Consider the following 72,089-nt stretch of genomic DNA (forward strand, 5'->3'; position numbering starts at 1 on the left):
ACGGACAGGAGGCGTATTGAGGATAAAGCATGGCTCCACCCCCCCTCTTTGATAGCCCGTCTTTTGTGTATTACAGAAGGTGAAAAAGAGAGAAAAAACAAAGATGATTTATACACAGGTTGCTCGTTTTTGGAAGATCGGCTTTCCAGTCTCATCTCAAAACATAAGAAGTAATTGCTCCTCTGTTTAAAGCCAGGATGTAAGAAAAAGTTCCGTTAGGTTTGGGTAATATAGCTGTCAATGACGTTCCATATTCGTCGTCCTACCCACTCAACCACAAAGGGGTCATTATTCCTTGCCAAATCATCACAGCTCCCAATCCGAAATTTATAGAGAACATGAAGTCCATAAAACAAAAACCATTTTCCAGAGGAGGTCACGAGCTATGAATTTAGTCCAGTGTCCTTACGATGTAAATTACATGATTTGTTACATATTTGCTGTTATTTGTCTCAGAAATCAACTTTTACGCCAATTCTAAAAATTAAAGTAAATAATTAGAGCCTTCTAATTCATTTAAGATTTAAGGTAACCAAACAGAAACCATAATTTATCAAATATTCTGCCCTTTCACTTTGGTTATCTTCACTTTTTGTGTGCAATTCACCGTTTTCGAGATATTAATTTCTTTAATTTTCAAGGTGAATTTTTGGCGCCATTTTTTCAAGATGGCGGCGAACCTACAGCTCAGAGAGTGGTAAACTCTTGAAAATAGGATTTGTCACATTATTTTACTGTACAGGCAGTTGGTTTAATTTCTGTTGCAATTTGTTTGTAGCATATACTACTGTCAGATTTATTTTTATTCCTGTTCCCAAAGCAACCCCTAAATGAAACTTACACCAAACAGAGGTTACATTTAACTGTACAACATACCTTATTCCCACCAAAATTGAAGATGAGCTTTTTTAGGTATTCAAGGTCACATCAATATTTTCATATGACTATTTTTTACGAAAACGATGCCCCTTTAGTTTCAAAACAAACTCAAGATGCAATTTATACCTACCATAATTAGAAGAAAAGTTATGAATTTTTGTTGTTGATCTTGTAGCTTAAGCATAAATTTGACATTTTTTTTTATGAAGTTGGCAAGCCTGCTTACGAACATCGTGTGTTACTGGTTGCTGAAATTTTACACATGTAAGGTTACTTCATATAACCTCTACAATCCTATCAAATCTTATGAAAATCTGAGGTGGTCGGGTTGAAAACTTCATTTTCTTTTGTGATGGTTTCGTATGGAATGATCAAGAGGGCCAAACTTGGACAATGATTTCAATGAATAGGGTTTTACAGACGTGCCTTAAACCTGAGCCTAACCGTACACAAATTGTTTTATAATAACGGTGGATCTAGCTCGAACTTGTCGATAATACGATTTCTGATGGTACGTTGCGGAATCTTTGCGACCACTCATTATGTGCACCTTTGTCCGTGAAGCCGTCTTCACATGGGAGAAATATGTTAACTCGTATGTGACGCCTTCCTTTGCAAATTTCTGGTGGATTCAAGTCAAGGGGTTCATTGACTTGGCGATGTAAACGCATATGAATCTTTCGGCATCTTGTCTTAATTTCTCCAGTTCATTAGAGTGTAGAGGTGTGACCTTTTCGGTACTTACAATGGTTCACGTCGCTGCGATGAGGATGATTGGTTGATTAAAGTAGACTATTTTGCGTTGCCCTTCTGCCACTTTTCTCTAATCGCGACAATGAGGATGAGTGATGCCTAACCACTAGGCCGCAGAGTTCGGTACGATGAGATTGAATGTTGTAGTACCGATTTAAATCCACTTTATGTAAAAATTTGTTAATCGGACTGGACCTACAGTTTAAAGTGCGATCCAAACCCCTATTCAATATGCCTCCACCGGGAGGGCTGAGTTTGAGAATGAGGAAGATGAAATTCCTGAAGGGATACTCACAATGAAGACCCATGCCATAAATAAAATCAACGATACTTGTCGATACCGATACCACTGGTAGATAGCGATACCACTGGTACATAGCGACACCACTGGTAAAAAGCGATACCACTGGTAGATACCGATACCACTGGTAGAAAGCGATACCACTGGTAGATCCCGATACCACTGGTAGATAGCGATACCACTGGTGGATACCGATACCACTGGCAGATACCGATACCACTGGTAGAAAGCGATACCACTGGCGGATACCGATACCACTGGCGGATACCGATACCACTGGCAGATAGCGATACCACTGGCAGATAGCGATACCACTGGTGGATACCGATACCACTGGCAGATACCGATACCACTGGCAGCTACCAATACCACTGGTACATACCGATACCACTGGTAGATACCGATACCACTGGTAGAAAGCGATACCACTGGTAGATAGCGATACCACTGGTGGATACCGATACCACTGGTAGAAAGCGATACCACTGGCGGATATCGATACCACTGGCGGATACCGATACCACTGGCGGATACCGATACCACTGGCAGATAGCGATACCACTGGTGGATACCGATACCACTGGCAGCTACCAATACCACTGGTACATACCGATACCACTGGTAGATACCGATATCACTGGTAGGTACCAATACCGGCCCAGCCCTAGTATTATCATGTCTTATTCTTTCAGGTCTTCTCCATGTCGTATTTGCAACACTGTTGTCTTTGTAAGTTGTAAGCAATTGGTTCTGGGTTCGATTGAAAGTGGATACACATTGCACAGTGTTTCAGATTTAACCCTACCTGTAGGTGTATGCTAGCCCCGATTAGCCTATCTAACCATACAGTGGACACTTTAAAAAAGCCTTTACTTTTTGACTGTTTTCTTCTTGCCAACTGTAGGATCTACAATTCTTGCAAGCGACTATTATACAGGGTGGCCCAAAAGTGTGGAGACACCCGAATAAATGTTGAATGACATACTGTTCCGCAAAACTAATACTGTAGGTTTGTAATAGGGGTGGGGGTAAATGTTATAGGACATATGACGATGATGGCCGCCATCTTGAAACCTGCCATCTTGAATTCAACTTCAAAATTTTAAGTGGGAAGGAGGTATTATGATATATCAAATCAGGCTAGAATTTCATGCAGTGGTGAAGGTTATTTCGACGTATCTTTAACCAGTAAAAAGTTATGACTGAATTCTTGTACCAATTTGCTCCTTTTTGAGATGTCAGAAAGAAGCATCGAGGTCATACTGACGTCTAGGGAGAAAAGTTCGCACGCCATTGCACATGATTTCAGTCAGGTATATTCCCAACGGGTTGAATTTCTTGAATGGTTGTTTCCCTCAATTACAGTGTGATGATTCCACTGGAATGAAAAGTCCTTCACATTGACGAGGCCAAATTTTATGTTCATAAGGAAGTTAATAAACAGAATACGCCATGCTTCTTATCTGATTACTCACTTTGGACAGAAACTGTCTCACAAAATTCCCATAGAATTGTGGCGCTCCGTCGTGCTGAAGAAAAAACCCTGTAAAAAGTACCTTCCCCCGTAAGCAAGGATGAAAAAACCTGTTCATTTAACAAATCCAAGTAGCCCTCAACATTTAAGGTTTCGTGTATGAAAAATGGACTAATCATTCGAGTTCCCCACACCACACCATTAACTTACCAACACTAACTATTCGATTGTGATCTGTCCATGACTAAAATCATGTGCAATGGCATGTGAACCTCTCTCCCTAGACGTCAGTATGATCTCGATGCGTTACTGACGCGTTAGAACCATTTTAATGCTTCTTTCTGACACCTCGAAAAGGAGCAAATTGGTACAAGAATTCAGTCATAACTTTTTACTGGTTAAAGATACGTTGAAAAAACCTTAACCACTGCATTGTTCGTGAAATTCTAGCCTGATTTGATATATCATATCACCCCATTCCCATTTAAAATTTTGAAGTTGAATTCAAGATGGCAGGTTTCAAGATGGCGGCCATCATTGTCATATCTCCTATAACATTTACCCCCACCCCTATTACAAACCTACAGTGTTAAATTTGCGGAATAATAATGTCATTCAACGGGTGTCTCCACACTTTTGGATCACCGTGTACTTCCGAAAAGCTTTTTGGAGTGGAGGTTAAGGATAGTGGTGTATTTAGGTTGTCAGGTTTGCATTCATGTCCGCCCCTTCCTATCGGGAAATTACATCTAAGCAAAATTAATAAGAGTAATGAGGTTGTTATCACTTAGACAAATCTTATCATGAATGATATGAAATACAACTGTAATGGAATCATGAATTTCCCTGACGAATTAGTAAGTACGCTACTAAAATCACATGCAATCAAGATATGTTGATAATACATTTCAGTAGTTCAAAAGACAGCTGAAACGGTATGGACGTTCCTAATTAGATATTACGCGTAAAGAGTCCTTAACAGCAATTATGAGAACTTTGCAAGGAATGCCATCTAGTGTGAAATTTCTCATTAAGGCGCCAGGCGTCTGTGTCCAAATGGTGTGATTATCTTTCCGTCGTTCAATTCGTACCTTGCAATTTGGGTGATGCGGGGCGTGCAGGACAAAGAGTGTAATTTCCAATTTGCTTTACATCCTGGTCATCTCTTTCGAGACAGTCATCAGGTCTTCAAACTACACTTGAAACATTAACGTTCTCTGTGCACTCGGGGGCTGAAGACTGTTGGTCCGCATTCTTGAAAGCAACCTAAGAAAAATGCCAGTCGAACTCATAAGGATCTCTTATATCGTTCTTCAAGCTCTGTGTAGAGCTTACGGAGTAGTGTTTGGTCACGTTTATCTCGAGACTAAATGAACTGATAGTTTCCTGTTTTTATCCTGAGGAACGAGAAAGTCATTTTCTCGCGAACCACTGTTTGAAATTTATGTTTCCTGTGTTCTGTACTGACTTGCATTTACGCATGGAATGACCCTCAAAACCGATTGTTTTGATTCAGAGAAATATTTGGACCTAAAATGGATGAGGATTGGATTGATTTGGTGTTTTAAGTCCACTTTATGCACAGTAAGGCTAATCGGGACTGGACCTACAGTTTAAAGTGGAATCCGAACCACTATGTGCCTCCACCGAGTATCGAACCCGGGACCCCTTGATTACAAGGCAACGACGCTACCTCTGCGCCATCGGGGAGGCCAAAATGGATGAAGAGACAGGTAGGTGGAGAAGATTACATAATTTAGAACTGCATAATTTGTATTCATCTCCAGATATTATTAGAATAATTGCAAGAAGACTTAGGTGGGCAGGCCTTGTGGCAGGAATGAAGAGTATACACGATTCCTGTTGGAAAGCCTGATGGCAAAAGACCTGTAGGAAGGCCAAGACGAAGGTGGAGAGAGAACGTTGAGATGAACCTAAAGATAATCGGTAAGGATGGAAAAGATTGTATTGATCTTGCCCAGGATAGGAAGGCTTGTGTTGCTGCAACCATAAACTTTTGGGTTTAAGAAGGCTAGAGAGTTAGTTAGTTAGTTAATGTTGATTCCATTTTGAAATTGACTTGATTGATTGGAAATAAAGTTATGGGTGCGTCATCACTTATTCTCTGTGTGATGTAAGAATGAAGTCAGTTTAAGAAAGCACAGCTGGTTTGCCAGAACTCTTAGTAGAGGCCTTACGTAATATTTTGCAGGAAAATTTGCTAATATGAAACAGCGAATTTTGAGAAAGACAACGCCGATTTTGGAAACTATAACAGCAGAAATGAAGGTCGTCCTTTATTGGTTATTCCAATGGCAGAATTGAATTTGAAATTGTGGATGCGTCAACACTGAGGCTATTTTGAACCAGTCGTATAATGTCGGAGGACTGAAATATTCTCACTTGGGTTAAACACCGAGGCTGTAAAGAGGCACTCAGCACGCTCAAGGACAAAACACAGGACAACACACAACCCTACAGAGGATTATACTGGCCGTAGGTCCAGTCGCCAGAGCCTCGATAGTCTCCAAAATGCAGCGCAGGGTGTACTTCGTGGAAGTGAGGTTGACAATTGAGTATACTGCGTTCTAGCCTAGATCATTAAATCCTATGATAACAGTTACATGTGCCGGTCCTCGTGGCGGAGGGGTCCCGGGTTCGAATCCCGGCCTGGGCATGTATGTTTGTCAGTGTCCATTCATAAATTATTCATCATGTCCTCACTCATCCCCCCATCTTCGCAAATTAGCCAAAAAGTTGCACAAAAAGCGAAGTAAAATAAAGCAAACGAGTCAATCAATCATTTACATGTAATTTAGAAACTGTATTTAGATTCTAAGTAAACACGTACACAAAAAGAGCTATCGAACTTTTAACTACACCAATTTCAAGCTCAATGTCCATTTATCCTACCTACAAGGTTCTTGTGAACACTTTAGGCTAATACATGTAATCAGCACTTTGCCATGAAACCTTAGAGCCTGCTGTTGTCCGGGACTGGTAAGGTTGGTCAGTTTCAAAATTGTGTCTTTCTTTAGTCCACAAGGCTGCGTACTTTTAAGCAGGGAAATCTTTGATGCGTGGATCATTAATGGACACGAATGATATTTCATTTGCGTTTGTTATGTAGTTAGGGATTCAATCCCATTTTCTTTGAGGTGGATATAAACATTTAGGTAAAATTAAAAAAAAATCTAATAGTGCGGAAAAGTTGCCTTTTGATGTAAAAACGACAAAAATAAAATTTGATGGTAATCGGAGAATGTCTTGAGGTGCCGCAAGTACGATAAAGTTTCATAAATTTGATTTTTTTTTTTTTGCTCTATTTCAACCTCTTTCTGTAGTTTCTTATTTTCGCTATAAAAGCCCAAATCAAAAAGTTCGTAATTTTTATGCTTTTTTATTAATAGAACAATCGTTTTGGGGTGGTTTTAAATTTAATATTTTAATAATTTTTTTTTGTCCTCACCATAGATTTAAAACCCCCAAAAAAACATTTGTACTATTAATAAAAAGGCATTAAAAAGTACGAACTTTTTGATTTGGGCTTTTATAGCGAAAATAAGAAACTACAGAAAGAGGTTGAAATAGAGCAAAAAAAATCAAATTTATGAAACTTTATCGTACTTGCGGCACCTCAAGACATTCTCCGATTACCATCAAATTTTATTTTTGTCGTTTTTACATCAAAAGGCAACTTTTCTACACTCTTAGAATTTCTTTTTTTCGTTCCACCCTAATAAACATCCCTGGCAGGTATAAAAATAATTCTCTCTTGGTAGGGATAACTTTTTGTGTGGGGGAAAATCCCCATACCCCCCTTCTCTGCCCCCGGTAATTCGCGCACTGGTTGCAATAGAAATTATTAAATTCAAATTCATATCTTCCAAACACGGTACATTTACATTTACATAAACATCAATTTCTTCTGAAAGAAAATTACTCTGGCTTTCCCACTATAATAAATCAAGAAAGACCGTGTACATACATAGTGTAGGCATATTCTGACGCTTGCCCGATAGATTCCAAAAGGTAGCCCCGAGGATTTGCACGCTCCAATAACTTCCTCATAAGTGTCGAATTGACGGTGAAAGTCCACGGTGCACACGACGTGATTTAAGCGCTCCGTGTATTATCGAACTCCACACGTAGACCTATTTGTTTCCGTGGAAATTGCACAGCCGATCAATTACTTAGACAGGCGGTAGCGGACGATGTTGTGAGGTATTTTGGTCGAGCTCCTTGCTGCGTTAGTATTTGTAAGAGCATTGTAATCAGAGACGTCTCGTGAACGCATGCGGTGAATGCTGCGCATGCATCAATTGTGGGAAAAAGGACAGCTTACTCTGCGACGACATTAATGAGCATTTCTACATTCTAATATCTTCATATAGGAGAAGTATTTATTTTACACGAGAGCGCTGAACTAAGCTTATGTTACATTTCTTGGATCTGAAGTGAAAGAACGTAATAATTCTTTTCCCACAATTGACTCATGCGTCACTTCAGATCTAAGAAATGTAATATAAGCTTAGTTCAGCGCTCTCGTGTAAAATAAATACTTCTCCTATATGACGAAATTAGAATGTAGAAATGCTCATGAATGTCGTCGCAGAGCAAGCTGTCCTTTTTCCCACAATTGACGCAAGTAGTCCAGTTTAGACAGTTGAACGTCCTCTTGTGGTGAGCTGAAGTGGTGAGCAGTGTTGCCAACTCCTCACTCGAAAAAATCACCAAGGTTTTTGTTTTTGGGTATAACCTAACCTAAAGCAAGGAGGTGGCAACCTTGCTTGAGGTATTTTCTCGCAGTGTTGCCAACTCCTCACTCGAAAAAAATCACCAAGGTTTTTTTTCTTGGTCTAACGTAACCTAAAGCAAGGAGCTGGCAATCTTGCTTGAGGCTTGCCTTACAGTACATAAAGCAAGGTTGCCAACCCACTGGTACTTTTGCCATAGCCTTTTACAAGAAAAAAAAGAGAGAGGGAAGAGTTAAACAACCGACAACTTACCCACAGCCTTTTTTACTCTAACCCAACCTAAAGCAAGGAGCTGGCAACTTTGCTTGTGCAATCAACCCGGTTGACCGCCCTCAAGTGGAGATCAGTGTTGCCAACTCCTCACTCGAAAAAAAAATCACCAAGGTTTTTTTTGCTCTAACCTAGCCTAAAGCAAGGAGCTGACAATTTTGCTTGTGCAATCAACCCGGTTGATCGCCCTCAAGTAAAAATCAGCGTTGCCAACTTCTCACTCGAAAAAAAAATCACCATGGTTTTTTTTTGGTCTAACCTAGCCTAAAGCAAGGAGCTGGCAATTTTGCTTGAGGCTTGCCTTACAGCGCATAAAGCAATTTTTGCCAACCTGCACATACTAAACAAGGAGAGCCGACAACAAATATGTACTGCCGTAAAAGAGAGAGAGATGGGTGGATGGTAATATAGTATGTGTGTGCGTGTGCGCGTATAATATGTAGCATTATTAACTAGAGTGTGTTGGCAATTTACTTACAACTAAAAAAAAATAGAGATGCCAACTTTGCTATAAAATGAAGAGAGAGAGAGAGAGAGAGAGATTTATGGCTGGCAAGAGTAATGAGCGAATGCGCCATATCGTAATTTTCCAACTCCGTATATCGTGACCTTTGTAAACCTCTCTCGGGGGAACATTGTGACGCAAACAAACAAACAAAATAATAATGGTTGTTTTTAGGATGCCTGGCCCCTATAACCTCGCCAGGGTGCGTGGTGCCCAACCAAAAAAGTAAAAGGTTTTCTAACGGCTGCGGTTATAGATTACCGCACCTCTGTAGAGTTTCACGTGTTTTTTTTTCCCCCCCAAACTTCCATGAAACCCTACAGAGGACCTCCGTAATGCATGCAACGTGTACTAACGACTCTAGTGTTATTTGATGTTGTGATATTTTTGGATATAGAGTTTTATTGTGAGATATAGATAAAAATAATTATGTTTATTATAATATTTTCTTGATGAAGATGGAGAATATGTGTGTGTTACAAATAAAGTTGCATGTTTTTTTCTAGTGTGTGTGTATGTGTTTTTGATGTTTCGACAGCATCTGAAACGATAAAAAAAAAAATTTATTGTTAATTTTCACGTGTAAAAAACAACAACAAATTTTTTTTGTGCAAATTTTCTGATTGTCTCGTGCTATAGTGCAAAAAAGATATTGTAGCTGATAGCTAATGAAATTAATATTTGTAAGTGATCTGAACTAGTGAAATTCGTATTGTGCTATTGTAACTGATTGTGCTAGTGCAGAAAATTTCTTATTGTGCAAGAAAATAGATGTTAAAAAACTTGTTAAAACTGCTCTGTGACCCTCTCGTTCTTCACGTCGTAGGCGAAGGACTTCTCTGCAATCAGGATGACACTGCATAGGGTATCCTCGGGCAAGGCATCGTGGAACTCGCAGACGACCTTGATGTTGGTTCGATCGTTGACCACAACCTTCTTCCTCTTAGATGTGTTGATGATGGTCATGGGCCTCCGGGCTTTGAATTCGCTGGGCGTGTAGTACATGTCCACGCTTCCCTCGGTCACGCGTTTGTAAGCTGTGTAAGCTTCGTAAAGTTTGAGGTAATCGTCTTTGGTTACGTCGAGGTTGTAATTCTCGCGCGGGAACACTTCGTTGCGACCGTTCTTCAGATAAACGTTCTTGATCTTGCAGTCGTCGAACTTGCTGGAATCTTTTTCCTGATTTTTGTCCCTCCCGGTCTGAAAAAGCACTACGACGAAATCTGGCATGTCGAACTGTATGTTGTTGAACTGCGTCGTCACGTCGAATTCCATGTGACTTCCCGACGCCATCTTCTGCACGCACTGGTAACCGTGAAAGTGAATCGGCACCTGCGGACTTTTCAAGATCTCCGCTTTGTACTTGAGGGCGTAGTTCGTTTCGTATTCCACCACCGGCATTCTCAATTCCATGCTCCGGATGACGCATTTCGCTGCTTCGGGTAAAGTGTTGGCTATCGGCGTGGTGCCGTCCGGACCCAAAGTAGCGTATCGCATCAGTGCGTCGTTGTCGTTGGCTGCTCTTCGAAATGTTACTCTCAGTCCTCCCTTCCACATGATCTCCTTGTAGTCCGAGAAGAAACCAGGCAGCAGACGCATGGGAAAGAGCACCGTGTGACTTCTCGTCGATATTTTGGTCCCGGCTTCGAATCCCCCGGCCTGGTAGTATGCTGCGTCCGTTTTGGATAATTTCAAAGTTCCCACTGCCGTCGACGTGATGCCTGGATAATCGATTCTGTCGATGACGGTGTTGTGTTTCCTCACCTCCACCTGCGAGAACAGGTGAGGCACGAAGTTGTCCACGAGTATCAAGTTTGCTGCTGCGGGAAACGTGTCTCCGCTTTCTTTCTTCACCACGTCGAATTGAAGGTAGAGGTCCGCTCTGTGAGGATGAATGAACCCATCGCCTACGTCAACGTCGTATTCGATCTCCCTGTTCGCCTCGTTGAGATTGGCGAACGTGCGACGGTTGGGAGGGAAAGATTGCAATTCGTAACTTTCGATTTGCTCCATTTTACATGTATGGTTATTTATTATATGTTGATCTCCACGATGGCAGTAGTCGTTGCACCTGCGAAATCCACCACGTCTCCTTTCTCGTTCGTCACCACCAACTCTATGTCGTCTATGCGGTTGCGACATACTGGAAAATAGATCGGCGAAGAGGGCGTGTAGATGATCGGTTCCATGAACTCGGAACTTGGTTTGAAAGTGGCTATGATTCCCGTCTGCTTGTGACTTCCTAACAATCCGTCCGAAGATTTCGTGATCATGCCTTCGGCCACGTTGCAGTGTACGTTCAGAGTCTCTATGGCCAAGAATTTAGGAATATTGGTTGCCACGTGCTTGATGCCAGCTTCGAGTTTGGTGTCGTTCTCGAAACCTAAAAGTTCTCCCATGGTGCCCAGGTCCACGGTCTCCGTCGCGGATAGGATTTCCACTCTGTGCGTGACGGAATTTTGAGAAAGGTATGTGCCTTTGGGTAACTGAGCTTGCAAAGTGGAAAGATTGTATTGTCCTGGCGTGACGACGATGTGTTCGCTTCCGACGCTAATTTTGTTGTTGTGCTGCGTAACGTTAGGTATGAGGTACATGCTGTAGAATGCACGCAGAGCCACGGATTTAGGATAGACGATGTCGTCGTGCAGCGTGAGTTTCAAGATTGAAGATTCGCTCGTGAGATGGAACACGCCCATCCTAGTGATGCTGTTTTAGGTTCCACAATGCTTTCTGGAAATCTTCGATCGTAGGGTTATTTATTTTAGAGAGAAACGCGAGCACGGAGAGGCAGAGATGACCGCAGTTCACGTCTCCGAAATCTTGAATGCGTTCGTCGTTGTAGTATATGGAGGTTTTGTTTGTTTTCAGATAATGGACTAAATTTGTAGGTGGAACACCTCCAAAAGAATCGAAAACGAATGCTTTATCATTGTTGTTTTTGTGGTAACATATCCAATGCGTGCCTGGATTTTCTTGACCGTCCAAGTTGACTACTCCGCATTCTCTTCTTTTAACGCTTGAAGGTAACGAGTCGGACATGAAAACTCCTCTGAAGTGTTTGATTTGTAACGGTTCGATCAGAGATTCAATGTCTCGGTTGGTGAGTGCTTTTGTTTCTTTTTTTTATATTTCTTCAAAGCATCGAGGTTGCTTTTTTGTTTTTTGGTTATACCTTTCCCCTTCTTCTCCATGGCCAGGTTGTGACGTTTCTGTTCTTCCAACTCGGCCTTGTTCTTCTTCGAGTCGATGACGGTTTTCGCGATGGCGGCACTTCCGCCGGCCAAACTTCCAACGGCCCCCAATGCTGCCAGGATGGCCGGGATGCTGAATATGAAACCTCCGATCTTTTGCTGTTTCCGCGAACGCTGCAATCTTTTCAATTGAGGTGTGCTGAGCAGCAATTTCATTCCGTGTCCTTTCGACAAGCAAGAACGTTTCTTCTCGCGTTGTTTCTTGGTGAGTAACCCATCGAGAGCACCTAGATTTTTTAGATTGGAGTATGGTATCTGGTACACGACACCCTTGGGCTTCATGTTGATGCTCTATGTGTTATTTTCACGGTATGTTATTTATATATATATTCTGAGATTTTTTTTTTGTGTAGTTTTTTTTACGGTATGTTATTTATATATTTTCAAGGCCTCGCAGTCGTTACACAAATTCTATTACGTGCTTCGTTTTCTTGCCAAGAAGTTCCTTTGTCCCCTTGTACACGATTCGAGTTTTGTTCTCGATTAAAATAGATAGCTTCTCGTCGGATAACATGTTAGCGTATCGATCTGGTAAAAATAGACTGTATTGTGCGTTGAGCAACAGGCGTACCTTGGGACCATACTGGGTAGAAACGATTGAACCGGAAGTTATCGTGTAAGGTTTGTCGACTTCCAATTCCTGAATTTTTACATACTCGACTGACAAATTTAGCATTTGTTTTAATGCTTGGAGATCACTTATTTTTTCGGTCGTCATATCAAAGAAAAATTTCAAAGTGTTAGAGAGAAATTTAATTGTTTTTCACGATGTGTGTTATTTATATATACTGAAGATTATTTTTTTTTCACGATGTGTGTTATTTATATATCAAGTTTTTTTTGGCACGTATATATATTATTATTTTTTTAACAGAGGAAGAAAGTTCGTGCTTCGGAAAACGCGAGGATGTGCGTAGTGATATCATCCTTCTCCTGCATAGACTTGTACCAATCATCAGTATACTGTCTTCTTCCCTGCATCGCCTCGTACAGTTCCTCCGACCTATCGTCCAATTTTTGCCCTGCAGCCGAAAGCAGAATGTTGAGATCATCGCACCTCAGGCCGCTGATCTCCCGAAGAAGGTCCTTGAGAACCATTTCACAAGAGGTGCGAAATTCCGGCATCGTTCTTGCTATGTTTACAAGTTTATTAACATCTCCGTTTACTGCGTGTTTAAATATTTTAGATAGTAGCTCGGGTGGCAAATTAGTTATGTAATCCATGTTGTTTTTTTTACTGTATGTTATTTATATACCCCACCCCAATTTTTGTTTCGTGTTCATGGCGATGGTGGTGCCTAGTGCGGCGACCCGTTCACCCAGCGATGCGTCTCTGCTCACGAATCTTTCGAAAGCTGCGTGCTCTAACTTTCTGTCTGCTTCGTGACGTGCATCCAGATCCGTCTGCGTGGTGTTGTAGGCGATGTCGTGATCTTTGCATGCGGCGTCCAACGGATTCACACCCTTGTCTCCTCTCTCCAATCTTTTCTCGAGTTTGGTACCCGGTCCGCAGTACTGGTAGCCAGGTAAATGCATCTCGAAAGGTAACTTGTTGATGATGTCGTTCACGAGTCCCTTTCCTTCGGCAACGTTCCAGAATTTCGGAGGCAGCGTGTTGATGATTTTGATCAGGTAACCTATGCCCTTGTCGTCGTTCACGATGAAGTTGGAAAGTTTCGTGCTGATCATGTCCACGATGCCAACCTTCTCGTTGTAGAAATTACGGTTGCCTGCATTCTCTTCGCCGGCTATCACCAACAATCGGTCCACGAGTTTCCTAACGTCGTCCACCCAAACGAATTCTTTGGGTAACGTGTTGTAGCGTTTGACGCCGCTGCCTGTTTTGACCTGGTTCCAAATCGGTTTGATGAGATTCCTGTACTTCTCGCCGCTGCTCGATTTCACCCTATTCTGCGAGGCGTCGTTGTTCTGGTACAAGGCATCCGTCATGATCAGAATTTCCTTGTAACTCTGGTAATCTTCGTCGGTGTAATCTTTCGGCTGCTTTTTGGCGACGAGTTCCCACAGTCCAACCGTACCCGGATACCTGTTCCAACTATCCTTGTCGCCTAAATTGACTTTAATGTCGTTGCCTTCGAAGGTCACCTTCGATTTCCCAATCTTCCACACCACACCGCCGCCTTCGCTGGTTTCCATGCTGGGGTACAATCCGAACACTTCATCCTTGTCGAATTTCCCCGTGCTCAGGTAGTCTCGTGCCAAAGGTCCCAACTCGATCTTATCCGAAGACGACGACGTGCTGCCTATGGCTCGACGTCGTACAGGTGCATCCTTCAGTTCGAACGGCGTCGAAGGAATGCTCGAAATGGGTGTGGGTACGGCGTAACTTTTAGCTGCGAGCGGTACGAGTTCATTGATCAAATTTTTATTTTGTTCCGTGACACTTTTAATTTCTTTACCTAGACTGCTGATGGCATCGATCACGGGTTGATCCTGACGTTTCTTCTCTTCGTAGAATCCGCGATTCTCGGATTTCCAACCTTTGAAGCGTTTCGCGAGGTAATCGCGAAGCTTGAGATTTTCGTCTTCGATTTTTCGTTTCGTCATGACGTTATTTATACACGTCGTTTCTCACAACGTTGCAACGTTTAGAAAGTCGTTGATTTTGTTTCTGTATTTTCCGTCGTTGGGTTTCCTCGTCATGTCGATCGTCGCGAATCCGAAATCGTCACCGTTCCAGCAAGTAGAGCAGCCTTCCGAAAATTGATTGTAGTTCATGTCTCCGCCTACGTAGTCATCGTACGCATGCTTGAGGTTGGTGTGATCTTGACGAAACAAACATATGAAATTGGCGTTGTCGCGCACTAACTGTTTTGGAATTTTGGAAAACGTTTGAGCTAGGTAAAAACAATCCATTCCTTTGTGACGACCTTGCGTGAAAAAGTTGCGAATTTCATTTTGATTTTCCAGGATGGCGTCGTCGAACACAACGACTGAATTTTCACGACAATCGTCGAGTGGTTTTATTTCCGAGGCAAACGTTGCAATGTCCAGACCATCGTACAGTTTCATCAGTTGCTGGTATTTGGATTGCTCCAAACTTTTCGAGAACACGTACAGGTGCCTGTTCTTCCAATCTAACCAATTCGGTGCGAGGAGAAAATTGTCCACGAGCAGTGTCGTTTTCCCACACCCCGATGGACCTACGATCAGACAGCGGATGCTGTCGGGAAGCAACTCACCGTTCTTTTTTTTTTCTTGTTTGACTTTCCGGATCCGGTAGACGCTTCACCACGTTCCACGTACTCACAAGATCACTTCGTTCGCGTCGATCCAACTCTTTTCCGGAAGTCCCAGCCATTTGACAAACAGTTTGTCACCTTTCCTACGCAATACTTTCTCGATGAGGTACGTGTCGGGGTGTTTTGTTTTAGAGAGTTCCTTTTCGTAAAATCTTCCTTTCAAAATCTCGCCGCTACTATCTTTTATTATATACGTGTGTTGGGTTCCAGGTAGAACTCGAACCACCGTAAAAAGTTCCGTGCTCCAATTTTTTGTGAATCCCTTCTCGAAGGTGCGTTTGAATTTGCTGATCCTCACCTGGTCTCCAATTTTGTATTTAGCTTTTTTTGTCGTGGGAGTGTACTTTGGACAGTAAACGGTAGAAATTAAACGCTGCTCGTCGGACTTGGTAACGTCGGCTGGCTTCATGCCTATCGTTCTGTGTACTGTATCATTATAGGTGTCGACGAGTTCCGGCAGGATGTCGACCCATTTGTAATTTCCCCGAAGCGTGAATCGTTTCCACATGTGTGTTTTCAAGGTTCGATTGAATCTTTCCACGATGCTGGCTTTGATGTGACTGAAGGTCGAATAATGTCGAATCTTGTGTTTTTGAATAAATTTTTGGAATACGGCGTTGTAAAATTCTTTACCGTTGTCCGTTTGCAGAAACCGTGGTCGTCTGCCGCCGCTTTTGCGAAAAATTGTCTTGAATGCTTCCGTGACGCACGTTCCCGTTTTCGCTTTCAAAGGTAGAGCCCATGCGAATTTCGAAAACGTGTCTATGACGGTGAGGAGGTACTTGTTGCCCTTGTTCAATTTATGTACGTTTTTCAAATTGCCGCTACTCATCTCCACGAGGTCGCTTTGCCAGAGGTCGTCGATGCCCTTGGTTACCACAGCCAAACGTTCGTAGTTGCGGCGTGCAGGTTTATGCAATTCTTCGACGATGGCTTGCCTAGACATTTTCTTAGAGATTACGTTTCAAGAGAAGCACAAGCGTGATGGGATTCAAAGAAGGTGGTACTTCACTCGTGTTTTGAATGATCAGCTTATCGCCGGCACTCACGTCGAAAACGGTGAGATCTTCGTCTTCGTGTATTTCATATATGTTGCGCGTTTCGTTCCAACGTGCCAGAGGAATGTTTCCTGCTTTCTGGACACCACGATTCGATATCAAAGTCATGGTGGGAACGCTAGCTTTTCTGCCGTGAGACCAGTACGAAAATTCGTTTATCTGAATCGTGCCATCGAGGAGAAACTTGTAGTACGGATGATAAGGATGCAACATGTACAGTTTGTTACCTTCGACGAACGTGGAGATTCTTTGTTGATTGGGTACGCTGTTGATTTCGATGGCTTGCAGAGAATGCAGTTTAGCGAATTTAGTGTCGACGCTAACGAGGTTACTGTGAACTTGTCCGAGTTTATTTTCGATGGGCAGCAAATGCTCGATTATGGTATCCGTTACGGTAGAAAACGACGGTTTGATTTTCACTTCCACGTTCAACTGCTTGTAGTTTTCGTTGAGTTCTTGCAACTTGGCACCGAAAGAGGCCAGCGTCGATTCCTGCGTGGATTCCAGCACTCCAACTTGATCTCTGATGTTGACGACGATGTTCTGAAGGTTCTCGACTTGATTCAATTTCGAGCTCTTCTCGGTAAGATCGTTCACGATGCTTCGCATCTCTGTAAACTGCGTGTGAAGGTCGGCGACGCTCTGCGAAGTGGGCAGCGTCGACACCAGCGAACTAATTTCGTCTCGAATCTGTTCCACGTTCGCCGTTTCCGTTTCTAGTCGTTTCAGCATTCGAGATATGTTTCTTTTCAAAACGTGCAATTCTTTGGAGGTGGGGAGATTGGCCACCCTACTCTCGAGATCGCTCAACGAACTTTTGATGTCGCTCGAATCGGATAGTGCCGTCACCGCCGTTTTCAATTTTTCCAAATCTTCGCTCGAAGGTACGCTCGTCCGTAACGATTCCAAGTCACCCTGTATGTTGTCGAGTACGTGATGAAAATGAGCGAGATTCGTTTCGACGTTCAAATTTTCTAAATATTCGATCTTCTGCTGAACCGTGCTCAACGTGTCTTGAATGCTCGTCAACGCTCTCGCTTCAGCGTGAATATTTTTAATTTCTTCGTTGATCAATTCCAAGGACGCCTGAAGCGTGGCGATGGTGGTTTGAATGTGTTCGAAATCTTGATAGGCCTCCAATTGAATTTTTATGTTCGCGACGCTTTTACCGATGACCTGCAGTTCGTCCGACGATGGTAGGTTCGTCATTGTATCTTCCAAAGTCTGCAACTTGGATTTAATTTCTTCCAACGTGCTGGTGAATTCTTCTTGTAATTTGGAAACGACGACATGCAAGCGTTCTGCGTCTATATCGTTCACCACGGTTTGAAGTTCGGAGAAATTCTTTTCTATTGCGGAAGTTCGTTCTTCGATTTCGAGTTTCAATTTTTCCAAATCTTCATTTTTCGATTGAAATTGCTGTAATTTGGCCAAATCATTTTGAAGCGAATCCACGCTCAACTGTATATTTTGAACGCTGTCGTAAGAAGGTACGTCGACATAATTTTTTATGAGTGTTTTTAGTTCGGAATCGATTTTCAGAATGGGGTCGAGACATTGCGTTTGGAGCGTAGCGATTTCCGACTCTAAACTTTTGTTTAAGGTTTCCTGCAAAGCGATCAAATCGGTCCTCAACTTCTTAACTCGAATGTCCAACATGAGAATTTCTTCTGCATGGTCTACACGCTTGGTGTTGCCGAAAATGTCGTTAGGCATTTTTGGTTAACGGTTATTTATAATAGGATAGACGATTCGTAATTCTACAAAAAGAGGAATAAGTTTGTCGTAATCTCCGAGGAGTTCTATGTAAAAATAATCTCCTGCAGACACATCGTACGTAATGTTAGAAAGCATCTTGTCGTGCTTGATTCGAAAAATATTCTTGCCGGTAGAAATTTTGATTTCGCCTGCGTTTTCCGGATTCACGGTGATTTGAAGTTTCCCGTCGATCGGCATTTCGTAGAAATGTAAATTGTTATTAAAAACATAAAACATCTTGCCCACATCGTCATTCAGTTTCGTCCAAATGCTGTTGAGGTGAATGATCAACAGACCGTTGAGTTTAGGTAACACGGAAGGTAAGACTTCATGATCTGGTATGGTTTCCATAATGATCTGTTTTTTGAAACCGAACAAATTCATAGGCATGCTGGTTATTTAAGAATACGGTCAAAGTTTTTTTTTTTTTTTGTAATGACAGTCAGTGTTTTTTTTTTGTTTTGTTTTGTTTTATGAATCTTCTGTTGAAGATGGACATATGTTGCAGGTTTTGCTTTCTGCTAAGTGATAGTGCCCCCACGGCAATGTGTGAATACCACACTTGAGGACGCACCTCTTATCGTCGTTGGGATCCAGGGCAATTTTTCTAACTTTGTTTGTGGTGATGATATGGTCGACGCTCTGGATGCGCTGTTCTTCTCTTAGAACCGATGACCTGGTCTTGAGGCAATCGACGAAGTCCTCGAATGCGAGATGCTCCCGAACCACCTGTCTGCCGACACCCTTGGCCTTCTTGGTAACGCTGCCCTCGGCTTTGATGGCATAGGCCTTGGCGCGAAGACCTGCAAACTCGAGAATTACATCACCGTCCTTCTCGTCTTTGAGTTTGCCAGGTACTTTTTTGTTTCGGGGCAGGATGCCGTACTGGTTCGGCTGGGGATAGCCCGAGGTGTCGAAGAGGTTAACCAAAGCTGGTGTCGTGACTATATCCCTGTATGCATCGGCTGAGTGGACGTGGTACACCAAGCTGTCCGTGTCCGTGTAGAGAAGCGAGATGTTGTGGCTATAATGTGGACGTAATATGTCGTAGTACGTCTCGAACATGTGCAGCTTGCTCAGGTCTAATACTGAGGCACCAACATAAATTGGCTTGTCGAGTTTTACCTCACCCTTCCTCATATGCACCAGAGCAAGCTGCTCGTTATAAATGGTCCTCGATTTGAATAACGGGTTCGCTACGAGCCTGCGACATTGTGCTTTCCTCGTTACCAATTTTATGTCCATGCGATTCCGTACATTCTCCATAGTTTTGCCAAACACCGCATTGTTCATAAGCTTGAAGAAATCCTTATCAAGCTCGGACGTGGCTGCGGTGCGGTGTTTGGTGTTGACTTCAATATATGGCTTCAACCATGGAGAATGCTCGAACTTGAGGATGCGGTGAACTGCGCAGACCGTGACCCCTCGCTGCATCAACCACCGGAGATTCTGGTAGTGCAGGACATAACGCTCTTTGGGCTCGAAATCCATGACGAGCTTCTTCTGGTTGGAATCGGGTGGACACTTGAACTCGGGTGTAGGGGGAAGATCGCTGAACAAATCCTGCAGCTTCTCGGAGAACTCAAGATCCACCTCGGCGAAGAACCCATGTTCCGAATCGTCGAAGCTTTCGACGTCGAAGTTGGAAGGGTCAGCCCACTCGAAGCCTCTAAAAGGGAGTGGCTGCATCATGGAGTGCCCGTAGAGGTTATTGACGTCCGTGTACATAATATAGCTGGACGGTTGTGAGGGGTCGTAACCGGTGGCCATGTGGTGATTGTTGGCGCGCGAGTGTCGCTGCGACACCTGGACCATTCCACCCCGCACGGCACGTTCCACAAACAGCACCATGTCCACGTCCGAAAGAAGCTCCAGCTCGATCTTCGTCACCAGAAACATGGCTGACCACGCCAGTCCGGGGAGACTATAGAAGTAGGCAGGGTCCAGCTGGTAGATCTTCATGGCGGTCGCACGGAACGTCTGGAACACGTCGGCGAGGAGCGTCACGTCAAGTCTGAGGTAGGCGTCGTGGTAGTCCCCGAGAGTTCGACAGCCCAGCTCGCGCCACATGGACTGGGCGTGGTGATATTCCTCGTCGGTGATGTTCGAGCCTCGCAGCTTGCTGTAGAAGTTTGCTCGAGGAGGTAGCGACGTCTCTGCGAACTTGGAAGGGTCTGTGATGTATTCGTAGGGATAGACCCCCTTACGCTTGAAGAGACCTGCGTCCAAGTTCGGAAAGTTCGCGGAGGTGATGAGCATTTGCTCGTCGCTAAGCTTCCCTGCGAGAGCATCGAGGCTGGCCGGGAGGAACCTCAGGGAGTCGAGGAAGCGAAGCTCGACGGTAGAGTGTGATCCTGAGATTCGCACCCACTTGCTCAAGCTAATGTAACGCTCCTCGTTCTGCGCCAGGACGTTGATTCGCATGTCGTCGTACCCAAAGTGAGGCACCAGATGGTGGAAGTCGTATCCCGAGCCATTATGAAAAAACACAGGGATAAATCGCGGGTCCCGGGCCATGAGGTTGCATCCGTTGCACCAAGGACCAACATACCTACCGTTAAAGTGATCGTGGTGTTGGACTTTACGGTTGTTGGCGGTGTACTCCTTGACGCAGACAGGGCAAGCGATGGACTCGTCGTGTCTACGCTGATCGTCGGGGGACAGTGGGAGCATAGACTTGGGGGGCCAACAGTACCTTCCCTATCTCGTTGGCCTCGACAACCATCCTCTCGAGGAAGTGTTTGGCTGCGTCGGGACCACGGTACACGTAGGGCTCAGGAGCAATGTGCTGGTCACGTCGCACCACAACGTATGCATAACTCGAAGCCTCGTGGAGTTGGTAAGGGGTGGTGGAAGAAACTTCAGGGTCGGGATCGCAAGTGGACAGGGGTTTGAGGAAGGCCTCGAAATCCGCGATGATGATAGCGGGATGCTCCACCATGGCACCGTGCATGTGAAAACGCTCCACGGTGCCAGGTTTGGGCAAGACTGCCACACCAGGCTCGTTGGCATTGCAGTAGATCTTATGGCTGGCAAGCTTCTCTCCAGCGATGTTGGGACCTCTGATGTGCTGATAATCCTGCTGTTTTTGATTGTCAAAAGTTGACAAGCACCTTCGACAAACTTCTATGCTACCATCATGCTTGCTTTTTTGGCTCGACACCAACCGGGAGAGCGAACGGATGAGGGTGTAGTGGTGATTGGTCTCGTCCTTGATGAGCAGAAGGTGAATTTCCTGCGCACCATCGTCCTCTACGTCGCTCACCCGGATGGGGTACACCGCATTTTCGTCAGTGAGACCGTAAACGTTGATGGCCAACCGCGTACGAGCCTCGAACTTTCGAATGTCCGGGACCTCTACCGGGTAGTCGATCCCAGCCATGGCAACTTCCAGCTCTGCCTCATAGGGTAGGTAGTGGCCAACACGTTTTGGATTATTTTTTGGCTCAACTGGGTGCAACGCTGCCAGAACACACCATACGAAGCACTTGGCGTCACCGTTCTGAATGTTCAGGACAGCCTTCTTTGCCACAATGGTAGGTGGTAAGGGGACGTAGCTGGAGGCGGAGAGAGGTATGAACTTGCAAAGTTTGACGCACAGTTCGTGAGGCTCGCCACACAGCGAACCCCCCGAGCCTTTAGCTTGATGTTCCTCCTGTTTTGCCACCAGCTCATCGGTAAACTGGTTGTAGATGACCTCGAGGTTGTCGACATCCGCCAGATGCAGCGTCTTCGCCTTGGTGTTGTGGCAGAAGCTGTAAATTTCGTCGGACGGCTTCTTGTACTGGCAACGTAGCGATGCGTAGAATTTGGTGGAGTGCATTGCAAGCGCATCGCCGAGGATGGAAATAATTTCGGCTTGCACGTTCTCCAAAAAGCTACGCACGTCGCATGAGCCCTCCGAAGTGATGACAAAGTCCTCTAACAACCGCTCGAAAGCAGTCTGGTTTGTTTTTGTCACAGGCTTGACGCGTTTGGCGGGTGGTGGCGAGTCGGCTTCCGCTTTCCTCTTGGTCGAGCTGGTCGACGGTTGGGGAACAGGTGCTCCGACGACAACTTTGCATGATGTTATATGCCTCTTCAAATTATTAATGGTAATAGGTATACCGCACCTGGGACATGGTTTTTTAGCGGTTACACGCTTACCAGGTGCGCAGGTACGACAATGTCTTGCAAAATGTGCGCTTGATATGGCTATCTTGCACACAGGGCAACTTTTCTCAGATTGCATTTTTTTGGGGGGTATGTTTATTTATATGTGATCTGTTGGTGGTAGAGTGTTTACAAAAAATGCCTTACGAGAAAAATTTTGTAGGCTAATTCTAATTAGTGTTAGTTTGAGGGGTTTATTTATATATGGGTGGCGTTGTTTTCCTCAAATATGTGCTTTAATAGTTTGAGAAAAAAAAAAACACGTGAAACTCTACAGAGGTGCGGTAATCTATAACCGCAGCCGTTAGAAAACCTTTTACTTTTTTGGTTGGGCACCACGCACCCTGGCGAGGTTATAGGGGCCAGGCATCCTAAAAACAACCATTATTATTTTGTTTGTTTGTTTGCGTCACAATGTTCCCCCGAGAGAGGTTTACAAAGGTCACGATATACGGAGTTGGAAAATTACGATATGGCGCATTCGCTCATTACTCTTGCCAGCCATAAATCTCTCTCTCTCTCTCTCTCTCTTCATTTTATAGCAAAGTTGGCATCTCTATTTTTTTTTAGTTGTAAGTAAATTGCCAACACACTCTAGTTAATAATGCTACATATTATACGCGCACACGCACACACATACTATATTACCATCCACCCATCTCTCTCTCGTTTACGGCAGTACATATTTGTTGTCGGCTCTCCTTGTTTAGTATGTGCAGGTTGGCAAAAATTGCTTTATGCGCTGTAAGGCAAGCCTCAAGCAAAATTGCCAGCTCCTTGCTTTAGGCTAGGTTAGACCAAAAAAAAACCATGGTGATTTTTTTTTCGAGTGAGAAGTTGGCAACGCTGATTTTTACTTGAGGGCGATCAACCGGGTTGATTGCACAAGCAAAATTGTCAGCTCCTTGCTTTAGGCTAGGTTAGAGCAAAAAAAACCTTGGTGATTTTTTTTTCGAGTGAGGAGTTGGCAACACTGATCTCCACTTGAGGGCGGTCAACCGGGTTGATTGCACAAGCAAAGTTGCCAGCTCCTTGCTTTAGGTTGGGTTAGAGTAAAAAAGGCTGTGGGTAAGTTGTCGGTTGTTTAACTCTTCCCTCTCTCTTTTTTTTCTTGTAAAAGGCTATGGCAAAAGTACCAGTGGGTTGGCAACCTTGCTTTATGTACTGTAAGGCAAGCCTCAAGCAAGATTGCCAGCTCCTTGCTTTAGGTTACGTTAGACCAAGAAAAAAAACCTTGGTGATTTTTTTCGAGTGAGGAGTTGGCAACACTGCGAGAAAATACCTCAAGCAAGGTTGCCACCTCCTTGCTTTAGGTTAGGTTATACCCAAAAACAAAAACCTTGGTGATTTTTTCGAGTGAGGAGTTGGCAACACTGCTCACCACTTCAGCTCACCACAAGAGGACGTTCAACTGTCTAAACTGGACTACTGACGCATGCGCAGCATGCACCGCATGCGTTCACGAGACGCGCAAGCTTGCAGTGAAGTCTTACAATTGTCACGGAAGGAGACTGATCCAAGATTCAATATGAGTCACCGGTCCGGAAACGTCATTAAAACTAGTAGAGGTTGCTATGACAGAGTGGAATAAGACATAATACGGACATCACTACAGTGTATCGTAGAAAAAGCGACGAAAACGTTATAGTAGTTGTTGAAAATGGCGGTCCCAAGCGTCGATGCGTCGCAAGAATCTCTGCCGCATCTCCTCTAACATCCCTGGAGTCGTTTTGACTATACCACAGGCAGCAAGGCAGCTCTACCGGTGCCTCGTAACACTTTTGACATGACCCCGTAAGGAAATATGCACGAAAACAGCGAAATGAATCAGGAATACACACGGGTTTCCTACTGGCAATGAACCCAGTTGCCATATCCTTGTGAGCCTGCATGTAATGTGTTGCAGTTTTCAGGATACACTCCGTGGCAGTAACGGCTGTCGGGACACCGAGGGACACCCATCCCCTCCTGGATGTCCCTTCATCAATTTTATCATATCATCACTCATCCTCATCGCCCCGATTAGACAAGAGTGTCAGAAAAACGAGGCTAAATAATAAAAATGAAATCTAAATAATAAATAAGTAATCATGTAGACATTGTGGCAGAGTAAATTAAATTTGGGATGGTATCGATACTCGGCAGTGTTTCCATCTCGAGTCTCGAAATGAACAGTGGTAAGGGGTCCTATTAAGGTCGGATTCCGGGTCTACCCTACTGTACTTGCCTATTACGAGTTTTATTACTTATAATTTCATTAAACGAAGTTTAATACAAGAAAACTGAAATGTTGAGTCTTTTGATAATTATCTCAAATTTCCATTTCTGCCCAGTACTCTATCTTCACATTCAGTGAGGCACCGAGGGACTCTTCTGATCCCTTAAGAGCCTACGTAGTTTGAGTCCCGGGTTTGAATCCCGGCCTTGGGGTTGTTTGCGATTCACTCATTCTCATCGTCGCGATTAGCCATATATGTGGCAGAAAAAGCGACGCTAAACACCAAAAATTAAATCAAGTCTTAATTTCGACGTTCGAGCACTAATATAAGAGTACAAGTTCAGAATTACCACTAGTGTATTGACTTTGCAATTACTGAAACAAAATATACGACTTCCCTATTCATGATTGTGTTTTAATTGTGTCTAATTTTATAAAGTATAATACGTATTCAAAATATATTCTGGACAAAGACAGTCAAACGTAAAGCTTCAAGTCCAATGAAAGTATATGATGTTGTTCACTCAGGGCTTCAGATGTGACTGAAAACATGTAAGTACAGTGGGATCCGTGAGTAGGCCTATTACCGTGCAAATTGTCCATGACTTTTTTAATTAATATTTCTCTTACATCCTATGTGTTTTTAAGCGATGGATTTTTATGTATGCTGGTGCAGAAGTTGTCAACGGCTTGTTTTGAAGTTTATTTTAATTCTTGAAGCTCTTATTGGGTCAAATAAAGTACACCAACATGGTGATGGACAATTTGCACGGTAATACTCGTAGATCTCACTTTACAAGTTTTGTGCGAAATCAAGAGATGAGACGGCGAGAACAAGCATAATATATAAAGCTTTTTTTCATCTAATTCGGTCAGATGCTATCGTTTCTAATAAAGATTATTAAAAAGAAACAAAATAAGAAGTTGTAACCTACATTTGTAACAAATGGTGACCTTGTTTTCCTTACGCTAAACAGCCATTGGCGATCTGTCGTAAGTGGTGCCAGATAATGTTACTTACAAGTGTATGTCGATTAGTGATTACTGTAATAAAGTGCACTTCTGTTGGACAAATAAGGGGAAAACGTATGTATACACAGACACAGATACGATCGTATCATACTGCTTTTGTCTTTATATCTGTTCACTTCTAGCTTAAAACTATCCACAAAAAACGTTTTCTGCACCGTAAAATGTTTGAAATGACCATCAATTTCCAACAACAGGCCAACATTAATGTTTACAGCTAATATATACTTAAGCCATTAATGTTCTTTTAAAAATTTAGTTTTTAAAAATATATTTACGGTGTACACAGCTCCTAGTAAAACTATAAACTATCTTTATGCAAGATATTATTCAAATTTCAATTTAAAAGTTCTTCTTATATTTCTCATTGTTGTGCAACCCCATATACATAACAGTTATTTATGGATGCACGTCTTTGTTTAATATTCCTTTCAGTTAACAGCGCCATCTACACCTATTTTTCTAGTCAGAGTACAGAGAGGTGACGACATGGATGCGCATGCGCTCACGTAAGAAAGAAAGGTCAACTGTTAAATTTTAACACTTTTTGAAATTGTACATTTTGCTGTAACTTCAAACAGTTACAACTTTTCCTGTTTTGCGGTAAGAATTGGCTTGTCTCAAATTATTGCTTGTAATATGAACTTTTTTTAAACTCTTGGATATAAAACTTTTTCCACTCGTTTTCAATGCGAGATCATTCTCATATTTTGAAATCTAATTTAGGATTATTATACTTATAACCACGTTAACATCTCGTCTCATTTTTCTTTGGTGAGTAGATTTGTAACCCCTTCGTCTTCGCTCCTTCCGCGAAATAAATGCCCATACTAATGCGTATTACTTTCTCTAAGAAGCAAGAATGACTCGATAAATAAATGTTATTTTTTGCCCAAATAAGCATATTTTTTAATAGCCGCCAGAAAATATTCGCGCCCCTTATCTGCCTCCCCATTATTTTTCTGGTGTCGTCACTTATGATTGATTGATTGAGTTGGTGTTTTAAGTCCACTTTATGTACTGTAAGGCTAATCGGGACTGGAAATACAGTTTAAAGTGGGATCCGAACCACTATGTGTCTTCACCGGGATCCCTTGATTACAAGGCGACGACCAGTGATGTGCCGTAGACTATAAGTTTACGTCTACATGCGTTGTCTACACGTAATCTACGCGTAGATTACATTGGGTTGTAGTTTACATAGACTACGTAGACAATCTAAAGTGCATTAAAATTAATTTTCAAGGGTTTCATAAAAGGAAAGTGACATTTTCAACTATATTGGTTCTTAACGAAATGAAAAGAATCCTATTTACATTAAATTTTTCTTCTCTTCTATCAGCAACTATGGAAGAAGACAAATAGTATGCAAAAAACAACAACAGATGGCAGTCGTGAGCCAAGAGTGGTCTTTTTCCCATCTAATACTAGAATATTTCCTATATTAGGTTTCTTCCTAGGTGAGAAATTGTTCGAATTTGGAAGAAAGAGGATGAAAAGTTATCCTTACACATCAGTAACTGATACGCAGTATAATTTTGTTTTAGTTCCGCGGCGCCCTTTGCTAAGTTATCAACTTTCGCCATGTTGTTTACATAGATTACGTAATCTACGTGTATAAAATAGTCTACGTGTAGAATGTAGACTATCGTTGTTTACGCGTAGACGCACATCACTGGCGACGACGCTACCAATGCGCCACTTGTGGATTTCAGAAGAAAATTGGCAAAATATGTGACTGTTAAATGACACATATTAATTGTGAAATCAGCCGGCACGCCACTGGTGCAAATTGTTTGTGAATCGGAACTCTGAAACTCATTCTTCTTTGTCACAACTGGTAAAATACATTTCCGGAGAAATGCCTAAACGTAAAGAAAGAACATCACTATTGGAAAATGCAACTTTATTTGCATGAGAGAAACAGCGCTACACAACAAATTCAGAAAACACCTGATATATATTTGTCACTGCTTCTCCAACCAACAAGAGAGAAACCTTTTCTCTGCATTTTTGCATCATTTTTGCTTGCGGACAAGAACAACAAACGCAGGCAGCTCGACTTTAAACTATTCCAACTGGTGCTGCCACCTAGTAGGGAATTTACAAGCATGCCTCCATCGTACGCTTACCGACTTGGCCAAAGCTTCTTATCGAACATAATGGCCGCACAGTGGCCACACAAGATTGGAGTTCGGTTTATAAAAAGAGCGGCTTCTATAATTAACACACAAGCACGCATGAAAACATACGATCGTAATGTTCATGCTTCCATATCGTGAGCTGCATTCCCTCCTTCATTCGTAGCGAAATGAGAACAAGTTTTCGGTAGCTAAGAAATTAAGACATGGACACTGCAACAGGTAATTCCACAGTAGCTTTAAGACTTTCCTTTTTTAACCCCGAGACCACCATCGCTGGGTCTGAGGCAGTGATGCGTGGAAGGCTTTTCGGTGGAAAGAAAGTCAGATTAAGCAAGTGAAGCTCGCCCTGTAACTGTAAGGAGCGTTCTTTTGTCTACGGTTCCCCACAAGAAAAGCATTTGTTGGTTTTATTTGCTGACAGTAATTCAGTGTTAGGAAGCAACCTGTTATTTGTTTATGCGTTGCAGTTACTTTTTCGAGTAACAGTAACTGAAAACTATTGACAGTTACTTGTTGAACTGCGGCTACGACGCCATATCATCACTCATCATCATCTTCGCGATTAACAAAAAGTGGCAGAAAAGCGAAGTAAAATCAATCAATTAATGAATAACTGAAACTCAGACACGATTTAAAACGGGTAACCGTAACTTAGTAACTGCAACACTGTTACTTTTCAAGAACTCACGTTTTTCGCGTAAGTTAACGAGTAACGAAGTGAACAGTTTGAAAATATCGAATTACTTCTCATCTAAGTAAAAGTAACAGTTACATTTTTGAGAAAAGATAACCAAAGAGTTACTTCTTTCAGAAAACAAAATAAAACAGCTGCCGACGTTTCAAAAGTAACAAATCTAATCTTTATGTCCATAGATACATATTTGTGTCGAAATAATTTAAGGTGCAACTGTTTACTTTAAATAATCTTGCCTCTATAATTTCGTATTTAAGTGTGTGAGTTTTATTATAAAATAATTTCTACGTAGCGTCTTCATAAATGAACTGTATTTCCTGACATCTGTGCTTGATATAAATTATTTCCTACCAAATTAAGAAGCACAACAATTTACATATTGAAATTTGTGTTTGGTGATATGCTGATGTGTATGTCTATTTAAGTTTGCATAAGTAACGCCGACAACCTATATGAATTTCGAACTTTAAGGATTAAAACTGACTCACGGAAAGGAAAGTTTCGTGCAAGATTTTTATCCGAAGAATTGCGCAAATGAGCCAATTCCTTATATATCTAAAAATGTAAAATGTATTGTGAGGGGACTAAAAATATTAATAATCGGCATGAGAAACTCATGAAGTACTTATTAAACATACCAACTAAAATACAATAAATAATTTTGTTTAGCCCACTGTTATAACTAACACAAATGCTCTTTCCCAACTAGTTATTTCAAAAAATAGACCGATGGGAAGTTCATCCATAAGCGAGAAGTGAATTTCATAAGTTTGATCAAACTATACGCTTTTTTATGTTCAAAGATCTACTCACCTTAAGTGGTGTCATCTAACGGTGACCATTGAATTAATCAAAGAAAGGTCAAGTAATATTGCTAACAAAGTTATTCACTTTTTATTTTGTTTCTTTCCCCTCATGCTACTATTCACTTTTTTCTCTGAAAGTTTTTCTTCTTCAGTATCTTTCTTGATCTTTGTTTTCTGTTTTCTGTCAACTCTTTTTTATATATGTCTCTCTCTCTCTCTCTCTCTCTCTCTCTCTTTTTCATTCTGTGTGTGCGTACAAATTCCCTCTTTTTTCTTTCTCTCTGTGTCGCATTTCTGTCGTGTTCCTTTGTACTTATTTTTCTGTTATAGCTCTTTTCAGTTCTTACGGCGGGCGCTCTAGAAGCTGGCAGGGGAAGTGGGGAGCGGGGAAGCAACCATTCCAGCACGATAAGAAACGTAGCGGCCAGTAGAACGAGTTCCACGTAGTACTTTTTATGGCCACGTCGTGTCTCTCGGCGCCACTGCTGTTGTCTGATTGGTCTGTTGCGTAATCCCCGCTCCCCACTTCCCCTGCCAGCTTCTAGAGCGCCCGCCGTAAGAACTGAAGAGCTATAGTAGCTTTTTTTCTTCTTTCAATTCTTGTATTTGTCTCCTAATATAAAGAGGATGTTATCATCTCATGTATTCGACTTGTATTCAAGGTACACCAGAGTGTAAGAAAAATAGTGGGATTAATTGAATGAATAATAAAACGAACATATCCATAATTCATGTAAAGAAACTATAGGTAAACCTCAGATGTTTATGTAATATCAAAGTACAAAATATGTACATAAATATGTAACAATAATCGATAAAATATGTACCTAAATATGTATTATGTAGCTAAATATGTAGTATCAAAAAATATGTAATATTAATAATGATCGAGTATCCAAGCAATTTAAAGAATTCTGCTACATATTTATTTTATTTGAACACATTCAACGTAGTTGTAATGACATAAGTTGTTCAAATAAAAATTTGTATCAAATTTATATCAAAAACACAGCAACGTGTACATATTTAAGAAACCAATTTTGTCAACTTATAATTACTTTTCACTTCGCAAATTATTGTGTAATATGTAAATATGAAAGAGAGCTCTTTGTAACTTTCGAAACAAATTGTAAAAAGAAGCGTCTACAGAAAGATTAATCTGATGAAAATACACAGCTACTTTTGTACTTTTGATTCAAGTGAAGGGAACATGTTGTGTAGCCCTCTACGTACAGGAAAGTATCTTTCTTGTCCACCGATGCCAAGCTTATGAGTTCTTTCCCTAAACCTAAGAGCAAAACGAAAATTTATAACCAGAGGAGGGGGGAGAAACTTCAGCATATTTCGATAAATAACAGTTCCCGTAATTGTTTTTGGTCTTCAGCTTGTCTTACGAATTTGCAGTCAATTTTAGTTGACCGTAAGCACTATGCATCTCATTGATTAGAAAATATGACATCGCACGAGCTACAAATTTTCTTCATCATGTTTCAGAGATCGAAGACATAGGAAAAAGGATCAAGATAGGAAATAAATTACCGAAATATGTTGTTTTATGTAAATTAGCAAATATGTAATATCCTGGCAAATATGCAAAAATATGTAACATACTTATGCAAAATCATGTCAGTTATATTCGTTGACATTTTGCAGTTCAAGTAGTGTTGTCCACGGGACGAGACGGGACAGGCTTTTAAAAATTCGAGACGAGACGAGACAGCATTTCCACGAGACGAGACAGGCCAAAGTCTTGTCTCGTGGGCAACACTAAGTTCAAGGTATGTATCTAGAAAGGAATAGAATATGTAATTACATGCAAATCCGAGCTCTACCCATAACCCAAACATATTTTTGTACTTTTCTCTTATCCTCTGCAAGCTGTAATTTCCAGCTTGTCATGAAACAGCCACAAGACTGTTGAAAATTCTTCAGCGACCACAGCTCGTAAGGAAAAAACACTTCCAGGGTCCCGCCCTGCGTCACGCAGGCAATTCGCATTTTTTTGATAGCGCTCCGCAACTGCGTGGCATGAAACGAGGAAAATTAAAATAATCTTTCTGATCATGCTCAGCATCATCGCAGGAAAGACCGTCTCTTCCCGAGGTAGGCACAGGCTCCCCGCTGCGATTTGGACACGTTCCATATGAAAGTGGATGCGTCGGACGTCGTCTGATGCCTAGGGCTTCTTCCTGGAGATGTTTTGCGCATGTACGCGCGGCCATTGCAAAATAGCTCCATCTCAGACTATTCATCATTCCGGTAATTATTTTAAGAGTTTTTTTTTGGCCCCTGTCCAATTCAACGCCGCTCCTTAAGTCTGTACCCGGGGTTGGAATGTTTAAAACAGAAGTGTTTGAAACACAGTTTTATAAACATGATTTTTTAAAACACATTTTGATACTTGATATTTGATAGTCTGTGGCAGTGACAAATGCTGAATCTAAGATCTGGACTAGTTCACTATGACACCTGGTTCTAGGCTATGGAGGAAGGGACAAGACTAGGGTCATTCTTGACGTCTTCAAGAAAGCCACGTTGCCATCCCAGGTTGCCAACCCCTAAGAATTAAGGTTGCCAACTCCTAAGAATTCAGGTTGCCAACTCCTAAGAATTCAGGTTGTCAACTCCTAAGAATTCAGGTTGTCAACTCCTAAGAATTCAGGTTGCCAACTCCTAAGAGTTAAGGTTGCCAACTCCTAAGAATTAAGGTTGCCAACTCCTAAGAATTCAGGTTGCCAACTTCAGAATCGCCATTATCTTATTTTTGAAATCAGGTTAATTCATAGTTTCTAATCGAGTTTTCTTCAGTACTTTACTTTCTAGGCTTCAGGATTCATAGATAGCCTAGCTAGCTTGTGATACACGCTCCTCTTCTGTGGTTATTTGCGTGTTTTGTAACTTTCAATCCGTGTCATTTTGTTTATTTTGCACAGAAATCTGTTCAGAGGCTGAAAATGTATATTCAGTCAACAAAGAAACATATCGTAATGAGTACCCGTGTGCCACGTTCAAAACACCGGCTATGTTGTTTTCTTTACAAGTGTTTAAAACGTGATACAGTTTGACAACATTCTGTTGCAATCACGATAAAATGTCGTATCTCGGAAAACAGAGAAGCTAAATAAAGTGGGACCTGGCAACTGTGGCTTCTCGAACAGCTTACATGCGACATTTAAGAGTAACGTAAATACGTATTTTAAGAAAGCGTTTGCTTTATAAATAGAAACACAGTCCTTCATTGGATGTTAAACAGATTCCTTATTAATCATTTTTCTTAGAAATTAAGTAATTTTCGCATTGTGTTTTAAACGTTTCATTGTTTAAAACTTATTTTCTTGTTCTTCATTAAAACACTGCTTTTAAAACATTTTTAAAACAAAAAAAGCTGTTTGTTTTGTTTCTTTAAACGAAATGCCATCCCTGGTTCATACACATTGTAGGGCCTTATACGCAGAAGGATTGGGGCAGAGTTGGTATTAAGAGTGCTGCAGCGAGAAGATTTCGCTCGAGCACCAAATAGTTCACACGGTCGACGCTAGATAGCGTACGGAATTGTTGTGGTAGTGGGCCTTCAAATATGGATCGCGAAGAGAAAGACGCAGTGAAATTGAAACATAAGTGAACATAGCTATGTTAGTGTAATTACAAATACACAGTGATATATATGAAATTGTAGATGATTTTGGGCTGAAACTACCAAGATAGACATTTTACATGTATGTGTCTACATATTAGTCCTCCTCCGTAGCCGTGCGGTCTAAGGTGTTGTGCTTTGGGCTCCGACTACGGGACGGCATGAGTTCGAGTCCGCCTGGGTTCAGTCTCTGGGTTCTCGGCCTGTGTATAGGACCGGTGGCAACCCAACATCGTGAGGAAATTGGGAAGCTACGAGTGAGTAGCGTAACCCGGTCATAAAAATCTCCTATAACGGCTGAGGGTTCGACGTGCTGACCTCACGTCACCCCATTACCGGTTGATTCTCACCATCGCGACAGAAAAGCCAAGTAAAATAAACTAAATCAATCAGTCAATTGAAAGACAGAAAACCTGGGCGATGAGAGACTATGTGCAGACTGACCGATGGTGCAGCTGTAATATTTTACCCGTCTTAATCAATGGATCCCAGGTTCAGTACCATGTGGAGGCACATAGTGGCACGGATCACGCTTCAAACTGTGAGTCCAGTACTGATGTGTGTGCATAAAATGAACTTGAAACAAAAGTCAAACTCGTATTATGCCGAGCGGGTTTCCGAAAGTAACCTCTCTCTGGCCACCGCCTTTGCGCGTGATTTTTAAATTTTACACTTATTTCGGAGAAAAGTTATATCTCGGAGACTATTTGAGCAATCTACTTCGGGTAACTTTTGTTTTGCAGCTAGAACATCTGGACATGCAACCGTGCAGGAATGAAAACGCCAAAGTCAATAAGAGAGGTTGGGTGGGCCGCGGCTCCCAACTTTCAATGAAAAAATCATATAAATGGGGAGTTTTTTCACATAATGTAATGCACCCAGGAACATGAAATGACTTTCATTCGGTTGAGAAGGCCCATGCTTTGAAAATAAGGCTAAAGTTTGCCTCCCCTTCCCATAATAGCGGGGAAAGAGGGGAAAACTCCACATTTTTATGATTTTTTAATTGAAAGTTGGGGGCCGCGGCCCACCCAACCCCTCTTATTGGCTTTGGCGTTTTAATTCCTGCACGATTGCATGCGCTGATGTTTAAGCGGAAAAACAAAAGTTACCCGAAGTAGATTGGTCAAATAGTCCACGAGTTATAACATTTTATGTCAAATAAGTGTAGAAATTTAAAATTCACGCCAGCTTCCATACGTAACTTTGGAGTCGGGGGGAGGGGGTCCTGGGTGGGTGGAGTTTCTTCCACATGACATTTCAAAGTTTTATCTCAACATCTGTCAGCGTTTACAACCTCACATACAAGTATGAAGGCCCTAAAAGCACATGAATTGTTTAATTAGCACGATGGTTCATGAGTGTGCCATCGGGCGACTCGAGGTATATTGTGGATGGAACACTCATAGACCATTTGGAAAGTAAAGGTTAAGTCCCTCGGGGGGGGGGGTCCCTGATCCACTCTAAATTATCGAGCCCCTCCTGCAAGTAAATATTTAGCAACCAGAGGCGGGATCCAGCTCATCCCTCCTTCAAATACCACCCTGCTCATACAACACAAACTTACATTGTTGCTATTTGTAATTGGCTCTCACCACATATCCTTTGTGGCTTCTAGCCATCGTTACTACTATGTTTGATCCTAGTTCTCCGTGACTTTTTGTGTCCGACTACCTTAATCATGAGATAATCGTACAAGCCTTACGATGGAAATAAAGAAGTCTTTGTTGCCAAGAGAGCCGCGTGGGGAAACACGGAAAAATCCGGCAACAGAACTTCTGTCGTCTGCTTCTATTGAAATCAAATGGTGTAACGCTTACTACAGGGGAACGTGCGGAACCTAAGCAGACGCCGGAAGCGAAATTATTCCGTTCTGTTGCCGCGCTTCCGGCGTCTCGGTGCGCGTCAGACTTTAGTCGGTAGGGCGTCTGACTGCCACGCGGGAGATCCGGGTTCGATTTTCGTAGTGGATGATCTAAGGTAGGAATTTTTCAGGCCTTGTCCTCGCGTAAAGCGGCCCTGGGAATCACCCAGCCTCAATGAGTACCTGGGGGTTAAAGGCGGCCGAGATCGAGAATATGTGGGAGCTCTACCCCCTAAATGCGCCTTCATGGCATGGTGCTGTATGCACGGGGAACTTTACCTTATTGCCAAGAGATTTGCATAAATGTGAACAAATTTATTACAACTCGACATACATAGACAGCACATGAAAGTACCTGCCATGTTGCTGTCCTTCGAAACACCAAGCACCTGTGGGCTCTTTATGAAAACCGCCAAGCATCATGTGTAATGTACATAATGCCTTAGGAACGGAACATATTATCCTCAAGGATATTTCCATTTCTTTTTAAAAACAAAAACTTTCTTTCCGTGTACAGCAAACGTCGTTAACAAGACGAACAATAAAAGACAATAAGCAAGAAGAACCATTCCTTGATCTTTTACCCCGATTGGTCCAAACGAGGTCCACGTTCCTTCCTGCTCGAAGGGTAAAGCAAGATGACCAGACGACGCGAGCACCTGATACATGCTCTTGTGGTTTTCCTTGAATGCTTCGTCCTTCCTTCCGTGGTGGCCGTTGGAGCACCAAGAGGTCTTTTATGCCCGCGCGGAAGGTACTGCAAGGCAATGGGACTTGTTCTTCATGGTTGTCTCACGCTACGGAACCGGCCAGCACCTTGAAACGCTTGCAGCATGTGGGTATGGCGGTTTTTTTGTTGTTTTTTCCCACATGCGTCTGAGGTACTCATTAGTACGTTTTCCGCTTGTTTCTTGTTTGTGCCTTCCGGATGGCGTAGTGTTCGGATCAGGGTTGTTAAAGGTTCAGGAATTTTATATAAATTCAATTCCGGTCCTGGAGAGAAAATCAGCAAGCACAAATGGGTTCTGGACCGTAATGAACCTTTTTATCTGTGAAGTATTTCAATTCGATCCAGGAACTTTTTTTCTGGATGAATTTGAATACGGTCCAGAAACCTTTGTTTCTGGATGAATTTCAATACTATGGAGGAACCTTTTTTTCCGGATGAATTTATTACGGTCCAGAAACCTTTTTTCCAATGACATAATTCGCAACATGGACCGAATTTAAATTGTGCGAGAAAAAACGTTCCGGTCCTGCACCAGGACCCAATAGAATCCTTAGAATTTAAGGGTTCCTGGAACTTGAACAACCCTGGTTCGGATCCGACTTTAAACTGTAGGTCCAGCGTATTCTGAAAATTTGACCTGTTTTGCCAAAATAATTCTTATTTGTTGTATATATTTATTACCATAGACACCCGGAAGGGGGGACAAAGGGGGTCGGTCCCCTGGAAAACGAAAGTGAACCAAAAGTACGTCACGGTAATATAATGTATTTTGACGGGACAATATTATCAGATGGGGCAAAAGGTGCCTCGTTTGCCTGGAAAAGAGTGGCGGCGATAAGGCAGGCGAGGGTTGGCAGTTGCCCTCACTTTTTGCCTCTTTTGCCCCCTCCCACTATGCTAAACCTTATGTATCAAGGGAAAGGAAGCTGTTCTGGCCCCCCTTGATCCTCCCTGAAAAATAATCCCGCGGACGTCCATGTTTATTAATATTATTATAAAAGAAAAATCATCATGCAAGTAAAAAAAAAAGTCAAACAATTTCAAATATTCAAGCTATTTCTATATTTATGAAGAAAAATGGTTTACCGGCTGTAAACCAGATATCATGGGAGAATACGACACTGAGGTCCAGTCCCGATTAGCCTTTCTATGCATAAAGCAGACTTGAAACAATAACTTCTTTGATTGTTCCTTTAGAACCTTCCGACCTCCAGTCGCGGAGTAGTATTCACAGGGCGCTAGGATGCCAGAGATCCCGGTTTCGAATTTCGGCCTGGCACATCATATACATACTCCCACACGTTTGCTGTCGATTATGTTGTTAAATGATATGACGGTGCAAATATCTACTCTATACGACTCAGTTGTTAGCATATGCAGGTGATGTAAACTTATTAGGGGCTGATATAAATACAATTAAGAATAATGCTAAAACATTTCTAATACCAGCTAAGGAGTTAGGTTTGGAAGTTAGCAAAGAGAAAACTAAATATGCCTTCAGGCCGAATCAAGTGTTAGGCAATAATCAAAATGTAATTATTGATAACAACTCGTTTGAACCAGTTCCCAAATTCAAGTACTTAGGAGTAATACTAACAAATGAAAATGATATTGAGGAGGAAATGAAAAGCAGGCTTAATTCAGGAAATGCATGTTACTTATCTCTTCATAAACTTTTTATCTTCTAAAAGTTGAAATATACAAAACGGAAATTTTGCCTGTGGCATTATATGGATGCGAAACTTGATCCCTTACATTGAAAGATGAACATAAATTGAGAGTATTTGAAAATAAAATCCTTAGAAAAATATTTGGACCTAAAAGGGATGAGGGGACAGGTGAGTGGAGAAGGTTACATAATTTGTATTCATCTCCAGATATTATTAGAATGATTAAATCAAAAAGATTTCGGTGGGCAGGCCATGTGGCACGAGTGGGAGAGGAAAGAAGAATTTACAGTCTTGTTGGAAAACCTGATGGTAAAATACCTGTAGGAAGGCCAAGACGAAGATGGACCTAAAGGAAATCGGTAAGGATGGAAAAGATTGGGTTGATCTGCCCAGATTAGGGGCAGATGGAAGGCCTGTGTTGCTGCAGCCATTAACCTTCGGGTTTAAGAAGGCTAGAGACTTAGTTAGTTAGCTACGACTCGACTATTTCAAATTCAACGCACTGTTAAAGTTGTCGTTAAATTAACAATATCCTAAAGTTAAAATTTAACCATCAGCCTGTAAATGTATATAAAAAAGGAAATGCGGCGGTTATTTCTTCATCACCAATCTATTTTGTGTTTGATTAGAACTGAAGATGGCGCCGTTAATTCCTTGGAGCGTTAAACACAGAGAAACGTCAAATAGATAAGTAGGCATTGAGACACGTAAGAAAAAATCGGAAATTGAAATTTGAAGATGATATCTTGCATGTATGAATTGAACTTGTGTACATCATAAATACGTATATATTGTTTAAAACACTGAGTCTTTCGATTTTATAATTCAATAGGTTAACCATGTATTAGCTGTTAATGCTTTAAAAACGGTCAATTTTTTGTACTTTGTTGGGTTTCAACAAGAATTAATGGTCTTAGACCGTAATTTATCCCGTCTACTGTTTACAGTGAGTGGAAGCAAATATTAATAAAATGTTTGTATTTTTCTGCATTTTAGCAGGCTTTGTATATTCTTCGGATGTCCGTATTTTGCATTGTTGAAGCGTTTATGTCTCGTAATGGCTTCCGGGCCAAATCAGAAATGCCAACTTGAGGCTTAACTTTGGGGGAAGGGGGGGCAGAGTCCAAAAAATGTTCATCCCATAAAAATAGTGTCCAGGAATATTTGCTAAATAACTGCAAAATTATAAATATTATTATTTATTGCTTAGCTCCTCAAGTCTTAGGTATCCTTAACTTGTAAATTTTAAGAAACCTAAAATTTTATTTGGGGAGGGATTGCCCCCTCTTGCCCCCGCCAAGTTCTAGTGTTTATGCGGTGAGTTCTGCCATGTAATTGGTAGGTATGTCCTCGTTGTTAACTGGTAGCAAGATTCCCAATGTCGCCCACTTCAAAACTGCCCTGTTTTATTATCCACAATTCAGGTCATGCTTCTGTTATAATCTTCTTACCGTTACTAAGGAATTTTCATAATATTTCATGACCTCAGTCGCCAGTGGCGTAGCAACATATTGCGATGGCCTGGACGAGATTAGAATGCGAAACCCCCGATCCTTCTTTAAGTTTTGAAATCTCAATGTGAATCGATAAAAAATATTCAGAGATACGTCAGCAAATGAGTATATTTAAATATTAATAATAATACATTACTGACGAAAATGATATTTAATAATTACTTTCACTCTTAAGATGTCTTTCTCAGTTTTCCGGGAGCTGAAATCTGAGGAAGAAAGAACTGCTTATATTACCCTATGCATCCCTTCAGTTGAACAAAGACGCAAGCACCTTGCTTCGTAGCAGTTGAGGGTGCTTTATTGTTAACACATTAAAGTCGGGAGTGCCAGATCAAGAGAAAGATGAAAAAAAACAAGACAAAGTCCTTTTTATTCAATAAAGGAATAAATGGGTGAAAATGTCCAAGCAAGTTATCATGAATGTTTGCGTAAATGTTTAACATGAGAAATACGACAATAATTTTTACTTTTTTTCCGGGGCATTTGGGCTTAGTGTCCGCCCACTTGTATGTTACGCCCCTGATTTGACGTTCAAATTATAACGTTTAACTAGAATTTAGTCAGATAAAAACAGAATGTTTTAATTTAATTGCTCACAAAAATTACCCTTTTCCATATTTTCCCTCAGTTCTATTCAGTGATGTGCGTCTACGCGTAAGCAACGATAGTCTACATTCTACACGTAGACTATGTTATACACGTAGATTACGTAATCTATGTAAACAACATGGCGAAAGGTGATAACTTAGCAAAGGACGCCGTGGAATTAAAAGAAAATTCTACTGCGTATCAGTTGCTGATGTGTGAGGAGAACTTTCCATACTCTTTCTTCCAAATTCGAACAATTTCTCACCTAGGAAGAAACCTAATATAGGAAATATTCTAGTGTTTTATGGGAAAATGACCACTCTTGCTTCACGACTGCCATCTGTTGTCTTTTTTGCGTACTATTTATCTTCTTCCATAGTTGATGATAGAAGAGAAGAGAAATTTTGTTGTAAATAGGATTGTTTTCATTTCGTTAGGAACCAATATAGTTGAAAATGTCACTTTCCTTTCATGAAAGCCTTGAAAATTAATTTTAATGCACTTTAGATTGTCTACGTAGTCTATGTAAACTACAACCCAATGTAATCTACGCGTAGATTACGTGTAGACAACGCATGTAGACGTAAACTTATAGTCTACGGCACATCACTGGATATATTATTACATTTTTCGAACCAATCTCATGGGACGCGAGGCCCCGTGCGGTCATCCACTTCGCCCACCCCTTGTTTGCTTCTCATCTGTTGATACCGAGATTAGGTGAAGCGTGGAGTGGTGAGTCTCGTCTCGTGAATATTTATGCCTGTCTCGTTCTAGGTCTCGTCAAGAGTTGTACGTGCCCCTATCGTTCTCGACCTAGTCTACAATCGCAAATGCTTTTCACGAGCCTTTTTCGTTTCCTGCATCCGATATTCTTTTTCTGAAAAACCGCGGCGAAGAAAAGGGGTATGACTAGGAAGCGGAAGTTGATGACCTAAAAAATATAAGTATATGACCTATAGAATGTCCTAAAAAATGGAAAAAATGACATAAAAATTGCAAAAATGACCATTAAATTAGTTAGTTGCAGTTTAAAAATTGAAATGAAAAGGAAATTAAACAAAATTCAATCTTGCTTTTAAAAAAAGGCACCAAATGATACCACATGCACATTCAATTAAAATATGCAACGAGGATTTTCAATGGAAACGACCAAATAATTTTAAAACAATCTAATGAAAAAGTCGTATACACTGAATGAATTGGTGTAAAATGCATTAATTTCCCGCATCTTTGCCTGGTGATGTAGTGTGTTGTGTTTCTGTGGCACTGTAAAGAAAAAGAAATTATCAGGATCCACGTAAGACAATTTTTGTTTGTTCGTAAATTGCAATCCTGCGAGATATACTGTATATAGGCCAACGTTCACCTTGGTGAAAAGTCTCAAGAATATTACCCAAAAGGAAAGAAGTGACAAAATATGACGAAACAATACACTGAATATTGCGAAAAATGGCGGGAAAATGCCGAAAATCGGGGAAAATGACCTAAAACCTGAAAATTGGCAAAAAATGCAAAAATGCACTTTAAAATTACCTTTTTTGGGTTCTAGACGAAGTGTAATATTGTGTAAATTTAATGGGCATCGTGTCCGAGATGTCAGAAAAAAAGATGACATTTCATCAACTTCCACTCCCTAGGTATGACCATTCGCCTCCCCCCCCCCCCCGAGCATATGCCACTGCACCAGAGTACGCAGGGCCTCCCCGATGACATTGTGGTAACGTCGTCGCCTTGTAATCAAGGGGTCTCGGATTCGATACCCGGTCGAGGCACATGCTGGTTTGGGTCCCACTTGAAACTTTAGGTCCAGTCCCGATTAGCCTTACTGTGCATAAAATAGACGAGAACAAGAACTAAACTAGGTCTAGCATACGCAGAATTTTCCTTTTCCAGGCGGCTGCTTTTTGGGATGAGTCGGATACACAATAAAATACGTTGTAATTAACATTTTGAACCATAGCATCGTTTTGAAAGTTGGTCTGAGCCAGAAATAGTATGAGGGGCCATTTTGAAGAGGGTTTGCATTATCACTCGATTTAACCCCCCCCCCAAAGTTATTTATTGCTTTCCTTTGAAAATTTTGATTTTCTCAAAATTTCGGAGGGGGCTGTAGACCCATCAGCTGCCCCTTCCGTACGCCAGTGTGCCACTACATGATCCTTTCTGAAACAATATTTTCGCTTACCCTTACAGCACAAATCTCTAAGGGATATCCAATAGATATCCACAACGTCCAGTACCATATATATTATGGATATCTATTGGACGTCCACCAGATATCCAGTTGTGGACGTCCATGGGATATTCAATCTTGGATATCCAATTTTGGGATCTCCATTACAGGATACTAAACTAGTTGTAAAACTAGCAGAATGAATAGAGCACGGCCTCTAAATGTTAAATTAGCAATGAACTACAATTTGAAAGGTAAATTGTGTAATGAGTGTTGCATATCTCTCGGTGAATGGCACTACCATGAGTAGCTTTTAATGTCTAATTTTACTTGTCATATTTTATTTATTTATTGACTGATTGAGTTGATATTTGAAATCCACTTTATGCACACTAAGGCTAATTAGGACTGGACCTACAGTTTAAGTTTGGATCCGAACCATTATGTGCTTCCACTGGGTATCAAACCCGGGTTCCCCGTGACCCATACTATTTTATCTTATTTTATTATATTCATTGCCAGTGTTGCTGAACTTGCTGCTAAGAAGTTATTTTAAATTAAAAATGAATGTGACTACTAGTTACCAGGTAGTGAGAAGAGCAGAAAATGCTGAAGACCAGAAATTACATGATCAGGTGTTGGAAAGTACCAGGTGGTTATAATTAAAGTGACGGTGTTCAGAGTGGTACAGCACGGGCTGTAATGAGAGTAGCAGTCTGAAACTTCGTAGATATGCTAATGAAGCAATGCGCTCGCGAATTATGAAAAAAAAAAAATTAGTCCCAATTCTCGCCACCAGGGTAAAAAATGGCGCTGTAAGCAGTCGAAACGTGGAATTTTCCGTAACTCTAACGTCAAAGTCGGTGACATTGCCTAACCATTGTGTGAGCTCCCTGGTTGTCATTGGTGACGCTTGTTGCTTTTTCCTTTAGTAATGTTCATGTAATTCGAATAGTGAAATTGTAGCGATATTTTATTACAAAGAGTATTGTTTTCTGCGATTTATAGTGTTTTTCCTGTAACTATACCACGTTTTGACTGCTTACAGCGCCATTTTTTACCCTGGTGGCGAGAATTGGAACTATTTTTTTTTTTTTTTTTTTTTCATAATTCGCGAGCGCATTGCTTCATTAGCATATCTACGAAGTTTCAGACTGCTACTCTCATTACAGCCCGTGCTGTACCACTCTGAACACCGTCACTTTAATTATAACCACCTTGTATTTACCGAACCGAAGCAATTTTAATGCTAAAAACCTTAAACTTGACCTGCCTAACCTAATAACGACATCATTTAGGAACGTAATACCCCTTCGTAGTGACATATTAGCAGTACCAGTCCACATCAGAACATCTTGCGGTGTTCTTTCAACTCCATGATGTGCAGAAAAGAAGTTCTCGTCTCCTGCACGAAAATAAATGCACACCAACGTAAGCTTCATACACATCAACAACTAAAGAATACACACATTCGTGTAGCAGGCCAGGCCAGGTTGCAGATCATGCACATGTATAGTGGAACCACAAGGAAAGAAACCTCCGCAGAACCTCATCACGCTGGCGGGTGGGGAAAAGGACAGGGGGAAGGAGCCTTCAGCGCGGCCAACGTCAGTGTTGCCAGACCTGTTGATTTCTCGGGAGAATTCCATAATAAACTATTCCTATGGCACCTCCAACGGCCTGCTCAAAAACACGTTTCCTGCTCATCTTACTTGAGCATGGTGGGGAGAGGTACTCCACTCAGCCATGAAAAGTGCTGTTTGAACTGTGAAATTATGCCAAACGATACTTAATTGTGCTAGGACATTATTATTACTATTACTACATTACTATTTTTAGATGGTTGAACTTTATCCCATCCGAAAATTTATTTCTATTTTAGTTATTTTACGTCTCTTTTGTGTCTCTACGGGTAAGTACGACAATATGGATGAATGAAACACTGATGAAATGGATGAAGTGACACAGACACAGTGAAACATCCATGCCTTACTAGGTAGAAACACTGACTTCGTAGCGTGGGTAAATTATTTTATACATGTGTGTGTGTGTGTGTGTGTGTGTGTGTGTGTGTGTATGTGTATATATTTAAATATATATAATGTGTATATATTGAATGCAACAACATAGAGGCAGCATAACTGACGAATAGAGCATGTGAGTGTTAAGAACAAGAAATTTGCTAGAGAAACTTCCATCGGCTTGAAAATACTTAATTTTCTATTCTTAATATACTATTCTTAAATACTTAATTTTCTACAAAATTATATAGCGGCATGGCCGTCCAGAAGGAAGTGCAAGGATGGTCGCCACCCCCATACCCTTCTGGAAAATAAATGTTGACATAAAAGTACCTATTATTTCAGATGTATGAGTTGATTTCAGTCACAGTAATTTACATCCATTATTATAATAGGGATGTAGGAACGTGATAATTTCAAACTCAAGTGGCGTTTTCTGAGAGGGCAACATTATTACGGGGTAATATGCCTCGTTTACCCGCCTGATAAAAATACATTGTTTCCCCCTCGCTGGAAAAAGAAATATTCGGTCGTCCCCTTGCCCCCAGTGCGCACGCCTATGCCGCCCCCGCCCCCCCGAGAACGTCGTTCATCCGCTACTATTAGATCATCAGATTTTGTAGCAGATCTGGTTTCCCAAGGAACAATCTCCCGATTTTTTTAAAGTCTGACCTGGCAACATTGCCCCGAGCACCGATAACGGTCGAGCTAGTGAAAATAGTTACTCAGTAGTTTTAATACACCTCTATAGATTAGGAAATTCAAAGGCAAATGCAAACATTTATCGGTATCTACCAGCATTTTTTTAAAATAATAATTTATTTAATTACTGAACAAATATATCACCACAAAATACTCTAGAACCATGGTAAAGATTGGTGTATTGGAAGGAAGTACATAGTATAAGTCGATAAAACAATTGAAAACAATTTACTTCAACAGAAATCCCATTTTTAACGTTCTAGAGCTTATTAGCAATGGATTATCTTGCGTATAAGGCTTTGAAGAACGTCGCGCCATCTGCTGTCATTAATTTCACTTTTCTCGACCTCCGAAAAAATGGGTCAAGGACTTAAGTTTGACAGATCTTACGGAAATTATAGATACTTCGCCAAAAGGGACTTATTTGCAACAACCACGCTGATTTGCAGAGCGAAAACCTTAATCACGCGAGCTTCCGGTCCACCTTCAGCGAGAGTCTCCTTTTTTCCGAGCAACCTTCGACTGTTTTTTTGACGGAAAAACTCCCAAGGGACGATCTCGTTAAGCTGCCTGGCTAAGCAATAATTCCGATTCTTTGAGGCACGTCAGACGGCTTCTAGGAGTTACCTTCTGCCTGTCATAAAACAAATTGCAATTGTAAAGTTATTTTCTTGTGTGTGCGTGTTTGCTGGCTTCTTGGTATACGTCATGGCCGCAGGGTGTATCCATATTCTACAAAGGGAAATGAAGTTATTGGTAATTTAGAATAGCTGTCATCTATGAGTTTCCATCAAGATCTAGGACTACAGTGAAATCGCGATTGACCCTCTGTTGCCGCGTTTACCTACGAACAGGGGTGCCCACATCGAGATTTTTTGGGAGACTTGTTCCCTTCAAATGATAAAAAAATCAACATTTTTATATTTTTTATATTTTTCAAAAATACATGTAACATTTTAAAGACTTAAATGCACCATATTTAATCCATTAGATGAAGAGAAGAAAGTGTTTATGGGTATTATCGAAAGGGAGGGATATTACAACTCTTACATAATATTAGGCCTTAATTGGCACGTAGATACTAGGGGGGGGGATTCTGAATGAATTAACCGTTGGGGGGGACAGTAGATTATGGCGAGTATTTTTTTAGTTAGAGGGGGATTGAGCATTAAATTGAGAAGGGTATCCAATTCTTATGTATTAGTATTGTCTTAGACTTGTGGAAATTCTGGTGTGGAGACTGAGAATTACATTTTTGTAGGAGGCAATATCCAGTCTTCAATATCAACAGTAGGCCTATGTCTAAAATTGGCATGGAAATTTTGGTGGTAGGATTGAGTATTAATTTTAAAGGGGGAGATAGGAAGCTCTTGATAAAGTGTTAAATCTTAGATTGTCAAGGGATTTCTGTAGTGTAGAGAGAGTTCGAACATTAAATTTTGGAGACTGTATATTTTATCCATACGTTTTCGACCCCAGCGAAAGCTAGAAAAGACTAAATATCTCGGTATTCTAAGAAATTATTGACACCCCATTAAAATAATATTCTTGATAGCCTGCAAGGAAATGGATGTAAAAGATATCCTGCTTCGCTTCGCTCGCAATAATGTGTTCCTACCATGTGCGTTTGGCGCTTTCATTAGGTGAACGTGAAGTTTTTATACTAGTCTATAGCTGCTTTACAAGACAAAACGATGCTCTTGATAATGATCAACGATTTTAGGGGTGCTCTTGAGTGATGGGCACTTCTGTTTATGGAGGAGGGGATATCAAGTGTAAAGCTAAGAAAAAAGCTCTCAAACCCTCATACTCGAAGCAACCAGCAGAGAAACAGGATTTTGTCAAAATAGCCGTTCTGCGCTGTGATTGCACACTGGTTGCTAGCGCGGGGGCAGTGTAACTTGACGAGAGTAACATGTTTATTGGTAACGCCGTTACTCTTGCGTTAGTATATCGTTTTTGGCGGTAACTCGTTGCTTTTACGAACTACAGAGTTTGTCAGCAAAAATGACGGTAAAACTCACTGGCGGCCGGCGGCGACTATGATGGGTAGTGCCAACGTGATCAAGAAATCGAAAAAAAAAACTCCGCAATGTCCCCCTTCCCGCCCCCTCCTTGAGGTTGCGCCACTGGCCAAGATGTTTATCCTCGTTTGGTAACGTGGAATATAACGTGTGTTTAAGTAATAACGTACTAAACCGATTAATCTTCACTCACTAACCTATCTTTATACACTACAGGACATTTCCCTAAAAATATAACAATTACAAGAGGAAAGGAAAAACAACTCTTATCACCTTCTCCTCCCCCATGCACACGTATTCTAACTGGATGTCGAAAATATTTTTGTTATGAAAAGAAATTGTCGAAATGCCAAGGGAAACTCGCATCATCATAGGATTTTTTACTTTTATATTTTAAAAAAGTATGGATGGTCCTCTTGGTGTACCTATTTATTATCAAAAATGTTCATTTAACTTTGGAAAAATACTAGGTTCGTTTCTCCAAAAGTAGGCAGAAATTACTTCCCGTCTTACAAATCAGTCGTATTTAGCGACTTTTCTCTGATGGTAGCAACTGTGTCAACACTGCGAAAGTTCCCTCGCCGTGCCAGGCGAAGACGGGCACGGTTTCTTATGTGCTAACCCCGCCCCCTGCCACTTTGTTATCGGCTCATGGTGGAAATGTTACTCGCGGAGATATTCTTGAAGCCTCTGCACGTGTGTCAACTTGGTTAGGCCAGCTTTTGGGCGGCACGGACTGTCGCCTCGCGAGGGTACGAACGAAACAGCTGGCGATGCAGTGAGGAGGTTGGGGCGGTCGTCACGTCAGCTTGACCGATTGCAAGATTCGAATATCCTTGTCTGTAAACTATCAATGTATTCATTTAACAATACTTGGCGAGGTATGCGTTTCTTCTGAGGGTACTGCCATGGCACGGCGTCTCTACCCCATGAGCCGCCGCTGGTAAAACTTAACAACCAATACAAGTTGTGTAACACGGCACTTAATGGATTTTCAGAGTCCTCTACACTTAGGTCTAATATTACTTGGCGGCCTATGGAGCGGATTGATTGATTTAATTTATTTCACTTCGCTTTTCTGGCACTTTTGGATAATCGTGACGGTGAGGATGATGATAAATGAACTTGATGCAGGGACACACCCATTCCCAGACCAGGATTCGAACCCGAGAGCCCTGACATCGCAGCGCGCTGTGCTATTTCAGGTATCAAAATTACAAGTGTAATGGAATATTGTTAAATTGCGCAAAGCAAAGTGTAAGTGCATTTAACCCAATGCGTGAACAGCAGTAGGAAGAACTGGGAAGTTATTCAAGGTCAACAGGATGAGTACACAACGCTAGGTAGAGGGAGCGAAAAGCGGGAATTTTTCCTCTTTGTCTCATCGGATTTTCCCCTCGCAGTGTGTGCGTGAGTGTGGATGAATGTGTGTCGCATACTGGACTTCCCATACAATTGAGATTGGGGGAATTCACTTGTGGAAGAAGAAGCATGAATTAAAATTCGTTAATTGTATTGTTCCATTCCTATATTTTTCCTACAATGACACCCAGCGGCGTCTCCTGAACGCATGCGTCAATTGTGGGAAAAAGGACAGCTTGCTCTGCGACGACATTAATGAGCATTTCTACATTCTAATTTCTTCATATAGGAGAAGTATTTATTTTACACGAGAGCGCTCAACTAAGCTTATATTACATTTCTTGGATCTGAAGTGAAAGAAAGTAATAATTCTATTCCCACAATGGACGCATGCGTCACTTCAGATCCAAGAAATGTAATATAATCTTAGTTGAGCGCTCTAGTGTAAAATAAATACTTCTCATATATGAAGAAATTAGAATGTAGAAATGCTCATGAATGTCGTCGCACAGCAAGCTGTCCTTTTTCCCACAATTGACGCATGCGTTCAGGAGACGCATCTGGTGACACCACAGACCTCTTAGTAATATTCACCGAGTGCTCTGTTTTTGTGACTTTCTCGTTACAAAACTATTAGAATTTTTTTAAAAAAATAACTGGTCATCATTAACTTGTTTTCCGTCAATTATTCTTAGTTGCAAAGATGATTTGATGAGTTTCACAAATTTATCCTAGGCTGGGACCTGACTGTGAAAAAAATGTGACACGTTCTTTCAGTCAAAAGAACATGATTTAAATCAAACACAACGACTCGCGGTATTCACTTGATGCCTCTCAGAGTATTGTTCTTAGTTGTTCAAATAAAATCTCAAAGTCTAGCTTTAACTAAGAACAAGAAGAATATTTTGCTTCTTAGCAAGATAAAACTTAAATGCGTAATTCCATTGGAATTTCAAAGAAATAACACCATCTTACAATTCAGCTTGACCACTCTTTTTAAAACTCAAAGCCCGTACTAAAGACAAAACACAGTCGTAATTCCCATACAAGATATGTGTATAAAGGTCAGTCAGTATCCTGACATTATCAGTGATAGGTCTAAATATTAAATAACACAAAAATCACATAGGTCTACTAAATAACAGAGATTAAGATTAATAACAATAAACATTTGTACAACGAGAAAGGTAATTAATAACAATGAATATTAGTCCAAGAGGAAAGGACGTGTCACTCCACAATTTTTGGAAGAAGAAAATATGACGAGTCCTGATCCAAATGCAATTTTTTTAAGAAAAGGAAAAACATGGAAAGTTCTTTAACCAATAATTCAAAAGTTGAATAGAAATACAAAATAAAAACAATATTCTCTGGTTTTTGGAGGTAAACAAACTGACCGCTATTATGTTTACCATAGTCTTCAAGAACCTGCCCCCCGAAAGAGATGCCTTTTCAGCAACTTCAGCCCTGATTATAACAACTCATAGTGCTATATTTAACAACAGTACCTAAATGCTGATTAATGCCTACCGTGTTTGTGAGATCATAACTTCTACACGAGTTATTAAGGATTTTCTGTTATAATTATGGAGGAATTTCAAAATAACGAAATCTGAAGAAAGAACTAAACTAACTTACTAACTCTCTAGCCTTCTGAACCCCGAAAGTTTATGGCTGCAGCAACACAAGCCTTCCATCTCTCCCTATCCTGGGCAAGATCAATTCAATCTTTTCCATCTTTACCGATTTCCTTTAGGCCCATCTCAACGTTATCTCTCCATCTTCGTCTTGGCCTTCCTACTGGTCTCTTACCATCAGGTTTCCCAACAATAATCCTGTAAACTCTTCTTTTCTCTCCCATTCGTGCCACATGACCTGCCCATCTAAGTCTTCTTGATATAATTATTCTAATAATGTCTGAACATGAATACAAATTATGCAACCTTCTCCATTCGCCTGTTTCCTCATACCTTTTAGGTCCAAATATTTTTCAAAGGATTTTATTTTCAATGAAGAAAAAACAGCTTTCCTTAATTCAACTCTTGCTCAAGCATGCGTGACTGCACACGTTTTGCCAAGATTTGAATTGATATATGATCATTCCAATATCCGTTTTGTGCCTTCCCTAGCGAAACAGATAAATTATATGTTTATGTGAATAAGGGTGTGGGGTAAATGGGCTCTACTTTCAAAATATTGTCGCAGAAGGGAACAGATAAAGAGTGGGGCAATTGGGAAAAAAATGGATGAGTTACTCTTGAAGTGAAACACTTACACGAACGCTTTTCCTAAGTCCAACCACACCTGCAACTTTTGAAGTTGTAGAATAGATAACATTTGATTCTTCACCATCGACCCACAGTCCGCATGCTCTTCCCTTACCAAAAAAACACGGTGCTTATACATGCTTCTCATGCATTAGCTATATATCGGCAAGTTGACAGTTGTCGCCGCAACTGCCTCATGGCGCTCGCGTCGTTCCTCCATTTGCAATGAATCACTCGAAATGGCGGCCATAAGCTCTTTGCGCAAGAATATAGGCCGGATTTTTAGTTGTGGAAGGATGAGCGGTAGGAAAAAGAGGGAACCGGCAATGATCAATTGCTCGACACATGTTGTCAGCCTAATCCAGGAGTGCTGGAAGGCGGCTGGACATCGCTTGGTGACGCTGTTCGTATTCTTTTTCTTCGGGTGTCGCAACGTTCGTTCGCATCAGGTGGTAATCGTGTCCTCACGTGTGTCTTCACAGGGTATCTCGTGTACTAGCAAACTTGGCATTTCCTGAAGCTGTCCTCATTTATTTCAGCACAGCCCCCCAAACACCTTGATACACGACCTGTACAATGATTGCATCTGCAACGCAGTCTTTTTGTTACCTTGATGAATTTCTAGCGTGGATGAAAAAACTTGCAAACGACGTATCCTATTTGAATTGGCGACCGTTAAGAAAAAGTTATTTATTTGGGCTATCGTCTTGCAGCCAATGAATTCCGGGTTCGATTCACGAAGAACGAGCATTTTAGTACATCCAAATGGAGGTCCAGTCCCGATTAGCCAATCTGGGATAAAGTTGACGTAAAGCTTTGTACCTAGACACCCTGACTAATCACCATTCCTTGAGATTCTAAATTACAATAAATAGCCAGATTCTTTCTTAAACGCAGGCTACTTGAATTCACTATAGCTAGTAGAGTAAATATTCTCGTTAAATAATAATAATATATGATGAAAATAACCAGTGACACAGCATTAGAAGGGTGCATTTTTTGGAAAACACATACAGCAACCTCTCTTCCTCATGACTGCAGGAAGGGATTTATCCACACATCCCCCCAGAACATCCGAAAATGTTCTCAACATTAGCCCTAAGTTTTTTCACAAAGGCCAAATTTATTGTCATTTGGTTCTAAATTTAAACTTATACCCAGGGCTCGAAAAATCCCATTCGCCAGGTCGCCATGGCGACTAAAAATTTCAACCTGGCGACTAATATTGCCGTTTATTAAGTTTGCATGTACGAAATTTTGAAGATTCTAAGTTCAATTGCAGTACAGCGTAAGTTAGCAAATGTGTGTGGTTTTTTTTTTTATCAACGTTGTGAATATTCCATAGAATTAGTAAGAATTTTACTCTTTGTCCCCCGAGCCCACATTTTCCGTTTTTCTCATATGATTTAGCGATGTTTTGAATACGGTGATTCTCAGCTTCTTATAGATTGATTTCCTCTATTTTACTTCGCTTTTTTTTGCCACTTTTGGCTAATTTGCGAAGATGGGGATGAGTGATGATGAATTGACATCACAAATGTCCATGCCCAAGCCGAGATTCGAACCCGAAACCGCCGGCGTCGTGTGCTAACCACTCCGCCACGTGGGCCGGATCAGTACGAGACTCGGCAGGAAGCGGCCCGGCGTCAGTGCTTGTCTTTCCCGGTGAACGGGTCCGCGACAGTCGCTAGAGTCGGCTATTAAAATTACAGTTTTCATATTGTGTACTAACCTTGACTACAGAAGGTATTGAAAATGATGTCCCTCTGCTGCAACACATTCCTGGCATCTCCGAAGGAAATTGGGATTTACACGTGCAAGTTCGTCTACTGTAATTCTTCCGATTTCTCGTACAATACTCTCTTTTAACTCACGGATGATGTGCAGATTGTCTTTGTATACTTTATTTTTTAGATTTAAGAATTTTAGCTGTTTTTGAAACATTCGTTTCTTGTGAGAGGCGGCTGATAGATTTCCGACGAGACTGTTCTAACCTTTGTCATATCTCGTCGAGTTTTTCCTCAGTAAGTGCACGTGGGTTTTTCTTTCCTCTTTTATTCAGAACTGACCCTGTTACTCTAAACTTTTTTACGAGGTTTAGTATAGTGGTCCTATGTGGAACGGGAACCCTAGGAAATTTCGTTGCAAAACGTCGTCGCACTTCTCCACAATTCCTCTTTCCGAAGTAACACTCGACAAGATAAATCCTTTGTTGTAATGTAAACTTTTGTGGTGCCATATTAAGCCACAATCTTCAACACACGGTAACGACACAAAACAACTTCCGAGGGAAGATTATACTGGCGTCAGTCTGCAACGTCCAACAGGAAGGGAAATAGAGCGAAGGCAGGGAGAGCGAAAAAAAAACAGACTGTAGTGTGCGACTGTCGCGGACCCGTTCACCAGGAAAGGCAATCGCTGACGCCGGGCCGTTTGCCGCCGAGTCTCGTAGCGAATGTCAGAGAATGCTCTGTAGTATGCACAATTGCTAGTCGGTGGTTTCCTAGCGCGTGATTTTCAGAGCTGGTGCCTAGCTCTGAAGAAGATTTTTCGTCCAATGCTTATACCCTTCTAAGTCACCCACGCCGGAGAATCGAACTCGGGTCTCACACGTGGCAGTCAGACGTACACACGTGTGTGTGTGTGTGTGTGTTGTGGGGAAGGGGTGTATAGGGCTTAGAGTTGCCATGTGTCCCGGAATAATATAATTTGTCCAGATGTCCCAAAACGTTTCTTCGGTACGCAGTAATGTCCCAAAATAGAGCGGAAAAGCAGAAGTTATGAAGACTATACTTTCCTGAAACTCGCTATTTATTAATTACGTTCCTATACCTACACGAGTCAATTATGTAAGGTACAAAATGGCGTTCTGCAAATTCTTTTCAAGTCTTGAATTTTGTGAGTTTCGTTGCCAAAACGACTCTTCTAACAGTTGGCCACAAGGCACTGTTTTCATTTTCCTTCGCGTCCTTGAGGATCGTTTCTGAAGTGGCTTACTATCATTGAAACCCTACGGCAGCTCCTGTGTATAATCGATGATAACTATCTACTACCAAGGGGCCCCCCCGTAGGATTTTTTCTCGGGGGGGGGGGCAGAGTCACAGAAACTTTTTAAATTCTTCTCATTATTATTACTATTATTATTAATAACATTAATATTACTACTACTTACGTTTCTTAAAAAATCATATACATTTGTAATTTCCATATTCTGTATATCTATATACAATTTGCATAACTGTATACTTAATATTAATTCATAATCAGTGTAAAATAGACTGTAGGCTTAAATGTAACCCTATTTCAAATAATAATAAGGAGCGAATTTACAATATAGAGAAAGTCTCCAATTTTGTTAATTTTCGGTATACTAACTAATTTTGACCTCCTAATCATGAATCTGTTGAAAGAAACTGGGGGTCACGTCTGAAAATTTGAAAAAAAGCCGATTGAATTTTTTATATATATAGGTGTATATGCGTAGTTTTACGAACAAAAATGTAATATCCTGTCATTGCGTCCAACCATGCCGTTGTTTTACAAGAAAATGATTTATGATGTTCAATTCTAGTACGGTCCCTATTTATTCGATGAATTTAGGGGTGAAATGATTGCTAATGGAAGCTAACCTAACAGGCCTAACCTAACATCGTGTGAATGGTTCGTGGGGCTACCCGTGGATGGTTTTTGGGGCTAACGTCAATGGTTTGTGGGGCTACCCGTGGATGGTTTTTGGTGCTAACGAACAATTTTTCATCAAAATGTACAATTTCCAGACGTGACCCCCGGTTTTTTACAACAGATTAGTGATTAGGAGGCCAAAATTAGTTAGTATACCGAAAATTAACGAAATTGGAGACTTTCTCTATATTGTACATTCTAGCCAATAATAATAATAGTTGCTGTAATTTGCGGCCTGTAAGTCACAGAAAACAATACTTTTTTTTTTAATAAAATATATCTACAATTTCACCGTTCGAATTGCATTAACTCTTTCCAGAAATCTCAGGGCGGGGGGGGGGGGGTTGTCTACTACTACAGTAACGTGCAAATTAATCCGAACAAGATGCATACTTTTCTAGGTATACAATAAGCTTAAAATACGTTGCAGTTTTAAGCTTTAGTTTCACTTTTTTTAAATAGCTGCACATTCTCTCTCGATAATGCCCTGTGCTATGAACAACGATCCATTTTTACTCAATAGTTCATTGTTGAAGACCCGAAGTGGAGTCTATTCTTGAAGTATTTTGTTATCGTCTACGGACGAAGAATCAGTTGTGTTTTCCAACAGGACCTAGCAAAATGTCATACATCTCGAAAAGTCAATGAGTTCTTTGATAATAACAATGTACAAGTACTCTCCTGGCCCTGAAACTCACCTGACTTAAATCCAATTGAAAATTTATGGTCTATCTGTAAAAGAAGGATGTCAAAAGTGGATTGTTCAACCAAGGAGAAAATTGTTAACGTGTGGTACCATGATGAAGAAACTAAAAACATTTGTGCAAATTTAGTGTCATCCATGCCTAAACGTGTCAATAATGTGATTACAAACAAGGGGGGGTCACATAAAGTACTAAGGGTATTTCTACATGTACATATAGTTATGTATATTGCAGCAATTGCATTAAATGACAAAATGTGTATTTTGTTCGGATTAATTTGCACGCTACTGTATCACACTTCACACTTAAATCACAATCCAAACTCTTAACCCTCTCACGTGATTAACTTAATCAAATAATCTTCACTCTCCTTTCCCACACTTACATTTTTTTTTAAAAAAAAGCTACACACAAATAAACTCGGCAAACAACAAAATAGTACAACATGAGAACACGTCCACACAAGTCACATCCACCCACTCAACTGCTAACACTGTCTCAGTCAAATGGACGTACTGAAACACACCACATACCTAAGAAAGCGACCACAAGCCAAGTATCATATTAACACACTTTGTAAACCGAGTTTGTTCCGATTTACCGAACAACCCCGGTACCAGATCCTGCGGATTACATTGTAACTTGCAGGAATGTATCTGCATGTATTCTTTGCACCAAATAAAGCCACGAGGAACCAATTCCATCGAAAAGACGTTCTGGTCTATTTGGGTACAGTGGGATCCATGAGTATTGGCGTGCAAATGTCCATGACTACTTTCATTAATTTTTCTCTTACATGCTATGTGTTTTAAGCAGTGATGTGCATCTACGCGTAAACAACGATAGTCTACATTCTACACGTAGTCTATTTTATACACGTATTTTACGTAATCTATGTAAACAACATGGAGAAAGATGATAACTTAGCAAAGGACGCCGTGGAATTAAAATAAAATTATACTGCGTATCAGTTGCTGATGTGTGAGGAGTACTTTCCATACTCTTTCTTCCAAATTCCAACAATTTCTCACCTAGTAAAAACATAATATAGGAAATATTCTAGTGTTTTATGGGGAAAAGACCACTCTTGCCTTACGACTGCCATCTGTTGTTGTTTTTTGCATACTATTTATCTTCTTCCATAGTTAATAATAGAAGAGAAGAGAAATTTTGTTGTAAATAGGATTCTTTTCATTTCGTTAGGAACCAATATAGTTGAATATGCCACTTTCCCTTCATGAAACCCTTGAAAATTAATTTAAATGCACTTTAGATTGTCTACGTAGTCTATGTAAACTATAACCCAATGTAATCTACGCGTAGATTACGTGTAGACAACGTATGTAGACGTAAACTTATAGTCTACTGCACATCACTGGTTTTAAGCGATAGATTTTTATGAATGCTGGTGCAGAAGTTGTCAACAGCTTGTTTTGAGTTTTCTTTTAATTCCTGAAGCTCTTATTGGGTCAAATAAAGTGCACGTACGTGGTGGTGGGCTATTTGCACGTTAATACTCATGGATCCCACTGTACCAGGACATAAGCGCATACCCTCGAATGTATGCGGTCATCTTCTGGGGGTTCCCACCTTTTCCAGTCCATAATACAGTAAAAGCTCGTTAATACGGACCCCGATTAGCCGGACTTCGCTTAATCCGGACAGGCAATAGGAAAAGAAATGCAGAATGCAAGGTTTTAAATGTGGCTAGAAGTCAACAAGATAACTTCCCAAAGAAAAGGCAGTCAACCACTGATGAAATTCTGTTTCCCGCAGACTTTGTGCTGTACTGTATAGTGTATTTAGGCCTATGCCCTTTAAATACTTCATAATAAACGTGTTTTGTTGCTATAAACGGAGTTTTAGTGCACTTTCTACTGTTCTTTTAGGTTATTTCAGTTAATCCGGATTTTCGTTAAACCGGTTAACTTATTCCCCATTAGTCCGGATTAACGAGGTTTTACTGTAATTATGGTGTGCATTTGTTTACTTTGGAGGGTCCAGCCCCCCGCCCCCTCCGGCGTCCCGGATTTTCACTCTTGAAATACAGCAACCCTAGTAATGATGGGTATAAAAACAATTATACACGTATGACCTGATTTCGAAATTTGCAAATTTGTTATCAAATTGCTTCAAATGATTACGTTGATGCATATCGCCATTCAAGATCTTCCTCTGTGCCCGACCTGGCAGAAGCAAGTAAAAAGCCGATTGTACCAGTACACAAATCCACGTCAAGATTCCCTAAATGTCACCAGTGTACGCGCAGAGCAAACCCCTTTTCCACCGTGTGGTCCGGATCGTCACATCGGCCAAGACAATCAAATTGAAAGTTGATTGTTAACAACGATTGCGGCCATCTTGCAAGGTGGTCTCCTGGTGCATGTGGCGAGGTTATAATGTCCGTCGCCTGCCACATATATTACCCAGCCAAGCCGAAGAGCCTCTTCCTCGCCGTCATAAAGAAAGCGGAACACCTGTCTCTTGACTCTTGAGCATTGTATTATAATGCAGATGTAAATTGGATCCCCTGGTAGCGGCCGTGATTGAACTGTGCTGGAACTTACTAAAACCAAGAAACACATGTGACTGCGCGTGTTTACATTGAAGCTGGAGCTTCGTCGGCTGGAACATAGACGAGTGTTCTGTGAAATCATAAATCCACATACAAACAGTTTAAAAGTACGCCCAATAATCAAAGTTGAAACGCAACCCATTAGTGAAACTTGAAAGTTGATTCAATATTGAAACTTGAAAGTAAATCCAACAATGAATCTTGAAAGTAAGTTCATCAGTGCATGAAAGCAAGTTCAACAATGAAACTTGAAAGTAAGAACATGGACGAATGTTCTGTGCAATCCTAAATGTTCACACACAAACAGTTTAAAAGTAGGCCCAATAATCAAAGTTGAAACGCAAGCCATCAGTAACACTTGAAAGTTAATTCAATGTTGAAACTTGAAAGTTAATTCAATGTTGAAACTTGAAAAAGTTGATTCAATATTGAAACTTGAAAAACTTGATTCAGTATTAAAACTTGAAAAAGTTGATTCAATATTGAAACTTGAAAAAGTTGATTCAATATTGAAACTTGAAAAAGTTAATTCAATATTGAAAGTTGATTCAATATTGAAACTTGAAAGTTGATTCAATATTGAAACTTGAAAGTTGATTCAATATTGAAACTTGAAAGTTGATTCAATATTGAAACTTGAAAGTTGATCCAATGTTGAAACTTTAAAGTTGATTCAATGTTGAAACTTAAAAGTTGATTCAATGTTGAAACTTGAAAGTTGATTCAATATCGAAATTTGAAAGTTAATTCAATATCGAAATTTGAAAGCTAGTTCAATATCGAAATTTGAAAGCTAGTTCAATTTTGAATCTTGAAAGTTAATTCAGTATTGAAACTTGAAAGTAAAGTTCATCAGTGCTTGAAACCAAGTTCAACAATGAAGCACCCTAACAAGTATTTTTCTCTCTCATTCTCTTTTACTCTATTTCCCTTTTCCTCTCTCTCTCTTTTCATTTCCCCCCCCCCCCATCCTCTCTCTTCCCATTCCATTTCTTTCTTTCTTCTGTCTTTCTCTCTCTCTATCCAGATAGATTAGATGTAGATAGAGGGAGACAGAAAACTAACTCACTCTCTCGAAGAGTTACCTTCCTACGTTTTGTATTCCACCATCAACGAATGTGATGTACGATACGAGACAATTACAAGACCAGTTTCATCACTCCATTTCGACATTCAAAGTATCCCCTTCGAACCATCAACATATGGTGATATAGTGTTTATTTATAACATCTTCGAGTGGACACAATCTCTGATTACAAAGAGCTCTTTGAACATGCACTGCCATCCTTATTTATACATCGTGTTTGTTTACGGCGTTCATCTGTTTCCCAGTGTTGGCAGGTTCATCATCGCACGACTCATCCATTCCAAAAAGAAAGATGCAGCATATTTGTAATATGTACCTCCGTCTTACATTCTGGATTTATGTTGGAACCTGACCGGTTTCTAGAAGTGAGTTTTCATCGCACATTCGTTATAAGCTGAGATAACGTTCGGGGGGAATGAGGGACATGCCCTATGCAAACCATACACGTAACATCGGTTCGCAGCTTCGTAGCAGTTCATTTACATGATTGATTTTCTGGCAACACTTTTTTCTCTCGTCTTTTTTTCGCCAAATGCAGGATTTGTAATTGAGTTCTCCTGGTTGCGAAACAAGTTTGAAAAGACATGGAGATATTTCATTTCTGGAACCTATACAAAAGTCCAAAATCATTTGTTTCCCCAAAGACTGCCGCGTAAAGGATATTTTTTAGTGTTTCAACAACAATGGACTCTTTAACGCAAACAGGCTGTTGTAAAAGAGATATAACATGGCCATTAGAAGCTTTTGATGACAGAGCCATCTGTTGACAATGGAAGCAGGAAAGGAACGGACGATATTTGTTTCTTCTGTCGTACAGGGTATATTTCACCCGTCTTTTCAGGCTTTGCTTTCACCTTTATATCGGAACCTTTTTTAGTTTAAAATGGGACCCAAACAACTGCGCAATGTGCCTCCTCCAGGGTTCGAACCAGAGACTCCTTGATTACTAATCATCAGAGTTACCAAATACGGAATCTTGGAGATTCTTGCTTGCATGTTAAAATACATTAAGGTTTTTAATGGGGGTGCAGTCCACTAGCGCACAAAAATGTGAAAGTGTGCGCTCGTGGTATATGAAAGGTGCCACGAGCGCACAACATCCAATGCTGAGTTGCCACATCTAATGGTTAGGTTACCTTCGACTATGTCTCTGGGATCTGCTGGCGTCTTCCTCCTTCTACAGCGATACATTACCCGTCGTATGAGGCCAAATTCTTTATGAGATAGCGAGGTTATTTAAATGGAATAGGGTGTTCTGAATATAGCCATTCACATAATATATGATACATAATATGTCAACTTATAAGGACCCAGTCGGGGTCCCTTGAAAGGCAAAAACAATTGACACAACTTGGCAACACCGCCGTGGATTTTGTGCGCTCGTGATATACATTTTTAACCACGAGCGCACGCAGCCTTTTGTTTGTGTGCTCCCGGCCTACGGCCTAATATAGTTAGAACAGTAGGTAGTTATATTAGACATCTTGAAAGCTTTATCCGTTTTACAATGTTGTTTCCTAAAGTAATTTGCAAATTGTACAACACGAAATCGTAACGCAGCTTACATCACGTAACGCAATGTTACTTCTGCGTTTCAACCAAGAAACTTTAGATTTTATTGGGTGGTGTAGTTATTCATCATTCATCTTTCAGATGGTTATCACTCGCTTAGCCTAAAGTATAATGTATGCGAAAGGTTACATCCCAAGTTATGGCAAAATAATTCACACGTACAATAATTGGGTTTCTGTACTATCCATGACTGAATCGATATGGATATTGTTAAGAAGAGGATAATGCTTGCCTCACAAATAGATGAATGTTATTCCATAGATTGTCCTCTCAATAATGGTAATTGACACACATCTGACCTTCCAGTCAGAGTTCACTCTCCTCATGCACCACTGTCCAACTTCCTTGCTCTATCCCATCCACTCGCCAACTGTCCATTCTCTCTCCCTTCCAACTCTCATGCCACATACGCCTTCCAAGTCAATCACCCGATCTTTGCCTGATTACTTATTCAGCATTCCTTTCTCTGCTATGTTAAAACTTGACACTTCTTACCCAATACCTTGGGTACGATACGAAATGCATTGATGTACTTTTGATGAAATATCTAATTTTGTTTCTTTGAAATGATCGTGTCAGGTCTCATTAGATCCTACGGAACAGCAGCTAATGAAAACAAGCTTCGTTGTAGTTCTCTGTGTATTTCGATGCACCAAAGTGCATTATTAGTAGTTTATGCACTTTAGTGTGTTAATATTTGTGTCAATTGGCATATTTTGGATTGTGTGTAAACGACTTCGTTTTATTTCTTTATTTCTTTATTTATTTATTCAAAGTTTCAGATACAGCATTTTTAAGGCCATTTTACACTAAAAACTCTAACAAATAACAAGAACAAGTCAAGATGGTTTAAGGTAAAAACAATATAGTCTCCTCCCCAGTTCAGACATTTATCCCAGCGCTTCACTAGGTTCATGATGTTTGTCTCATAGAATTCGGAGTCCTGTTGTAGGAGCCAAGCTTCGTACTGCACAATATCATCCGAGTGAATTATGACTTAAGTGATGAGCAGCATTTGTCAAATAGGTGATACAAAATTACAAAGTTGAATATGTAATAAACTTGTACATCACAAGTTCATATTGTAGCTTTCCACAAGTTGAGCTAGCCGGCCTAGTGGCGGAGTGGTTAGCACATCGCGCTACGACACTAGGGGTCCCGGGTTCGAATCCTGGCCTGGGCATGGATATTTGTGAGTGTCCATCCATCAATATCATCATATCATCACTCATCCCCATCTTCGCAAATTAGCCAAAAGTGGCACAAGAAGCGAAGTAAAATAAAGCATGTCAATCAATCAATCACAAGTTGAGCTATTATACCTCTGGCCTTTATGATATATGTTAGAATTGAGATATTCCTCTGGGAAATTTATAAGATACATTAATCAAAAAGTATTCACTATCTACGTATTTGGAAAGGTAAAATCTTCTGTACACAATTTATCCTCTTCATTTTTCTTCTTTCATCTAAGGTAGATATATTCCACTGTGTTAACCATTCAGAATAATGATTTTCATAGTAATTCTTTTTAAATTTTGTGCATAATAACCTGATAAAAAGTTTTTGAACAGATTCAACTTTTTGAAGGTAATTCTTGGCTGTCAGGAAGCATAACTCATAAGCATATTCAAGAAAAGGACGAACTATTGTTTTATGCAGGTATATGAAAGTACTTTCTTTTTTAAAAACTTTTCATGAGAAAAATATATAACCAAGCATCTTCTTTGCTCTTTTGCAAGTTTCTGAAATGTTCTCGTCAAGTATGAGACAGAAGGCTATTAATTTTTCCTAAGTCTTTATAGCTGAAGCACACTTGGATTTTATTTTGATAAATATAATAGTGGTAGACTATGTAATGAACTTTCTTAGTGCATCTTAAAAGTTTTCACTTTTTCAAGTTAATTTCCATTTTTTAATCTTGCACCAATATGTCATTCTATCGAGATCAGCCTGAAGTTGAGCGTGTAGATCATCTGCATATAGTAAGCGTGTATATCATCTGCATATAGTAAGCGTGTTCTGGATTTAAAGCATATACGTAACATCATTGATCAAAACAGCAAATCGAATTGGGCCAAGTGGTGACACTTGAGGTACTCCACAAAATATATATCTTTCTGGAGGAAATTGTTTCACCAATATTAACAGAGAAAGGTCCTACTTACTAGAAAGATGGAAAAACCATTTCAGAAATCGTGGTGATAATGCCATTTGGTCGAGTTTAATAATTAATATCTGATGGCTGACACTATCAAAGGCTTTAGCCAAGTCAATAAATAAAATATCGATCTGGGATTGCTTCCTGATGTTAGATTTAAGTGAGTCTACCAAAACCAATGAATTTGTAATAGTACAGCTTATTCTAGATGATTTTCATCAATATGTTCTTTGAAAGAGAACGACAAATAGTCAGTTGAATAAATTAAATTAATGAATAAATTGAGTTTCGTGTGAGAAGTGGACCTTAGGCCAACGACGCCCTGTGCCCCTGACCTATGCCGTCCATAGAGAGCACGTGCGACGAGCGAACAAGGAAACACTTGGAAAATAGAACATTCTGGGAGGATTCAGTCCTCGGGTTTCCGAAGATATCTCCCTGACCCGGATGCTGTATGGCCAGCGAGCCAAGGGCATGCACGGCAGCATCAGCCGAAAAGAAGAAGAAAACGGTCGCTCGTTAATTGATATCTGAGTAGCAGGCCTCAACAGGTTATGTGCACGCATCGGGGTTACAGACAAAGCGATTAATCTATGGGAGAGAAATTGCAATTAAATGTTTTATTGTTGGACGTGATGGTAGGAAGCTTGTTTTGACTTCTTGTCGGTAGCCAGTTTTTCATTTTTTAATATACTTACGCTAATAACGATAAGGAGCCTTTGCGGCAATCTCTCTCTCTGTCTCTTTCTCCAAACAGGTTTGTTCTTGCAACTGGAGAAGGCATGGTTATGGAGGAGTGGTTACACAGAGAACTAAATGCAACATATCGATTGATGCACCACAATGCATCGATTGATGCACTAAACTGTGCTTTATGGCTACTTCAGAGAATCTGATTCACATCTGATGCATTTGAGTGCATTTTTGTATGCCGTGAAAGAAACACCAAAGTTCATCATTTGATTCAACTGAGGATTTATTTCAGTCGAGATGCACTTCAATGCGTCAGTTGATGCGTCTTGATGCACCTAGATGCGTTTTGATGCAGCAGAATGCATCTTTTTTGATGATGCACTTATATGTTTCGTCTGAGCAACATAAACTCTGTAGCTCAGACCAAACGTTAAAACGTTAACGTTAAGAGGCCACATTGATGCATAAAAAAGCATCAGATGTGAATCTGATTCTCTGAATAAGCCATAAAACACACTTTAGTGCATCAATCGATGCATTCTGGTGCATCAATCAATATGATGCATTTAGTTTTCTGTGTGTACCATGGCTAAATGCTGTCGTGTAAAGTGAGACATTTTATGGCATATTTCATGGCATTTCTCAAGGATAGGCTCGGTCCGTATCATTTTTCGTAGCGTAACCAATCAGAAGCGATATCTAGGCCACGAGTGAAGTTGTAATGGCGGCCGCTTGAGATGTAAACAATGCATCACTTCACGTTTTTTAAAGCCGATAACTATTCAACCGAGAGGAATAAGGATTAATGTTCAATGGTTTTAGGTACAAAAGCAGTGGCACTGCTTAAATACATATTTTACAACGTTTACTGTGCACGTGTGGAAAAATATTTTAGTTGTTTCAATTGTGAACACCGTGCACTCACCATAGATGGTGTAACTGGACGTACCTTTCGTGCTGTATACGTTATACATTGTAATCGTAAAAGCTTACCGTAATTTTACATGAAATGTTTCCTTGTAAAGTACTGGAAGCATTAAGCTAGTGAAAATATTAAAGGAAATGCTTTCGCTCATACGTAATAACAATAATAAAGCTTATATTAATACTTTAATCAGATTAACATATTTATAATAGTAATAAATATCCCTGAACCAATATTGATACTCTTACCGATTTCCACAATTCTAATACTTACGAATTGAAACAAAAGTTGTTCCAAAATATTGATCAATAAATGTGCTTCTTAAATTATATAGGCTACATCAACTTATGAAGAAATTTACTTTAAAATATTCAAGAATTGCATCAGAATATAAAGAGAGTAGTTAGGTAATCACAAAATCCAGTTTTTTTTAATGCAAAATTGGTGCAAATTAAAAGGCAAATTATTTCAGAATAATTCAACTCCGCTGAAGTGTTATGCGGCACTTTTGAGGACCCCGTGAAGGACCACAATATCGATAAAGTATCGGCTGGTATCGATAAAGGAATTCGAACCGATACATTCCTATACCGATTCATCAGATCAGCCCTAGTAATAATTATGTTAAAATGGGTCAATTTGAAATAAATATTAGCCATATTACAAGAACAAGAATAAATATGATAGCCTATAAGAAGAGGGATGTAACATAATATACAGGGAAGAGCATAACGGTTTTAAAATATTAAAAACAAAACGAATATATTTTACTAGAGTATATTATGTAAATTGAATAGATTCTACACTACTTAGAGATTACAGTAAAACTTCGTTAATCCGGACACCGATAAGCCGGACTTCGCTTATTCCGGACACGCAAAGGACAAAAAAAAAGCAGAATGCAAGGTTTTAAATGTGGCTAGAAATCAACAAGAGAACTTCCCAAAAAAAAAAGGCAGTCAACCACTGATGAAATTCTGTTTCCCGCAGACTTTGTACTGTACTGTATAGTGAATTTAGGCCTATGCTCTTTAAATACACCATAATTAACGTGTTTTGTTGCTATAAACGGAGTTTTAGTACACTTTCTACTGTTCCTTTAGGTTATTTCGGTTAATTCAGACTTTCGTTAAACCGGTCAACTTATTCCCCCCATTAGTTCGGATTAACGAGGTTTTACTGTATTTAAAATAATAGAAACGGTTAATCTGTACACTCGTTGGAAAGAAATTAAAAGAATACAAACACACCGAGTGATACTAACCACAAAATATATGTATCAAGTGATCACTTGTGATGCTACGCAGCAGTGGCGGCGATTGGGTTCCAAACGGGGGGGGGGGGCAAGAACAGTTTACTTTCCCTTGATAGATAAGGTTTAGCATAGTGCTGGGGCAAAAGTGACAAAATATGGTGGGGAACTGCCCCCCTCGCCTTCCCCATAATCGCCGCCATTGCTACACAGCATTGGAGTCTTTTTCTAAAGTTTAACATCACACGCTTCAAGACATTCTGTCCAATACTCTCAATTGTTCGCTCGACACTAGGCATTTAGACACTATATAGCTAATGTCTATTTAAGATCAGTAAAGGATTGTAAAAACAGGTTTCCTATCAAAGAACGTGATGTCAAAAAAATTGTAAAGGATTGTTAGGTCCAGTTGATAGAGAGTAAAGTCTCTGATCGTTATTTTATGCATATTATTATTATTATTATTATGCACTGTCAACGCAACTCTTGTACTTTTTGTAAGTTTTGTGGAAGTAAATGAACTTCATATATTAACAACAATAAACAAATATTTTACTTATTTAATTTTGGACTTTGAAAGTCTTTCGGGAGAGGTCCGGACGCCCTAGACCCCCTCTAAATACTTTATTGTCCCCCGGGTCTCGGACCCGGGACCTCTTTATTATAAGGAGACAGCATTGCCACTACGCTATCGGTTAACCCCGAAAAAAAAAACTTTTCGTGAGATTTACTGGAGTATGAGGATGTTACTGAGGCAGGACAAGACTTGGTCTTTTTGAATGACTTGCTCTCGTCTCGACGTCTCGAGACGAGACCGAGACAAGACAAGGGCTAGTGTGGTCTCGGAACAGAGCAATTTCTATCCGCGCGTTTTTATTGGCCAATCCTTGAGTGTAGATACTTCCAAAATTAATATCAATCTCATGGTATTCATCGGACTGTTAAAGGAAATTATAATCATATTTTGCTTGTACTACGTCTCAAAAATATCTAGGAAAACTAACATTTTGATTGCGTAAAACTAATTATTACGAAAAATAATAAGTCACATTTCTTTTTATTCAATATAACAACACAACCTCAAGGTCGTTTTCCACATATTTATTTAATGCAGGGTGAGCATGAAGTCTGAAGCAAATGAGAAAAGTAGCGAACAGCGCATTACATTTGCATAAAACGTGCTCCACCTGTCGTCCACTAGTATCAACACACTTGCTCAAATGTTTTATATGTTTCCTTGAATTCTCTTCAAAATATAAGTTCCTTAATCAGCCGCCGAAGCGACTGTACTTCCCTGATCCAGGATTTTCAGAGCATACATCTCAATTTCAAAATTTTCCACATGGGGTTGAGGTCAGGTGACCGTGGTGCCCATTCTGATCCTGTCAATCGCGTGCGCCATTGGTTGCAGACTTTATGGGTCACCCTGTATAATAATATCAATGAACCCATTATAGAGGGTTTTTCACTTATCTATTATGGACTTTTATTTTTAGGTATACGTGCTAACTCAGGCCTGCGGTTCCACACAAGGCATAGGATTTGTCTTCCAGCAGGGCAGCAGGAAAAGCTGATTAAGGTAAGTCCATCCACATTCTAAGTAATACACGAATATTCTAAGAACCAACGTTTTTTTTAATTAGTAAAAACGTGAGAGAGGGGGCACAAGCCTGTTATTTACGCTATTGAAATTTAATCTACAAAAATAAATCGATATCTTGACTCAGGATAATGTCTGTTAGCAAATGGTAACGATTTTATCTTTTAAAAACACACAAAGATAGTTCCCCTCATCATACATAGAGCTGCAACTATACTTGTGAGTATCTGCTAAGTGCTAACTGTTGTGAACGCCCGCGGGTTATTGGTTCACAACAAAGCTCCTGTCATACAAGAAATATGACACTGACAAGTGCCAACAAAAAGGAAATGGAAGTGTCATTACGAAATGATTCAATGATCATGATCAATTTTGGGTAGACACGGTTCCCCTTGAAGTGGAAATCCTGGAAGAATCAGGAGAATGTACAGTCACGGACAATTCTGGGTTGTAATAACTTCATTGACTTTCAGTAAAGTACAGGGTGTCCGAGTAAATATCTACAAATAAGAATTTAAATTATTAATTAAAGGATCGTCCGGTTTCGTTTGTCTGAAAGAGAAACTCAACACGTTTTATCACCAACCCAAAATATTGAATGCACTCACCTTAGTAGGTCTCCACGTGTGCTCCTTTGGTTGCTTGACAGACATGAAGGCTGTACTCAACCTTCCTCCAGGTGTTTTGAGGCGTCACAGATTCACATGCAGCGATAATTCTTTCCTGAAGATCTCTCAAGTCTTGTACTGATAGTGGGGACAAATCAGGAGACCTCGGGGGCCATTGAATAGGTCCTTCCCTTCCAATCCAGTTCTGTGGGAAATGCTGATCGAGGAAGTTTCTGACATTAAGCTCTAAGCCGCAACCTTTTGTGTACAATGTCATGCATAGTTAATCGAGGGATTTGAAGTTGTGTACTCGCCCGTCTAATCGATTTTCGTCTGCTGCGTTGAAAAGCTTCCCGAACTGCCTCCATTTTTACCTCACTCACAAGTGTCATGCCACTGCCTTCCTTCCGCAACACAGAACCCGTTTCCAACAATTGTTTATGCCATCGAACAATGGAATGACGCTCTGGTGGTTCCTGTTCATATTGTTGTCTGTACGATAACAGGAGACTTGAATTCAGCAAACCAAACACAGCACTCAAATGAAGCCATTTTGCTTGCTCACTTGTAAACAAACGCGAAGCGAATGCGCTCTAGCAATGTTGGCACCTTCCACCTCTTCGTGATAAAACTTGTTGAGTTTCTCTTTCAGACAAAGGAAACCGGACAATCCTATCTCTATTGGTTGTCGAGATAATTTAATTTCTTATTGGTAGATATTTATCAGGAGACACCCAGAAGTGTCCCTGACTGTACGGTGAAAAGTTGTGGAAGTTGCGAAACTTTGGAGGGAAAAATAACTTAATTCAATTAAATAGCAAAACACTTATTATGTGTTATTCCCGTCATTTCAATAATGTTGAATAAACTTTTTTATACAAAAATGATGCAGATTTGAAGACTTAATACGTATATATTAGTACATTCAATCGTTATGAAATTGCCTAGATATATTTACTGTTAAAACCTGGAAAACCTGTGTCATGAAATGTGGTTCAGCAAAATGAAGAAGAAACTACACGAACGCACTCTTGTAGCAGTAGAAATAGTTACAAATCAGCACTTCCTCTCTTCTTAACTGAAGCAATTTATACCTACGCTATGCACATTACCATTAGTTAAATTGTACATTGCGTCAAACATAGTCACGAGAATTGAAAGCAAAAACGTTCTGAAGGCCTGCATCAATCTCAAAAGTCGGTTTTCCCACCAAAAAGAAGCAGCAAAAACAGGTAAACGTAGGAATTCACCTTGCTACTCTTAATTTACGACATAAGCGTTACTTTTTTGTCTACATTGTAACTCCAGCAGTTAAAAAGTAAACACTAAGGAATGTTAGAAGAGTGGCACGTACACTGATGGTTGATCCAAAGGCCAGAGAAGAAATATAGATTGTTTAAAAGTTGGATCAAAAGGTCAGAGTACAAGAAAATTGAAGTTAATTAAAAGAACACCTTGAACTGTTGTTGTTCGCATTATGAAGCATGTCGTGGTCAAGGCGGTTGAATGTTATTTCAAGGTTGTCATTTCGTACTGCACATCCTTCGAAAGGGCAATTACACGATCCTCAATTTGCAGCAATATGTTATTGCTTTATGTTATTGACTTATGAGAGATGTCATTGGGTATCTTGTATGAAGTGTAGCTCAGGCAAGGACAGTTGAGGTCATGGTTCATGGTTGTGGTTGCGCTGGCTTGTTAGCCATCTGAACTGGATGCATGGTAATGAGGTTATGAAGTGGGTGTCCCTGTGGGATTTTCGCTCGAAATCCGTTTCGCTGTTGTTCATTTCGCACTTTTTCCATTAATCCTGTGTTGCTTTTCGCTCTTATGGCCGTGTGCACGAACGAAGATCAAATTTTAAACTCGGATCGGGAAAGGATCACTGGAAAATTCCATTGCACGAAGACGGTTCAACACTTAATCGCCATCTATGAACATCAAAACGAGTTTATCTTCTGATCGGCCATTCACCACCGTTTTGGTGTCTGATCCTGGTTCACGATACTGACGCTTCGACTGCAGGCAGTTGTTTTTTTAATATAAAAAGAGCGGAAAGTGATATCGAGGGCGTGCAAACGCTAGACATGTTGGATGTACAATGCTGATAATTCGAGAACTGTCCAAAATAATAATAATAATTTGTGGTTCTGTAGTGCAAAGTCGCAATGTTTCTAAATACTCTACTTCCTATCCCAGAACACAAACCTTACGTGCAAGTGCAAGGTAAATTAGAACAGAGCAATGTTACGATATTGCTACATGGTGTTGTAAATATGATTGTATAAATTGACGAAAATACATGTTACGGGCTGTTTGCACGACACGACAATATAAATATATAAGAATTACGAAATGAAAAATTCAAATACTTACCACAGTACAGTAATAAATATTAAATAATAATAATAATAATATATCTTTATTGAGCGGGCGAGGTTCAGCGTACGTACGCCGATCTCTCAAAATCGAATGCATTTCGTAAGGCATTAAAGTCCCGTAGAAGAAGGTTCCATGCTTTCTCCTTCTTCTTTTGTGTTGTGCCGTCAGTTCTTTTTTAATGTTATTATTTTTTTACACTCCACTACATCCTTGTACATATTGACAAGGTTGATTAGTACATCTCTCAAGTTGAGAGAAGTTTGCAGCCCGAATTATTTTCTTCTCCTACACGTTGACACTTTAACACATCACACTACTCTGTGGGGTTCTTGATTGTCATTTGTTTTAGCCAACCAATCAGGTATAGTCTTACAAATTAATCTCGGATCAGTTGAACGAAATCTCGTGAACGTCGTTTTTCGTTGGTGCAATGCAAATCTTTAAACCAAGTTCATTTAGAGTGGATTAAAATTGATCTCGTTCATCTGAACTTCGAAATAATCGGCGTTGGTGCACGCGGCCATAACTCCGTTGGCGGTTATTCCACCACCCCCAGAAAGGGAAGCAGTGTGGTCATCCTCAGTACCAAAGCTTTCCCCTTGCACCACCTCCTGAGAACCTTCCGACACGTGCCAGGAATTCAGTCAACAGCCACCAGACGATAGTTTGAGCGAAGAAATCAAAAAGAGTTCAATGTGCAGAAACATACATTCGAACTGGTTTAGGTCACTTTCGAAGACATTGTTTTGCACACTCGGTACGCTAGTGTACAAGAAAGTGACACGGATTCCGAAACGACGGTGCAAAAAAATGGTCTCTGCGTTGCCTTTTGTTGTTCTATTGATGAGTGCACGGAGTGAGTTAGTGCTCTGGAAAGTTGCCGGATAACATTTCGAACGTTCCAGCCCCACCGCGACACTTGTTCCGAAACGTCAACCTCAAATACGTTTTGTACTGTTTGGTTCATTGTGTGCTAATTGTTGTAAAAAAATGTAAACGCTAGATAAAAAATATAGTTCGATCATGGTTTGAGCATTGCAAAATATAAATCTGCGGTAAAATTGTCATATGCGGGAAATCGCTCTAACTCGTTTATTCTCTACTTTTTGTACATTCGTATTCTGCATTGCGAAAGATTGTTTAACAACGGATTAGGCTTTTCTCAAAGAAATTAGTATCTATTGTCGACATATAGAGTAATTATTGGTCGTTCTTTTCTCGCCTCCTGAACACGCAAAATGGCGGGCAAATCTTGACTAGCGTTGTTTCAAACGGCAAAGTGTTTCAACCTTCTCAACTTAAAAATTCCCGCATAGCCCCGAAAACCATTCCCGCATAGCCCCAAAAACCATTCACGATAGCCCCACGCACAATAACGGTAAGGTTAGGTTAGGTTGCTTTAGGTTGGGCAATATAGTGGAAAAACTGTGTGTTTGGAAACACTTACTGGGGATTACGTCATCAGATGCTCGCAACATGCGGTTCAAGTACATGGATGGAAATGCAAGCAACAGTTTCGTGCATCGGACGGACATTATTATAGAAAAATACATGATTTAGCGGCAAAATAGTTTGAAAAATGCGAGAAAACACTTCTACGAACTTCCGAAATTACACAGAAACTCAATTCCGTAAGTACTTTCTCCTGTAAATTTGAAGAAATCCATTTCCCGCATATGACATTTTTACCAAATGTGCATTTTTTTCTTGCTGCATGCAACTCATGCTCTTTCTCAACATGGGTAAGGTCAGTTGAGATACTTTTTACTCCTTAAACGCATCTGTTTCAAATCAGCGGACATTAATTCTTGTCATAATGTTTCAGAATAGTCTATCTGAAAACTCAACCACGACGGGGCGGAGGGTGCTCTCCCCGATGGCGTCACAGTAACGTCGTCGCCCTGCAGAGGCACTGGCCCCCGTGGCGGAGTGGTTAGCACATCGCGCTACGACGCCAGAGGCTCCGGGTTCGAATCCCGCCCTGGGCATGGATGTTTGTGAGTGTCCATTCATCAATTTCATTACATCATCACTCATCCCCATCTTCGCAAACTAGCCAAAAGTGGCGCAAAAAGCGAAGTAAAATGAAGCAAATCAAATCCAGTGCAGAGGTGCCACCACAAATTTTTGTCTGGGAGCGGATAAACGTACCAATAATAATAATAATAATAACAACATTATTATTATTTTTTGTAGTAGTAGTAGGAGGAGGAGGGCTACTAATAATAGTGTTATCAAAGACGTTATTATTCTTGTAAATTACGCAAAAAAGGGGTAGAAATCGGTGCTAAAACATTTGTGTTGGAACAAACTATTTGAAATTTTCTTTTTTCAAAACCTACAATTTCACATTAATAATGGAACACAAGCACACATAAGACATAAAAGGCATGATAAATGTATTCCGAATATCATGTACAACATGTGATATACACATGTGCAATATGGAGCGACGTTAAATAAGATAATACATATGCATCATTCTAACACTGAAGTGTGTACGTATTCAAAGTTTCTTTAATACATATATATTCAACATATATTATTTAAATAAATTACATAATCAATTCATCAACCTCATAATAAACCAACAGAAAAAATATAAAGATTGTCTCTCAAATATGTACGCTCATTTTCCTCCATACAATTGTTCATGCATTCAAAGCAAAGTGAATTAAAAATAGTTTTACTTCTCTCTCTGGTAATTTACATTGCATTACAGAAATGAATCAGATATTGCATTTTTATTTGCATAAAATTTGAAATCGAAGGAGCAATTGTTCCTCTGCGTCCCCCCTGAAGGTGCCCTTCGGCGCCAATGTTTGCCACCCTTGGCCCCCTAGAATTGATTTCCTTCCAATGTTTGGGGGGACAATGCCCCTCTGCCTCCCCTGTGGTTGCGCCACTGGTCCAGTGTTCCATATCCCGATGCCGGCACATATTATTTCCGATCCCACTTAAAACTGTATGTCCAGTCCCGAAACA

The sequence above is a fragment of the Lepisma saccharinum genome, chromosome 17, assembly GCF_977018435.1.
Source record: "Lepisma saccharinum chromosome 17, izLepSacc3.1, whole genome shotgun sequence".
Classification (NCBI taxonomy): Eukaryota; Metazoa; Arthropoda; class Insecta; order Zygentoma; family Lepismatidae; genus Lepisma; species Lepisma saccharinum.